Genomic DNA, 72,089 nt, shown 5'->3' with positions numbered 1-72,089 from the left:
TAGTTTTGTGTCATCATGGAATCCTTTTCCTAGTAGACTAATGGTGCAATAGAAGTATTATGTGTGGTAGCAAGGGAAGTAATTCTTTCAACTAACCTATTTTCTATGCTAACAAATAGTATGGCATTCTTCTTTCAACTTCAAGATATGAGAGTTTTTGGTCCTCTTTTTGCTATGAATTTCCTGTCTCTAGTTGTTTAATTCCAAAGCAAACAAAAACAAAGGCAAAAGGCCACCAGACCTGTCTAGAGCATCACATTTAATATTTATTGGTCACCTTCATCTCTTAGGAGCAAACAAGTCGTTACATCAGACATTTGGAGCCATAAATGATAAGTATGAACCATTTGTGTTTGTCTAAGCTTTATGTCATGACTCACCATAAATAATGTCCAATGTACATATAATCATATATACATTAATGCTCTTACCATGAGAAACCCATCCCGATGACTAAGACCAATCATGTCTCTATAACAAAATAAGGTTTAGAACTAATGATTATATTTCAGGTATGATTAGACAAGACGATTTCCAAGGTGGCAATCATAAAAATAAATCAAGCCAAAGAGAAATCATTAAGAAGAAGAAGACCTCAAAGAGAAGTGTTTTTCAAGACCCAACCTTCATAAGATCTCTTTGTAAAGTTGTTGGCGCACTAAGATTTTCATGCATTACATTCTTTACTTATGCACTAAAATCATTCAAGAGTTATTTTATTTTAAATATTTTAAAATTGGATGATTTCATGTTTTCAACTAAAACCTTGTGTCAAATGTTTTCCCAACTTGTTTAAAAGATTTTAAGTTGAAAAAATTGGTTGTTGAGCCAAAAATGGCTCAACCGATTGAACCAGATGAGGAATCGATCGACTCCCAACTCAACTGGTTGAGGGGTACAAAAAAACATTCTCTCTCTTCCAAAACGGTTGTGCAACCGGTTGAGGTCCGGTCAATGGGCGATCGAGGTCCAACGGTCACCTGCCAAACATTAAATGCTAACGACTAGTCAATCGATCTACCCCCAGCTCAACCAGTCGAACCCCTAATGGCTAGTTTGGTTTTTTTCCTCTATAAAAAGGCTCCAATCTTCATTGTTTTAAGAGCTTAACCTTTATTAATCTTTCTTGAATATATTTGAGCCTTAGGAGAGTGTTTTTGAGTGCACCATTGTTCTAAAACTTGCATATCATTAGTGCCTCATTCAATCCTAGTTTTCTTGTAACATTTAAACCTTAAAGTTTTGTACTAGGATTTTGTGAGATTCTTTATTATCTTCATTTGTAAATCTTTGAGAGAAAGAATCTAAGTATGAGGTATCACTTAGGAATTCTCAAGTGTGGGGTATCACTTGAGAGATTGTTCAAGAGTGGGGTATTTTTTTACGTTTGAAAATGGTGGATTGGAATCATAATCTAATTGTATTGCTTGAAGGCTTGGTTTAGAAGCCTTGAAATAGTAGAACCTCAAACTTGGGATTGAAGCTAGAGGAGAGTGAACGTAGGCCGGGTTGCGTTGAACCATTATAAAAATCTTATGTTTGCATTTTCTCTTCCCTACTCTCTTAATTTATATGCAATTTTTTTTATATTGTTTTATTATATATTTACATATAATTATATCTTGTATTCACATAATTTAAATTTACAAAAAGAGACCATCACCCTATTCATCCCCCTCTAGGCTGATTACTATAGGTTGGATTAACCTAATTTTTCTAACACATTATCCAAAGCAACCATGACGTTATTATCTTTTGAACTCTACTTCTATTAGCAGCAGCATTAAAAGTAATAGCCTAATGTGTGCAACAAAGTCTTCAGGTTAGTTCAGGCACTATCTACTCCAACATAGAAAGTGGGAAAAAATGTGTGCTACAACCTTCCCACTTAGTTGAGGCACTGTCTACTCCTTAATTCTGAACCATTCAGTCCAAACGGGCATCCACCTTACACTTAGGTAAGGCAAAGCTTCTCAATATTATCTATGTAATGTGTGGTGTGTGGTAAAGAGCATGCCAAACTTAATAGCTAAATCAACCCCATTTTCATGGGGCTAGATTTACTCCCGCGTGATTTTCAATGAACAAATATGCATCATAACAACTGGCCAAAGAGATGGGTTTTTTCATACTCAGAACTATCATATATAAGACTTCGAAGGAGCTTTCACATTTTATATCATCGACAACTGTCTATAGTTTCCATATTAGGATGGCACATGTATGGAACATGAATTCGACCTGTGAGTGTTCTAGTGTGTGTAGTTTTGAGCCCTTTTGGAGAAGTGATTCTTAGTTATAAGAAGCACTCACAGAAAGTGTGACCAGGGTATGTATAAATATCCATGTTCTGAACAGAGAAAACTGTGAAAACAGAATAGAAAACCATTTTTCTCTCTCCGACCCTCTTTCTTTTCACTCTGGTACTATCCAGTCATGGGATTCTCCCTTCGCCCTCAAGATATCATAGTTTTTGGGCTTCTTCTGTCTACAATCTGTCTGTTGTTGGCAACAGTACTTAATGCCAAAGGGAACAAGAAGAAAGGCGAAAGGCCACCAGAGCCGTCCGGGCGATGGCCTCTTATCAGTCACCTTCATCTTCTAGAAGCAGACAAGCTGCTACATCGAACACTTGGAGACATGGCTGATAAGTATGGACCCATCTTTTGCGTTCATCTTGGCCTCAAAAAAGCATTGGTGGTTAGTGGCTGGGAAGTAGCGAAGGAAGGTTACACTATAAATGACAAGGTATTCGCCACTCGACCAAGACCCTTAGCAATAAAGCTTATGGGCTATGATCATGGCTCGTTTGTCTTTGCTTCTTGTGGACCATACTGGCGTGATGTGCGGAAGCTAGCCATGGCTGAGCTGCTGTCAAACCGCCAGCTTGAGATGCACAAGCATGTCCAGGACTCAGAAGTCAAGATCTTAATAAAAGAGCTTTATGGGCAATGGGCAAGCAACAAGGACGGCCCCGCTTTAGTGGAGATGAAGGAAAGATTTGGGAACTTGGCACTGAACGTAGTGGTGAGAGCAATTGCTGGGAAACGGTATTTTGGGACCCATGCCTGTGGTGATGAGCCAAAACGGGGCAAAAAGGCCTTTGAGGATTTCATTATTCTAGTGGGGCTGTTCATGGTCTCGGATGCCATCCATTTTCTCGGCTGGTTGGACACGGTGAAAGGGTTTACCGCTGAAATGAAGAGAGTAGCTAAGGAGGTGGATTATGTGCTTGGAAGCTGGGTGGAGGACCATCGCCAGAATAGGCTTTCTGCGAACGACAATGGGGCTGAGCAAGACTTCATACATGCCATGCTTTCTGTCATAGATGATGGCCAATTCTCTCGTCGTGATCCTGACACCATCATTAAGGGCACTTGCTTGGTATGTCCCTGCTACTTCCATAACCTGAGCATGAAATGAAAAGAAAGAAAAAAAAAAAGCACCATCTACTATCATAATTTCTACAACTTTTTCCGCCCAATTTCCTAAACCCTCCTCACATTTCTATAAGGATTCATCAAATCCGGTATAGCTTTATCATCTGTATTTATCATGACAAACCAGGCGGGGTGATCAAATTTCACTTAGATTCCTTATTCACGGTTTGTTTTATCATTCTGCTAAACATGATATTTCACTACTGATAAGTAAACTTTGCCTGATCACATATTGAAGTCGACATCATATGTTGATTGCAGAACCTCATATTAGCTGGCTATGGATCAACATTTATCACTCTTACATGGGCCCTCTCTCTCCTATTGAACAACCATCATGCGCTAAAAAAAGCATAAGCAGAGCTGGAAATCCATGTGGGAAAGCATCGCCAAGTGGATGGATCAGATATAAAGAACCTAGTCTACTTGCAAGCCATCGTCAAGGAAACATTACGACTGTACCGTCCTAGGCCACTTTCCCTGCCACGTGAGGCCATGGAAGATTGCATTGTGGCTGGCTTTCACATCCAAGCTGGGACGCGCCTTTTGGTTAATCTCTGGAAGTTGCATCGTGACCCCAGAGTCTGGTTAAACCCTTTGGAGTTCCAACCAGAGAGGTTCCTGACAAAGCATGCAGGTTTGGATGTTAGGGGTAGAAATTATGAACTTCTACCCTTTGGTTCAGGTAGAAGGGTATGCCCAGGAATCTCATTTGCACTGGAGTTGACGCATCTGACGCTAGCCAGACTGCTTCATGGTTTTGAATTGGGAGCGGTTGTAGATTCACGGGTGGATATGACTGAAAGTCCTGGGTTGACTGCCCTCAAAGCAACCCCACTGGAGGTCACAATTGTTCCAAGGCTACCTTTCGAGCTCTATAGTTATGAAGTAGCATAGAAAGCAAATAATACTCTTATGTGAGCCGGAGAGTCCCCTAATTAGCCCAGTGCTTTAGTTTAGGGTATATTTATGTTGGTGTGACTGACTTTGAATTGTCGCGGTGTAATGGGTGTTCTCCTTTCTCATCTTCTCCTCAATTTTCATCCACTTGGATAGTAATAAATTTCCATCTATGAGTATTTCTTTTTGCATACTTAAAATATCTTAAGCCTGTTTTTGAGGGGGAAAAAACCATGTTTGAGACAAAAGAAATAGAAAATGCATGGTTTTATGTTCTACGTATTTTAACTATTTTTATTTATTTTTAAAAATAAATATAAAAATGACAAAATAAATAAATAAATAAAGTACTAACATAAAAGTTATTTAAAAAACATAAAAAAATATTTCAAGTTCTAAAATAAAATTTTAATCATAAAACATCAAAAACAATTTTGAAAAACAATTTTGAAAAACAATTTTGAAAAACAATTCTCAAATATCATTTTTCATAACTATTTTTTAAAACATTTCTCAAATACAACCTTAAATTTTGAACTCCTTCCAAAACGAAGTTTCCATGATGCTGCAACTTATGCTTCTTCATCATTTGGAGTGCCTACTGTTGAGGCCTCGCGTCCTTGGTGATCCACGTAGTTGCCAAATGGGTGAACGCACGATCTCAACCAATATAGATTCTTGATTCAATCGTACTACCTGCAAAAGGCGTCCGGACGAGGTGTCCGGACGCACCCTCCGATGGTTTTGTCAGCCATGATTAGAGAAATAGAGATAAATCAGTTGGTCTTTTACCAAGTATAGCAAGCTTACTTTCCTCTTTGTGTGAAGGTTCATATATATAGTATCAGAAGCTTTGTTTCTCTCTTTAATCGTAGGGAGATATTTTGTGTTGTCATGATGACACTAGGTGGTGGCAGGGTCATCATCACCCTACGGGCGGCTGACAGATATCGTGGTAGTTGCTGCAATTGTTTGAAATAGTGGGAAGTGATCGTAGGAAGTGACTTGCCGTCACTTCATTCTTGTCCTTTCACCCTGCAGATGGCGGAATGTGGGTCATGGCAGGCTGTTGTGATAACGTGTAAGACTTGCTTACTTCAGTCAATGATCCGGACAAACACACCCGGATAGTGTATGTCGGTCGTCCGGATGTGCTGTGGCAGTCGTCCGGATGTTATGTTTGTGAGTGTCGTGTGCCTTTCCTTGAGAGAGTCCGGATAGGAGAAGCGCGCCACGTGTACTCTTGGGGAAATCCGGATGAGGCTGATCCAGATGAGAATGTGTGCCACGTGTTATTATGAGATGTGTGCCACGTGTGGGGAGGGGTCCCTACACCTACTCTTGACTTATTAACACATGATAAAACAATTGATCCTGATTTTCATAGAAAAATCATATGGATTAATTGGGAAATAGTTAACTGTACAAAGTTGCAGCCTGCAGGCCCTCATGATCGACCTACACTTAGCATTTTCTTTCCCACAAGATGAATACAACATTTGGCAGCAAGCATAGGATCATCATGAATGACCTATTGAACTCAATATTATAATATCTTATATTAACTGAGCATCCAACCCACCACCACAACTTAGACAACTTTAAAAAAATTAGAATCCAATTACTATATTATTGGTAGAAGACTGGAATCAAATGCTCTAAATTAATTTCCCTTAAGCGGACAAGAGGTTTTACATGTTCACATATATGCCATACAATCTCATGGAACACTTTCTAATATAACTATCAGATTCCAAAAATACATTTGGCAATGTTTTTACTAAAAGTGGTTTTTGTAAAAGTATTTTTTCTAATAGTCTTTTTCAGTGAATCATTTATTAAGAATCATCTTGGCAACCGTCCTAGGAAATGCTTTTAGCATAAAAAAAAAGTTTTTAAAAAAACATCACATAACCATAATGGGCCAAAATGGGCTTCTTTAGAAACTTAATATTAAAAGTGGGCTTCTTCCCAAACTATTGTTCAAACTAGTCCCCATCAATTCACATAACCATAAAAACCATCTTTTTTTATACTATTTTTGTTTACTTTCTCAGCTTTCCATCCCATTCTCTATTCCCTGTGTAATTTTTTTCTTCAAAACCCTAGCCCCACCAATGGGCCACTGTGAAAGAGACATTGTTGGAGCTATAAAGTATCAAGGTTGAGGTTGGTCCCAATCTTCTTTTTGGTTTGTTTTATGTAAAGTTTTTGGCACTTTCCCATTTTTTTCCCCATCTCAAAATCTCGGTTTTCAGAAAATTTATTTATTGTTTCCCATTGCTTTTGTTTTTCTCTTTTGTTTACGTCCTTCACGACTATTTTAGCATACAGATTCGTGATTCTAATATAGAGGTTATGTAAGATAAAATGGACAGATCCTTCGTAGAAGGATGAGTCCATATCACCCGAGGTTTGCTTTACCACAAGCTAAAATAAATGCCTGGTGTGGACCCGCATCTTTCACGTGCGCCCCCACTCGATCGGCGAGACTCGCTTTTTATTTGTGAAAAATTAATTTTAGAAAAGTTGGAGTCGCCACTTATTTTATTTTTATTTTAAAGGGAAAATAAAACAAGAAAGAAAAACCCTAAAAATGTGACTCCATAATTTTTGGAAAAAGCATGTCTTTGAAAAACCCGAGTCTAAGTCCGGGGATCAGGTTACCTATTGGGAAGGTACCTCTAGGAGGTAGCACCCCTCTAAGCCCTAAAGAGGTCTCTACTGACTAAGTTAAGGGAAGCGTAGCAATTAAATGGTTGATCATGGATACTTAAGTAGGCTAGGTGATTCCAAAAACATAGCATATCAAACAAGATCAAATCACAATTAAGGAGAGTTAAAAATGCGTACCTGGACAGCTTCCTAAACGCTATCATAAAACATAAGAGATTAATTTGGAGATACATCATACAACATTTGTTTTATTCAAGCAAATCAGGCATATATCAAGACATCCAAGAATCACGTCAAATATGGATAGGGTCATCAATGACATACAAGTATATAGAGTTCTAAAAAAAAATAGATGAGAAGAGAGCATACCTGGATAGCAAGCTAGTACTCCTCTATGGGAATCAAAAGCATCTCAACAATAAATACGAAACGAATTCATGTATATCATCAAGAAGAATAAAAAATCAACATATCAAACAAACAATATTGAAGAAGGTATCATGAATGTCGGGCCCCCACCAAAGCCCTAATTAATTTCGCATGAGTTGATTCCATGAATTCCATGACTTGGAATTATGGAGTTTGTTCATGCTTAAGAAAATTGAGAAAAATCAAGAAAATCATTTGAAAATCAAATAAAATAGTGAAAATGCATGCTAGAAGGAAAATGGCAGCAAGAGTGTGTTAGAATATGGATTTTATACCTAGAAAGGACCTAAGATGAATTTTTCAAAGCCGGGAATGTTTAGTTGAACAATGGTTCAAAAATTCAATTTAAAACAGTAAATTCCCAAGCAAAGAAGCAAGAAAAGGGGAAAGTGTGTGTAGCAAGGTAGCCATAATGGACTGGAGCCTAGGAATGAGATTTGAGACTATCTTGCTGGTGTTGAATCCCCAAATACATTCTGCCATTTCTCTCTCTTGGCACTTTCTAGGGCTTCTTGGCGCAACCAACTTTCCCTATCCATGTTTTCCTTGGATCCATGAGCTCAAATTGAAGCAGTTATTGAATGGAGATTCTGGTGGGCATTTGATGTCAAAGATATTGCTGGAAGAGAGCTTGAGGGCTTCATTTAATCATGGGCAACAGTGGGAACTGACAGGAAATGACAATTCCAGCTCTTGCTTAATTTGGGGCGACTGCAAGTATTAGTACTCAAGTGCCTGCTACAATTTTCTCCTTGATCATCAAAAGCAATGCTGAGCTTAGTACGACTTTCAGGATCTAAGCTTGCAATTCCTTAAAGAACCTCGGTCCCCTTTCTCTTCTCCAAATAACATAGAGAGCACCATGTACTGTTTTGTGGGATTTCTGTAGAGCTTTCTTGTCTTCATCATCATTTGAAACTGCTGTTCGAATCATGATCTTACACCTAATTGCTGAATATGTAAAAAAAAGTAGCAATACTCTTTGAAACTGCAACCAACATGAAAACTGAGGGGGGAGAAAGGGTTTATGGGGATGAGCCTTTAAGTGAAACCTCTGAATTTGAAACTTGTATCTGCTCCTTTATTCTTTTCTCTGTTTCAGAATTTTGTTTATCATTCTCCTTAGTGAGGTGTTCTTTTTGTGCCATAACTCCTTCAACATCAGGTTCATTTTGAGTGATGTTCTTGTCAATCTGGTCAAATGTTGCAGGTCCCAATGCCTAGGCAGTTCCTTTCTCAAACTCAGAAAAATATCCATATTAATCTGCATTCTCATCGTCCACATTATCCAGAGACTCTGTGTTATCTTCCTGCAGATCAGAAGACAACTCCGGCTCCTTCTCTCCACTCTTCAATCGCATCCTCAACATTATGGTAAAGGTTGGCTTGGGTTTTCCGGATGGATGAAGAATCTTGCTAAGGCAATTGAGTTTTGGATTGATCATTGATGAGTTTCCCGTCCATAGATGAGTCACCCACCAATATCTCCATCTCAGAAGTATCATTGGGAGGTAAGCCATTTACAGGTGCAAGGTTATTGTGAATATTACTGCTATTAGAGTTCTGGTGCCGTTGTTTCTTAAATCTGCAGCCTGCATGTCATCCTTTAGTTGTGTCACAAATTCTGTATTGAGCACATGATCACTAGTGAAGTCAAAATTTCCAGATCTCAAGACATCTTCCCCTGGTGCCTCTAAATCCATGTCAGCTTTCTCTTCATTACTCTTCCCAGATCACCCCTCTCAGAATTTCCATCCACTTGTCCAGATTCTGCCTCTTCTAGATTTTCATTCCTGGGAGAAGTTTTACCACGGTTTGAATTGGTGCTCATACTCTGAAGTTGGAATTATAGGTTGAGCATCTCTGATTTCATCTTTTCTACCTACAGATTATGATGACATTTCTGCTCTCTAGATTCAAGGATAAACAGCGACTGTACAGTCTTCCAAGCAGCTCTTTTCTCCTTCATTAATGCCAAGCAACCAATGAGTGACCTCAAAAAGCTCTCCAATCTGCCAGTCCATCTCTTGCATGGATTAAATTATCTGTAGTGGGCAAATACATCCCCATCTCTCTGACAAGTGCCTCTAAAATCAAAGAAGAAGTTTGACCGGTCAATCATAAATAATTTTAGTGCACTTCTTCTCAGGAAATATCTTCTGCTAAATATTTGGTGAAGGGAAGACATCAGCCAGCTTCTATCATTTTCTTTGATCTCTAATTTCTGAACTGCAATCCAACCCATCCCCATTGCACTCAGTATTATCAACTATGAAATTGATTCGTCTTGTTGTTATTTGAGAGATTCTTCGTACAACCCTTAGTGGTCGGACCATTCATGAATGAAGCTTAAGAACAATTCTTTCATCAAGTTCACTTAGAACATATCTAGGGGCGACTGCTGATGGACCTTGGACCACATCTTGGTTATTAGCAATTGGAGTATCTATTTATTCTGTTGATGCTTGCGGGGGCTGATCAGTCATTCCAGATGACTTTGGTTGATTCTTCCTATTCTGCTCCATATCAATTGCCTCACTCTCTGCCAAATTATCAATATTTTCTCGTTCATTCTCTTCATTTATTCCTTCCATTAAGATTGCTTCTGCTGCAAGTCCAAGCTTCCTGCAGGGGGAAAACCACTGGCTTAAGTTATCCCTTCCTCTTCCACTGACAATAAAAACTATATTTTTCTTGTCCCAGCAAAGTGTGTTTAGAATTGAAATAACCTCCTGACTTGGAGCCTTGTTGATGGAATTTTGGGGCATCACAGTGCCATCATAGTCCAACAGTATGGCCCTACTCTTAGCCCTACAGTAGGCCGAAACAATAGCCTCTATTGAAAGCTTTCTAAAATTAGGATCAAGTGCTACAACTCTGAACCCAAAACTTAAACCAATTCCCCAGCATCTTCTCCTAAAGAGCTCTGAGCAGGTTCTCTCCATATCTTGCAAGAAGCTTCGTGACCAATAAGCCACATCATGGGTGCTAACATACCGAAAATGCTTCTCATGTCGCAGGAGTTGCTCTGATTGAGACATTGAAATAGCTTCATTCATTGCCTCAGCAGTTGCTTCGACATTCCATGGATTCACACAGATAGCCCCACTAAGTGAAGGAGAGCATCCAATAAATTCTGATAGCACTAGCATGCTCTTCTTGGGCCCACTCAAATCCGAACTTGATTCAGAATCATCTGTTCCTTGTCTACAAACAATGTATTCATACGGCGTAAGGTTCATCCCATCCCTGACAGCCGTGACAACAACACACTCAGCAATACTGTAATAGGCAATTCTCTCACTGATTGAAACTGGTCTGTCAACAAAAACTATTGGTTCATACCCGGGCTCCCCAAATTCTTCATTGATTCTTCTGCAGCTTTCCCTTATTTCAGCTTGTATTTCCTCTAAATCTGCTCCTTTACCTCTTGCAGGGTTTGCAATCTGAACCAACACGGTCTTTCCTTGCCACTTTGAGTGTTGCTGAAGCAACTGTTCCATTGCCAATAGCTTCAAATTAATACCTTTAAAAATGTCCATATCATTAACACCAAGCAACACCGTTTTCCCTTCAAACTGCTGCTTGAGCTCTCCTACCTTCTTCTCCTTATCTGCAAGCTTCATCACTGAAGCAATCCGGCCCATATGAATCCCAACAGGCATAATCTTGATCCCCACAGTCCTTCCATAATATTCCAACCCTATATAGCCCCTCTTTGACTGATACTCCAAACCCAACATCCGACTGCAACAAGAAAGGAAATGCCGAGCATAATCAAATGTGTGGAAACCAATAAGGTCTGAGTTAAGCAAAGCCTTAAGAATTTCTTCTCTGACAGGAAGAGTCCTGTAGATCTCTGAAGATGGAAATGGACTATGAAGAAAAAACCCCATTCTTAACTGGTTAAAGTGCCTCCTCAAGAAAGTTGGCAATACCATCAAATGGTAATCATGAATCCAAACATAATCATCATCTGGGTTTATCGCCTCAATAACCTTTTGTGAGAATAACTTATTTGCCCACACATATGCTTCCCACATAGACCGATCAAACCGACCTCCATGATCAGCTGAAAATGGCAACATGTAATGGAAAAGCGGCCATAACAACTTCTTGCAGAATCCATGATAGAATTTCTCTAAAACATCATGAGGCAGAAAAGTAGGGACACATTTGAATGTCTCCAACAGAATCTGGGATACTTCCTCTTGTTCCGTCAAGTCAACATCAACCCTCAATGACCCAACATACAGAACTTCCATGTCTTCTGGCAAACCCTCCTTAAGTTGCAGAAGCAATGAGTCTTCATTCCAACTAAAAACCCAGCCTCTATCATCTGCTCTTCGGTTAGCTTTCACAGGCAACTGGTTTGCCACTATAATCAACCGATCTTGAGCAACTGAAGAGGGGTTATCAGACGACACACTATTAGCCTGATCATCATCAAGTTCATACACATTGCCCGGAACCGTCATTACCCTCGGAAGCCGCTTCCGTTCTCGACCGATTGCCGGAAAATTCCCAGTAGCTAAATCTAAAAGATTGGTATACGATCTTGACATCATTTTTACACCAGCCTCAAAAGCCCAAGATTCTTTTTCTTTTTAAATGGACAATTTCACCCAATCTGCAGAACCACAAAACAATCAAAACCCTAACCCTCTGTTTCTGAATCAATGAACAATTGAATCTTCTCTTGTTAAAGCTTTGATCTTTAGAGTCAAATGCATGTCAATTCTTGGGCTTAGAACTTTTCTGAAGAAGCAAAGATTGCTTCTCTTTTCTGATTCCACTCTGTTCTCAGTGCATGCTGAAAGTCCCCTCTTCTCTATGCCTCTCCTCCAAACCCAATGGATTTTAAATTTTGGGCAGTCTTGGCTGCAATCGCTGGGCTTCCGGCTTTCCTCTCACCTCTAAAGACAACTCCCCAGATAAAAATCCTCTTTTGCCCGGTCACTCCTTCTTCCTCCTTCCTTCCGAAATCCTCCCATGCCTTTTTTTCTCCCCACTTTTTTTTATATGGCAGCCCACTCTTGTAGAATATTTTACTTCCTTTTTTTGTTATACGCGTGGATATGGGAAGTCTACATATGTGCAGCTTACTTGGAGATTTTCCAAGGATGCAGCCCCTCTCTCATTTGGTAAGTAATCAGATTCTCTTTAATCTTCTTTCCATATGCTCCCGGATGTGCCTCAGCCGTGATGTGCCCACTTTCTATATGCAGCCGTGTACGTCAAAGATCTTCTCCACTGTGTGCATTCAAATCTCATGCCAAAATAAAATAAGAATTAAAAGCAGTAGAGGTTATGAAATTGAGAATTAAAACTAATAAAAAAATATATGCAATCAAAAACAATATATCTATCATAGCTACACACAAACAAATTAAGACATCAGTTTACGCAATTAATGACATCAATCTCATGCAATATTCTATAAAATAAATAAATAAAACAAATAACTAACTAAATGTTAATAAAATAAGTAGATAAATAAATGAATAGGAAATCAAGTACATACAAGTGTTAAAAAAATGCAAATCATGCAAATTATGTAAGTCATGTAGGAATTACCGCAACGGTGACATGAGAGGGCTAAGATACCTAAGTGGATCTAGTGAACCTAAATGGGCCTAGATGTGCCTGAATGAGCCTAGGTGAATCTAAGTGGGCCTAGGGTGGTGCCTAATGGGTCAAGTGTATCTAAAAGCTATCCCAAAAAAAGCAAGAAAAGCCTAAGTCTAAGTTAGGGCTGCCAAGGGTCACAATAAGGGGTAAGATAATCCCCTAACCAAAGTCCCCGAGGTGACTCAGAAAAAGGTAAGTTGTACGAGTAGTAATGGACCACCAAGGAACTATTTTGAAGCACTGAAAACGAACTTAAAGTCATGTGCTAAAAGGACAAAATTGAGGGTCTACACCTGGGTGTTGGAGGAAATAGCCTAAAAAAAATAATGGGTAAATATTAGTGCGAGTAAATTTCATCAAAAAAATATTTTTTTCTTCCTCCCTATTTTTAAACAAACAACAACTTTCTAATGAGCAAGCAGACTAGAATCAAAGATGAATGATATTCTCATTGACTATTTAGATATATACCATGTACCATTCCTAGAACCCCCACATACATTTTTATTCTCACGATTAGTACAGTCACCCATCTCTTTAGACCTACCATTAGTGCAACACCCTACTTTTTCAGACCTACCATCAGTGCAACCCTCTACCTCTTTAAACCCACCATCAGTACAACCCTCTATTTCTTTAGACTTACCTTCAGTTCAGGCCCCTACTTCTTTAGACCCACCATCAACACAACCCTCTACTTCTTCAGACCCACCATCAGTACAACCCCCTACCTCTTTAGACCTACCTCCATTACAACCCCCTAGTTCTTCAAACCCACCATTAGTGGAGATTGACACATCTACTCAGTTAGATTTACTGTCAGCCATTCCAAGGGGTAGGCAAGGCCTACATCAACCTAGATTGCTACCTCCACCACCACCTCTATTTCCAGCTCCAGCCCCATCACAGACAGATGTTCTTCATGTGTCACATGTAGTACCTGCTATAGTTAGAGAAGAGTGTCCAAGAAAGAGAGTACCAGTTACACATAGGTTTTCTCCTTGTGGAGACATGTGAGATTATATATGTTTTTTTTTTCCCACTATAATAATGTTTACTGGGTATTTTTTATGACTTTGATTAAATTACTAAAAATTACATTTTGTAGTAGACTTCTTCTAATTAATTTCATTAGCTAATTTTGTCAAAAAATCTATATATGACAAATGTGGAATTTGTCATAATACAAATAAATTAATATCTTAAAAAACAACAAATTAAATATCTTAAATTAATAAATTATACAATTTTATATATTATTTATATGTTATATAAGTTTATTATTTTAATATTATTAATTTATTAATAAATAAAATATTCATTTATAATATCTTCTATTTATCAATTTATATTTGTTGAAGTAATACTATATTCTTAAGTTTAAATATAAATAATTTATTATTAAAGTATATATTTTTAATTTTAATAATAAATTGTAATTTAATAGTTTTTAATTAAATTTGAAAGTAAAAACAAATTATAATTGAAATCTTAGTTAGCAACTACTGCTTAAAAGTATGTTATTATTTCGATAAAGATAAATTTTTCATAATACAAATAAATTAATGTCTTAAAAAAAACAAATTAAATATCTTAAATTAATAAATGATACAATTTTATATATTATTTATATGTTATATAAATTTATTATTTTAATATTATTAATTTATTAATAAATAAAATATTTATTTATAATATCTTCTATTTATTAATTTATGTTTGTTGAAGTAATACTAGATTCTTAAGTTTAAATATAAATAATTTATTATTTAAGTATATTTTTTTTAATTTCAATAATAAATTGTAATTTAATAATTTTTAATTAAATTTTAAATTAAAAAAATTAATTGAAGTCTCAATTGACAATTGCAATTTTAGTTCAAAAATGAAGCCGTAGTTGTCAATTGAGACTTCAATTTAAAAATGAATCATCAATTGACAACTGCAGCTTTAGTTCAAAAATGAAATCTTAGTTGCCAATTGAGGCTTCAGTTTAAAAATGAAGTCTCAATTGGCAACTACGGATTTAGTTCAAAAATGAAGTCTCAATTGTCAATTGATGTTTCAGTTCAACAATGAAACCTCAATTGAAAACTGTGGTTTTAATTCAAAAACTAAAGCCTTAGTTGATAACTGCGGCTTTAGTTCAAAAATAAAGTCTTAGTTGTCAATTGAGGCTTTAACTAAAATGATGAAAAAAAATATTTTTTATAACATGGCATCTACGTGGGACCAAAGAGACCAATTTGAACATAAATTTCATAAAGTTGTTAGATCCTTTTTTAAAAAAAATAAAATTGGTCAATTTGACCCAAAACTCCTTTTTCAGGGTTGTTCAAAATTCAAAATCAGTTAGCTGAAGAACAGTAAGGAAAAGAACATAGCTGAATTTGCAGAAAAGTTTTTTTTTTTTCATTTTCCTTTTTCTTCTAAGGATCTTGGAATCCTTTTCCTAGTATAGACAGAACATTAGAGGTATATATATGGTAGTGGGAAGTGATTCTTCCCCATAAAACATTTTCTTTTCTATTAAGTCATGGGATTCTATCTTCAGCTTCAAGGGATCATAGTTTTCTAGCCTTCTGTTGCTATCATCTGTTTGTGGTTGATTAAGGGCAAAGGGAACAGAAACAGAGGCAAAAGGGCACCAGAACCATCACCGGCATGGCTTTAATCGGACACCTTCATCTTGTACGAGCAGGCAAGCCCCAACATCAAGCATTTGGAGCCATGGCAGATAAGTATGGACCAATCTTTTGCTTTCACATTGGCCTGCGCAAAACTTTGGTGGTTAGCAGCTATGAAGTAGCAACAGAATGTTTAACTACCATGGACAAAGCATTTTCCACTCGACCTGATCCTTGGCAGGAAAGCTCATGGGCTATGGCCATGCCATGTTTGGCTTCTCTCCCTGCGGGCCATACTGGCGTGATGTAAGGAAGCTGGCCTCGGTTGAGCTCCTCTCAAACCGCCAGCTTGAGTTACTCAACCATGTCCGGGACTCAGAAGTTAAGCTTTTCATCAAAGAGCTCTACGGGCAATGGATACAAAATGGGGACAGGCCTGTCTTGGTCGAGATGAAGGAGAAGTGTTGGCACCTGGCAGCAAATGTAATGGTGAGCGCAGTAGCTGGGAAATTTTGGCACCGTTACAAATGACTATGAGTCAAGACGGTGCCGGAAGGCCCTTGGCGATTTGTTATATCTTTCGGGGATATTTATGGTTTCTGATGCAATCCCCTTCCTTGGCTGGTTGGGCACTGTGAGAGGATATACGGCAAAAATGAAGAGAACAGTTAGGGAGGTGGATCAGGTGCTGGGAAGCTGGGTGGAGGAGCATTGCCGGAAGAGGTTCTCTGGAAGCATGAACGAGGCTGAGCAAGACTTCAACCATGTCATGCTGTCTGTTATTGAGGATGGTCAGTTCTCTGATCATGACCATGACACTGTCATTAAGGCTACTTGCTTGGTATGTTTCTTCTTCTTTCCTTGGTCAAATTCCATGAACCTCCACACACTTAACAGCAAACCTCCATCATGATTGGTTTTGTCCAGCTGTTACACTTGCTATTTCAGGACTGATGATTAACTCTCAACTTTCTTTGAAAAAATTTCTGGGAATAATGAAAACTATGATAAACTTTTAAATTGTTCTACTAACAGCCAGACATACGGTTTTTTAACACACGCTGATCAAAGAAGCCATATCACCAGCTCAAAAGACCAGCATGGATGTAATGTTGATGCAAACTCTTATAATAGGCGGCTCTAATTCTACGGTGATCACACTGACCTGGGGCCCTCTCTCTGCTAATGAACAATCCCAGCACTCTAAAAAGAGCACAAGATGAGTTAGACATCAAAGTGGGAAAGCATCGCCAAGGGGATGGATCAGATATAAAGAACCTAGTCTACTTTCAAGCCATCGTCAAGGAAACATTACGACTGTACCCTCCTGGGCCACTTTCCCTGCCACGTGAGGCCATGGAAGATTGCACTGTGGCTGGCTTTCACATCCAAGCTGGGACGCGCCTTTTGGGTAATCTCTGGAAGTTGCACAAGGACCCCAGAATTTGGTCGGATCCTTTGGAGTTCCAACCTGAGAGGTTCCTAACGAAGCATGTGTATTTGGATGTTAGGGGTCAAAATTTGGAATTTCTGCCATTTGGGTCAGGCAGAAGGGTATGCCCAGGAATCTCATTTGCGCTTGAGGTCGTGCATCCGACTTATTTAAGATCATACATCAGTTGATTATGATCATCTTCATCGATCAAATAGAGTTCATATGTTGATGCCTATGTCGTTATTTGATTTGATAATTTTTCTTGCTTCTGCTTCAAAGTTTCTTGTTTGTGTTGAGCCTAGCTCATATTTTTTAGTCAACTCAGGGTAAGGGAAAAACACAAATGGGATTTGTGTTTTTTTTTTTTTTTTTCCACCAGCAGAATGGTCTTATTTGGAAGCTTGTACAAACATAGCTTTTTTATATAACTATGGGGCTAGCCACACTCCACATGATTTTCAATGTACAAATAGGCATAATAACAACTAGCCAAAGAGATGGTTTTTTTCATACTCAGAACTATCTTATTTTAGACTTCAAAGGTGCTTCATATTTTCTACCATGCATTGAGAGCCGTCTATGGTTTTCATATTAGGATGGCACATGTGTGGAACATGAATTCCTACTTGTGAGTGTTCTAGTGTATGTAGTTTTGAGCCATTTTGGAGAAGTGATTCTTCCCCCTGATCCATTCTCTCTGGTACTAACTAGTCATGGGATTCTCCCTTCAGCCTCAAGAGATCTCAGTTTTTGGGCTTCTTGCTACAATCTGTCTGTTGTTGGAAACAGCACTTAATGCCAAAAGAAACAAGATCAAGGAAGGCAAAAGGCCACCAGAGCCGTCCGGACAATGACCAATGGCTGACAGATTTTTTTTCCTTTTTTTTTTTAAATTTAAGCAATAAGCTTTGATGATCTGAAAGTTTTTTGCTTCTTCAAATTGGAATTATATGTTTTTACATTGCATTCATATCTGATACTCGTAAAGTGCATCTTCTTCTTTTTCTTCTTGTTTGTTGTTTGATTATACTTTAATCTTCATAGAAATCGACATTTTCTCCCCCATCAACTCTAGAGCTAATCAGGAAGGTAGAACAGTTCTTGGTTTGCAGACCTCAGAAAATCAATTAGCTAAACAAAAACATAGAGAAGAAAAAGAGGAGCTAAATTTGTTGATGTTGTGACAAACTCTCCCACCTTCTATTTAGCGAGAAGTGATATGGGAAGTGATACTGAATCAAGTTTACATTGCTGGTTTGTCGTGTGGTTGTGCACGAGATTACTAGTCATCGTCCTCCATGCAGAGTGAGGTGTGCATGAGAGAATGCTCTAATATCTTCCTTCATCAGGCGATTGTGCCTACATATGGTTCCTTTTTATGCCTGGAACTGGTACTTTTAGTCCACTGAACCTGTGTTAGTACCAGAAATAACAACATGACGATACCTATCAAGAAAAATATAAGTGACCAAGTGAGTAGACCGGCTCCCTAAGGATTCCTCGTAGGTCTGGCATACTTATATTAGACTTTCAGAGATAAATAAGTAAAGAGAACTTGAAACACTACGTAACATCGATCAAATCATATTGGAGATGAGCTTGTAAGTCTATGTATTGTGTGGTAGGTAAAGAGGAGGCACAACTTGGGCTGAAAGCACCCGAACTGAACTTTCCACTAACTCATTTTCTCTTGAGCGGCTAAAAATTGGATCATCAAGAGACTGCCTCAAAACCTGACCTTAACCAGTATTAAAATATCATGATATTTTGACAATATATCGTTAAAAATCGTGTATAGGTGGATCTCGACACGAAATATAGGGAAGAAATATTGGCACCTCGATATTTCGATAATTTATTGATTTTTCACCAATATTTTGATTGGTCAAACTTCAAAAAAATTCAAATTTTCTACTGCTACTGAGGGGAATCCAACCCTAGCCAAAATGTTCACCAACCACTGAGACATCTTCCATTAATATATTAATTAAATATTAAAAATCATATATATATATATATATCATTATTTATTTTATATTATTTAATACAATTAAATAAAATGGATTATAAATTTAATTTTAATATTAAATATATTTTTTAATAATCAAATATCACAATAATATTCAATATAATTTAATAATAAATATACACTTATAAAATATATATTTATTTATTCTTATATATAATATAATTATCAAATATGATAAATTATATTATGTATAAAAAAATTTAATAAAATAATTTTAAAATATCTATTATACTTTTAATATTTTTATTTTTGAAAAAAATCACTTTAATCAATTTTATGTTTATCAAATATTTTATATTTTATATTAAAATATCTATCAAAATATATTCATAAAATAAAATTATCAATATATTTGTTATTATGATACTTTCATCCTTATCCTCAATCAGACTTCCAAAAAAGGTACCTCAGTGCGAATCTACCTTAAGATCGGGCAAAATGGGAAACGTGGGTAAAATGCGAATCTACCAACCCATGGGCCATGGCACTTGCGGAAAAGGCTGTCAGCCCGGGACCACGCTTGTCAGCAACGTCAACGACAAAATGAAAAGTTAAAAAGGCAATGAACTAAAAAAGGAAAGGAGGAGGATGGTAATCCTTCATTGACAAGAAAGGAAACGGAGAAGAACTAGATTTTTGTATCTCCATCTTCTAATGGGATTCTCTCTTCAGCTTCAAGATGTCACAGTTTTCGGCATTCTTTTTGCAATTATCTGTCTGTGGTTGGTTAATGCCAAAGGTAACAAGAACAAAGGCAGAAGCCCACCAGAGCCCTCCGGGGCATGGCCTGTAATGGGTCACCTTCATCTTCTAGGAGCAGATAAGCAAATACATAGGACATTCGGAGCCATGGCTGATGAGTATGGACCAATCTTCTCCATTCGTCTTGGCCTTCGAACTGCTCTGGTGGTTAGTAGCTCGGAAGTAGCAAAAGAATGTTACACTACCAAGGACAAGGCACTCGCCACTCGACCAAGATCCTTAGCAGTAAAGCTCATGGGCTATGACCATGCCATGTTTGCGTTTGAACGTCACGGTCCATACTGGCGTGATGTGCGGAGGCTAGCCATGGTTAATCTCCTCTCCAACCGCCAGCACGAGATGCTCAAGCATGTCCGGGACTCAGAAGTCAAGTTTTTCATCCAAGAGCTCTATGGGCAATGGGTAGAAAATGGAGGCAGCCCTGTTTTGGTGGACATGAAGAAAAAGTTTGAGCACCTGGTAGCAAATTTGACGATGAGAACAGTTGCTGGGAAACGGTGTGAAAATGGCGAGTCAAGATGGTGCCAAGCCCTAGGTGATTTCATGAATCTAATGGGGCAATTTATGGTTTCTGATGCAGTACCCTTCCTTGGATGGTTAGACACAGTGAGGGGATATACAGCAAAAATGAAGGGAACAGCTAGGCAGTTGGATCAGGTTCTTGGAAGATGGGTGGAGGAGCATCGTCAGAAGAGGCTTTCCGGAAGCATCAATGAGGCTGAGCAAGACTTCATTCATGCCATGCTGTCTGTTATAGATGATGCTCAGTTATCTGCTCATGACCATGACCATGATACTGTCATCAAAGCCACTTGCTTGGTATGTTTCTACTACTTCATAACACCACCATCCTCATGAGCATCTGCAACTTCATCAATACCTTGATAATACTCGTATTACTCCATCATGATCTATTTTTTCCTTCTGCTATACAGTATTTCAGGACTATTGAAGTAACTCTGTTTCTTTCTTTGACAAAAATTGCCGAGACCATTCCCTAAGGAAACAGCAGACAGAATTCATAAATTAGGCAGGGATAACAGGAACTGGGATAATTTTTTTTTACCCGGATTCCCCAGTCATGATTCTTCTGCCGACACGCTAGACATACTATTTCACAAATGATGTATGGACTTTTTTCTTTAATCACAAGTTCAACATGGGTGTAATATGTTGATGCAGACTGTCATGTTGGCGGGCAATGATACAATAGCGATCACACTCACCTGGGCCCTCTCTCTGCTAATGAACAACCCTCGTGCACTAAAAAAGGCACAAGAAGAGTTGGACTTCCATGTGGGAAGGAATCAGCAAGTGTACGAATCAGATATAAAGAAGCTAGTCTACTTGCAAGCCATTATCAAGGAGACCTTACGACTATACCCTGCTGGGCCGCTTGCACTGCCACATGAGGCCATGGAGGACTGCACTATTGCAGGCTTCCACATCCAAGCTGGGACTCGCCTTCTGGTTAACCTCTGGAAGTTACACCGCGATCCCACAATTTGGTCGGATCCTTTGGAGTTCCAACCTGAGAGGTTCCTGACAAAGCATGTGGGTTTGGACGTTAGGGGTCAACATTTTGAACTTCTACCATTTGGGTCAGGCAGAAGGATGTGCCCAGGAATCTCACTTGCTCTGGAGATCCTGCAGCTGACACTAGCCAGATTACTTCATGGTTTTGAATTGGGAGTGGTTGCAGATTCACCCCTGGATATGACTGAAGGTGTTGGGCTCGCTATGCCTAAAGCAACTCCGCTGGAGGTCACCCTAGTCCCAAGGCTACCCTCCGAGCTATACCACTAAAGTAGTATCCTAATGTGTGCAACAAAATCCCCTGGTTAGCCCAGGAAGGGTCTACTCCACTGGAGGTCACTCGGGATGCATATCTGCCTAAATAAACCTCGATGAAAAGCCTCACATCTTAGGATGTTACATCACTTGCCGTCCTTGCATATCTACTCAAGCTTTCTTAATCAGGATACTTTCTAGGTACCTTGTGTTTGTAATTTAACTGGAACATGTTAAAATTAGGAGTCTTGGGTCTATTTTGGGAAGGTTTTTAAAAATAATTCTTAAAAATATATATATATTTTTAAACTATTTTCAAAAATTGTTTTATCATATTTTCTAAAATAAAAATATGTTTGAAATTTTAGAAAGTTTTTAACATGTTTTTTTCTTTTTTTAATTTTCAAATATTTTTTTTTAAATGAAGTTTCATCTCCAATGCTTTATTTTCAACCATTTCTAAAAATTAATTAAATACGTTTTTATGTTTTTTTAATTCTCAAAAATAAAATAATTATTCTTAATAACAATTTGTAAACATAACTTAAGCTTTTTAAAAAAAAAAATAGAAATGTTGAATTTAAAGTGTTCAAGAATAATAGGTGAGTGAATGGAATGAGTGTGGCCTTTAAAACTCATCATTTGTGACATGATTTAAGAAATTGTTTGATAGAGGTTTCAAAAAGCGTTTATAATCTTTTTAGAACTTAAAAATATTTTTTTTGATAAAAAATTTTAAATATTAAAAATATTAAAAATACATTTTAAAATTACTATCAAACGAATTTTAAAAATGTGTTTGTCAATGTTTTTACTAAACATGATTTTTGTGAAAGTATTTTCTCTAATAGTCTTTTTCAGATAATCATTTATTAAGAGTTATTTTGACAGTAATCCTAGAAAGTGCTTTTACAGTAAAAAAGAGTTTAAAAAAAACATGGAATGTTTAATAGAATTTAGGAAATACTAATCAAAATTCTAAAAATGCGTCAACATGATTTTTGTGAAAGCATTTTCTCTAATAGTTTTTTTTTCAGAGAATCATTTATTAAGAGTTATCTTTGCAGTGATTCTAAGAAGTGTTTTTACCCTAAAAAGATGTTTTTTAAAAAAAACATTGAATGTTTAACAGAATTTAAGAAATACTATTCAGATTTTGAAAAATCATTTTTTAGAAAAACACTTGAGATGATTTTCTGAAAAATAATATTTTATAAGAAAACATTATTATTAAAGAAATTTTGAATATAAATACTTTCAAGCGCATTTTCACTATTGTTTTAAGAGTGTTTGAAAGTAATTATAGAAAGTATTTCTAATATCTTTAATACTTGAAAGATAAAAAATTTTAAATGTTAAAAATATTAAAAATACTTTCTAAAAACACTATAAACATGTCCAAAGAATTACAGGTGATTTTTTAACTTTTTAAAACCCTTGTCTAAATTTTATCTAGTTTTATTTTTTTTTTTTTGGTCAAAAATATTTTTTTAAGCTAGAACAAGAAGTACTCTAACTTTAAAGAATCCTTACCCAGCCGTTAACGTTTTAAACACAGTAGTTACTAGGCCCTACTCTCATGCTATTGTCTAAATAAACAGGAGCACTTTTGTTACTTAGTGCTGGAACGCATTAGAACTATAGACAAAACAGAAGATTCCATGGTTTTATTTAGGCACCAAACCCACTCATTCAAGCATATTTAAATTTAAATGCAGCCGTCCATGAATAAACAACAGACCCATTACCAAGAAGGTGATCATCCTTTTTCAGGGTTGGTTCTTCAAAATTCAAAATCAGTTAGCTGAAGAACAGAAAGGAAAAGAACAGAGCTGAATTTACAGAAAAGAAATTTTTTTTTTCTTTTTCTTTTCTAAGGATCTTGGAATCCTTTTCCTAGTATAGGCAGAACATTAGAGATATATATATGGTAGTGGGAAGTGATTCTTATGTTGAAACTCCATTTTGCTTGTATCCAATTATTAGACAGAAATTGCATGTTGAATCATATGAAGAAATTATGTCAAACATTTCTATAGAAAGGAACATACTGAACTAACCTGATTCCATTTTGAGTGTTGAATGAACAAGGTATGGATCTTCTAAGGCTGTGGAGGGCATCACCTCCTTCTGGATTCTCTCTGACGATGGGAGTGGGAGAGAAAACAAGTCTGTTCTTATTTCAAATTATGTGATTCGATTGAACAGACACTTAGCCTTTGGTTTTATACCCTCCTGCCTTAGGACCATACCCTTTGGCTATTAGGCCTCACGAGTCTTAGGCCCATCATCTAAGGCTCGTGATGGCAATGGACTCTACACATAAGGTGACCCATACTATGTAAAACTGATACAAAATAAATATCAAAAGGGGAATAGCTTAGTCATATAACATTGTTAAATATGTGTGAGTCCATATCTTAACATCTTCTCCCTAAAACATTTTCATTTCTATTGAGTCATGGCTTCAGTTTCGAGGGATCATCGTTTTTGGCCTTCTGTTTGTGGTTGATTAAAGCCGAAGGGAACAAGAACAAAGGCAAAAGGGCACCAGAACCATCCAAGGCATGGCCTTTAATCGGACACCTTCATCTTCTATGAGCAGGCAAGCCCTAACATCAATCATTTGGAGCCATGGCAGATAAGTATGGACCAATCTTTTGCTTTCATATTGGCCTGCGCAAAACTTTTTTGGTTAGCAGCTAGGACCCAGCAAAAGAATGTTTCACTACCATGGACAAAGCATTTGACACTCGACCCAGATCCTTCGCAGGAAAGCTCATGGGCTATGACCATGCCATGTTTGGCTTCTCTCATTACGGGCCATACTGGCATGAGGTAAGGAAGCTGGTCTCGGTTGAGCTCCTCTTAAACCGCCAGCTTGAGTTACTCAACCATGTCCGGGACTCAGAAGTCAAGCTTTTCATCAAAGAGCTCTACGGGCAATGGATACAAAATGGGGACAGGCCTGCCTTGGTCGTGATGAAGGAGAAATGTTGGCACCTGGCAATGAAAAGAAGAAGAATTGGCTGAATTAATATTATTGATGTTGAAGTGTGTATTTATACAAGGAGGTTTGAGATCTTTTTCTACAAGTCAGACATCAGCTTACCATATTCTAAACTATCCAGCTATAAGTCAAGAATTACAATAGGAAAACTAACATATACAGATCATCTATTCTTAATATGGAAGATTTAGGAAGATTGACTTTCCAACACTCCCCCTCAAGTTGGAGAGTGGATATCCTACACTCCCAACTTGCGAATCATAGGAGCAAAAATCTCCTTTCCCAATGGTTTAGTCAGAATGTCTGCAAGTTGGTGCGCTGAGCTCACATGTCTTGTAATAATGGAACCATCTTGGATCTTGTCCCTAATATAGTGACAATCCATCTCAATGTGTCTAGTACGCTCATGGAAAATAGGGTTGGCTACAATGTGCAACGCTGCCTTGTTGTCACAATACAGCAAGGCAAGTTCCTGATGTAAAACACCCAAATCTTTCAAAAGGTACCGAAGCCATGTCAACTCACAACAATCTCCTGTCATTGCACGATACTCTGCTTCGGCTGAAGAGAGTGACACTGTTTTCTGTCGCTTTGATCTCCAAGAAATCAATGAAAGTCCAAGGAATACATAGTAGCCTGTAGTGGACCTTCTAGTAAGTGGACAACCTGCCCAATCAGAATCACAGTAGGCTCTCAATCTGAAATCATTATTCGAAGAGAAGAACATACCCTGACCAGGTGCATTCTTGAGATAACGTACAACTCTGAACGCTGCTTCCATATGAGCCTTTCTCGGTTGATGCATAAACCGGCTTAACACATGAACTGCATAAGTGATATCTGGCCTCGACACAGTTAGATATATTAACCTTCCAACCAATCTCCTATAACGACCTTGATCCTTGAGCAAATCGCTCTTATCAGACAATTTCAATCCTCGTTCCATAGGTGTATCAATAGGGGCAGCGCCCAATAATCCTGCATCCTCAATAATCTCTAATGCATACTTACGTTGGAAAATAAAAATACCATTTTTAGAAGCAGAAACTTCAATGCCAAGAAAGTATTTTAAATCACCCAGATCTTTGAGATGAAAATGACTATGCAGAAATTTTTTTTGTTGTAGCAATGCTCACAGGATCATTTCCAGTAATCAGAATATCATCAACATATATCAAGAGGGCAGTAAAGGACTTGCCTTATTTTCTAGTGAACAAAGAATAATCGGCTCGAGATTGTGCATAACCGGCAGATTGAATAGCTTCTGAGAACTTGGCGAACCACTGGCGAGAAGCTTGTTTCAGACCGTAGAGTGATTTATGAAGGCGACATACCAAGTTTTCCTCCCCCTGTTGCCGAAGCCCTAGCGGCGGAGACATATATATTTCCTCATGTAAGTCGCCATGAAGAAAAGTGTTGTTAACATCCATTTGATGAAGAGACCAGCCATGGGCTGCGGCCAATGCAAGCAAGCAGCAGACAGATATGATCTTGGCGGTGGGGGAAAAGGTATCCTGATAATCGACACCTTCTAATTGAGTAAAGCCTTTCGCTACCAATCGTGCTTTGTAACGCTCAATAGACCCATCTGAACGGTGTTTAATTTTATACACCCATCGACAGCCAATTGGTGTCTTGCCAGCCGGAAGTGGAGTGAGAGACCAAGTGCCATTAGCTTGGAGAGCCTGCAATTCAGAACGCATTGCCTCCTGCCACTCAGGATGAGTGGCTGCTTCCGAATAAGACCTAGGTTCAGTGACAGCACTATGTTGAGCAACAAAAGATCTATATGCAGGCTTATATCTGTGATAAGAAACATAATTGGCCAGTGGATATCTTGTACCTTTAGTTGGACCTGGAATCAAGGAAGACGATTGATTGGAGGAAACGTGGGAGCAAACATAATCGTGGAGCTTGATTGGCAGGGCGATATGGCGGTTGGAGCGACGGAGCGGAGTGGCTGGTTTGGGTGAGTGTGTTTCTGGTGAAAAGATGGGTGTCTCAGCTGGAGGAGCGGACGAGATGGATGCAAACGGTGGCACCGGAGAAGGCGATACTAGAGTTGTAGAAGGCGGTGGTGAAGGGTTTGGATCAATCTGAGAAGAAGGTTCGATAATGAGTTCGGAAGGTCGAGAAGGAGAGGAAAAGTTGTCATTTTTTGTGGTGGGAAACGGTGTGCTTGTGTGGTTGGAAAGAAGAGGGGAAAGTGCATGAGAAGTAGAGTCAAGGGAGGAAGAGATGTCATGGGCCACCAAGGGGATTGGACCAGAATTATGGGTCAACGAAGGGAGAGTAGAGTTGGGCTTGAGAGAGACATAAGGAAAAATATCTTCATGAAATTTGACATCTCGGCTAGTAAAGACCTTTTTGGTTGATAAATCAGATAATTTGTATGCTTTCTGACCAACAGGATAACCGATGAAAATGGATGGCATGGCACGGTAATCAAATTTGTGAGAGGTGTGAACATTGGTGGCATAGGCTAAACATCCGAAAACACGGAGATGGGAGTAAGAAGGTGGTTTTGAGTAAAGCAATTCAAAATGAGTTTTGAAAGACAATACTGGTGAAGGTAACCGATTGATGATGTGTACGGCAATGAGAGCACACTCCCTCCAAAATTGAGTGGGAACTTGAGCATGGAATTTCAAAGCTCGGGCTACTTGTAAAATATGACGATGTTTGCGTTCCACAACCCCATTTTGTTGAGGCGTGTAAACACAAGAATGTTGAAAGATGACACCATTATCTTGAAAAAAGGAACGAAGTGAGGTAAATTCTCTACCATTGTCACTTCGAAAAGTTTTAATGCGAAATTCAAATTGTGTGAACACATAGCTGAAGAAACGTTTTAAAAGTGATTGTGCTTCATCTTTATGTCGCATTAAAAATATCCAAGTGAAACGTGTATAATCATCGACAATAGTGAGAAAGTAATAGGCACCAAACAGAGAAGGGTGTCGATAACGACCCCAAATGTCACAATGAATAATCTCAAAAGGTTTTGTAGAAGAAATAGCACTAGTACCAAAAGGTAAACGACTTTGCTTAGCCAAGTGACATATAGAGCAATCATTATTGGACTGAACAGAAAAATTCAAAAAATTCTTGGCAATGAAACTCAAACGAGAAGGTGATACATGGCCTAAGCGACTGTGCCAGAGATCGGTGGAAGAGATGGCGAGATTGCAAGCTGGTTGGTTTATGGATGAGGAATGGTTGGTTAAAGATTTCTCCGTCACTAGTGCCACCAAATAGTATAGTCCGTCACGTTGTTTACCCAAACCAATCGTCCTTCTCGTAGCCAGATCCTGCAAAATACACCAATAAGGGAAAAACGTCACTGAACAATTTAGACCTCTTGTCAAACGACTAACTGATATTAAATCAACTTTGAATGTAGGCACAGATAAAACATCATGCAGATAATAAACGGAATTCAAAGGCAAAGTCCATTTCGTAACAATATTCGTTTTTTCTCCACTAGGCAACAATACGGGCGGTAACGAGCAATTTTTATCTTTATGCAATAGCTTAGAGGATGAAGTAATATGATTCGTCGCCCCACTATCAATAATCCAATTGTGGGAAGCGACTTTGGACAAACCTGGCTTTGTTACCGCATTCACTTTGGAACTAGAGTTTTCATCTTGGTTATTAAGAAGTGACAAAAGTTGCTTGAGTTGGGCTTCTGACAATGCAACTGCAGGTTTCCCTTCATCTGCCTCAGAAACTTGGTTAGCCGCAGAAAAACTTTTATTCCGATTTGAGTTTGAGCCTAAGTTCATTCTTGTTTTAGGATGGTCTGGTGGGTATCCATGTAGTTGAAAACACTTTTGGACCCAATGACCCATATCTCCACAATACGAGCACTGGAGGCATCCTCTTCTAGAACCCATGCGGCGCCGATCTTGATCAAAAAATGGTCTACCATCTTGTCCTTGAGAAGATCGATTCAGCCGAAAATTTTGAGAACCAGAGGGGCGATCAGTCGGTTCCATCCTTCCTGTGTTCGATCGATCTATTCCGTCCTTCCAAGTTGCCGAAGACTTGCCGTTGCTGCGCACGGCCATAGCAGCACTTGCGGCAGATTCCGCTGCTGCGTTCGTCGAAGTGAGAAGGCGTTGCTTTTCTTCTTGAGAGACAGAGGAGTATGCTTGGCGAACAGAAGGGAGAGAATTCATCAGGAGGATTTGCCCGCGAATAACACTGTAAGATTCATTCAAACCCATCAGAAATTGCATCAATTTTTGTTGATCTTGTTGTGCCCCATGTGATGCAGCGTTGTAGGAAGCCAGTTCATCCCACAAGCCTTTCAATTTTGTGTAATAGGCAGAGACAGAGAGTTGCTCTTGTCGAAGACAAGCAATATCTCGCTGAATTTCAAAGATGCGAGGCGCATTGCTCTGAGAGAATCGCTCACAGAGATCTTCCCAAACTTCATGAGCAGTAGAATAATAGATTACACTGTCCGCAATTTCTGGATTGAGAGTATTGACGATCCAGGAGTGAACCATGTCATTACACCGTGACCAAGTCGCATAACCTTCAGGATCAATTTCTTCTGAAGGAGCCTTGATCGAGCCATTAACAAAACCCAATTTGTTCTTGGAATTTAAAGCTAAAATCATAGCCCTTTTCCAAGCCGAATAATTGTCTCCATTCAAAGATTTGGAAATCAAAACCAAACCTAGGTGATTTGAATGGTGAGTGAAATAGGGATTGGAGAGATCTGCCTTTGAGAAATCCGTAGGAATCTCTGATTTTGCTATGATGATTGAAGAAAAGAGATGCTACACGAGAGATTAGAGTGCAGCAATGAATCAGGATTTTAGTCCTGCTCTGATACCATGAAAAGAAGAAGAATTGGCTGAATTAATATTATTGATGTTGAAGTGTGTATTTATATAAGGAGGTTTGAGATCTTTTTCTACAAGTCAGGAATCAGCTTACCATATTCTAGACTATCCAGCTATAAGTCAGGAATTACAATAGGAAAACTAACACATACAGATCATCTATTCTTAATATGGAAGATTTAGGAAGATTGACTTTCCAACAGGCAACAAATGTAATGGTGAGCGAAGTAGGTGGGAAACGGTATTTTGGCACCGTTACAAATGACTATGAGTCAAGACGGTGCCGGAAGGCCCTTGAAGATTTGTTATATCTGTCGAGGATATTTATGGTTTCTGATGCAATTCCCTCCCTTGGCTGGTTGGAGACTGTGAGAGGATATACGGCAAAAATGAAGAGAATAGCTAGGGAGGTGGATCAGGTGCTGGGAAGCTGGGTGGAGGAGCATCGCCGGAAGAGGTTCTCTGGAAGCGTGAACGAGGCTGTGCAAGACTTCATCCATGTCATGCTGTCTGTTATTGAGGATGGTCAGTTCTCTGATCATGACCATGACACCGTCATTAAGGCTACTTGCTTGGTATGTTTCTTCTACTTTCCTTGGTCAAATTCCATAAACCTCCACACACTTCTGTATGGAAACAGCAAACCTCCATCATGATTTGTTTTGTCCTGTTATACTTGCTATTTCAGGACTGATTATTAACTCTCAACTTTCTTTGACAAATTTTCTGGGAATAATGAAAACTATGATAAACTTTTAAATTGTTCTACCGACAGCTAGACTCACTATTTTTTAACACATACTGATCAAAGGAGCCATATCACCGGCTCAAAAGACCAACATGGATGTAATGTTGATGTAGACTCTTATATAGGCGGCTTTGATTCAACAGTGATCACACTGACCTGTGCCCTCTGTCCGCTAATGAACAATCCCAGCACTCTAAAAAGAGCACAAGATGAGTTAGACATCAAAGTGGGAAAGCATCGCCAAGTGGATGAGTCAGACATAAAGAACCTAGTCTACTTGCAAGCCATCATCAAGGAAACCTTAATTACGACTGTACCCTGCTGCACCGCTTTCAGTGCCACGTGAGGCCATGGAGGATTGCACCGTGGCAGGCTTCCACATCCAAGCTGGGACGCGCCTTTTGGTTAACCTCTGGAAGTTGCACAGGGACCCCAGAATTTGGTCGGATCCTTTGGAGTTCCAACCTGAGAGGTTTCTAACGAAGCATGTGGATTTGGATGTTAGGGGTCGAAATTTTGAATTTCTGCCATTTGGGTCAGGCAGAAGGGTATGCCCAGGAATCTCATTTGCGCTTGAGGTCGTGCATCTGACACTAGCCAGACTGCTTCATGGTTTTGAATTGGGAGTGGTTGCGGATTTACCAGTGGATAGGACTGAGGGGGGTGTTTGGTACACAGGAATAGGGAGTGGGAATAGACATCTCATTCCTTTTCTCCCTTATTCCTATGTTTGGATAAATGTTAAGAAGGCAGAAATGAAATAAAAAATTATTCCGGCAGAAATCAAATCCAACTTATGAGTCGGATTTGCATTCATTAAAAGTAGGTGGTATTCTGATTTATTAAACCTATTTGATAATATAAAATAACCTAAATTACTATTTTACCCTCTTATCTTGTTTTTCAAACCCGATGTTTATCTTCTTTGTAAAGGTAGAAATCCATTCATCATCCACTTCTTATCTTCTTTGCAAAGCTAGAGACCCACTCATCATCCAATTCTCTGCAAGAAGTGATTCTTCCAAATTGAATCAATTAAACCTTCCACGATATTTAAAAAAAAAAAAATCAATTTCTAATTTATAGGGTTTTGGATGTTCATTTTGATTGTTGGATCTAAGATTCTTCATTGTTTGCTACAACTAGGTTCTAAAAACTCCCTTCTACATCTTCGATCAGGTTTACTTTATTTTCTCTTTCTTCTTCTACTTCTTTATATGTGTTTATTCTTTCTCTATAAATCGATTAATTTTTTATTTATTAATTTATGTTTGGAATCTTTGATGTTTCTTTATCTTGTATTAATGGAAACTGGAGAGAAAAATTGAAATGGTTGGAAAAAGATTTTTCGATTTCACGTGTTTATAATATTGAAAAATTTTAATGGTTAGGAAAAAAATAAAAAGAAAAAAACAAAACTTTTGGTTTTTTAATAATAAATTTGAATTCTTTTATTTCCTCTTTTGAAAATAGGAAAAACATTTGCTAGCTTTGAGAATTTAAATATTATAATAAATAATTTTTTTTTTGAAAAATATAATTTTAGAACTACTTAAGCATGACAAATTATTCAAATTTTTAATAAAAATAATAATTGAATATTTGTGCATTAGGGTTATACAATTTTTTATGGTTAATTTTTTATTTATTGTATTAATGGAAACTGGAGAGAAAAATTGAAATGGTTGGAAAAAGATTTTTCGATTTCACGTGTTTATAATATTGAAAATTTTTAATGGTTAGGAAAAAAATAAAAAGAAAAAAACAAAACTTTTGGTTTTTTAATAATAAATTTGAATTCTTTTATTTCCTCTTTTGAAAATAGGAAAAACATTTGCTAGCTTTGAGAATTTAAATATTATAATAAATAATTTTTTTTTGAAAAATATAATTTTAGAACTACTTAAGCATGACAAATTATTCAAATTTTTAATAAAAATAATAATTGAATATTTGTGCATTAGGGTTATACGATTTTTTATGGTTAATTTTTTATTTATTGTACTAATGGAAACTGGAGAGAAAAATTGAAATGGTTGGAAAAAGATTTTTCGATTTCACGTGTTTATAATATTGAAAATTTTTAATGGTTAGGAAAAAAATAAAAAGAAAAAAACAAAACTTTTGGTTTTTTAATAATAAATTTGAATTCTTTTATTTCCTCTTTTGAAAATAGGAAAAACATTTGCTAGCTTTGAGAAATTAAATATTATAATAAATAATTTTTTTTTTGAAAAATATAATTTTAGAACTACTTAAGCATGACAAATTATTCAAATTTTTAATAAAAATAATAATTGAATATTTGTGCATTAGGGTTATACAATTTTTTATGGTTAATTTTTTATTTATTGTATTAATGGAAACTGGAGAGAAAAATTGAAATGGTTGGAAAAAGATTTTTCGATTTCACGTGTTTATAATATTGAAAATTTTTAATGGTTAGGAAAAAAATAAAAAGAAAAAAACAAAACTTTTGGTTTTTTAATAATAAATTTGAATTCTTTTATTTCCTCTTTTGAAAATAGGAAAAACATTTGCTAGCTTTGAGAATTTAAATATTATAATAAATAATTTTTTTTTTAAAAATATAATTTTAGAACTACTTAAGCATGACAAATTATTCAAATTTTTAATAAAAATAATAATTGAATATTTGTGCATTAGGGTTATACAATTTTTTATGGTTAATTTTTTATTTATTGTATTAATGGAAACTGGAGAGAAAAATTGAAATGGTTGGAAAAAGATTTTTCGATTTCACGTGTTTATAATATTGAAAATTTTTAATGGTTAGGAAAAAAATAAAAAGAAAAAAACAAAACTTTTGGTTTTTTAATAATAAATTTGAATTCTTTTATTTCCTCTTTTGAAAATAGGAAAAACATTTGCTAGCTTTGAGAATTTAAATATTATAATAAATAATTTTTTTTTGAAAAATATAATTTTAGAACTACTTAAGCAAGACAAATTATTCAAATTTTTAATAAAAATAATAATTGAATATTTGTGCATTAGGGTTATACGATTTTTTATGGTTAATTTTTTATTTGTTGTACTAATGGAAATTGGAGAGAAAAATTGAAATGGTTGGAAAAAGATTTTTCGATTTCACGTGTTTATAATATTGAAAATTTTTAATGGTTAGGAAAAAAATAAAAAGAAAAAAACAAAACTTTTGGTTTTTTAATAATAAATTTGAATTCTTTTATTTCCTCTTTTGAAAATAGGAAAAACATTTGCTAGCTTTGAGAAATTAAATATTATAATAAATAATTTTTTTTTTGAAAAATATAATTTTAGAACTACTTAAGCATGACAAATTATTCAAATTTTTAATAAAAATAATAATTGAATATTTGTGCATTAGGGTTATACAATTTTTTATGGTTAATTTTTTATTTATTGTATTAATGGAAATTGGAGAGAAAAATTGAAATGGTTGGAAAAAGATTTTTCGATTTCACGTGTTTATAATATTGAAAATTTTTAATGGTTAGGAAAAAAATAAAAAGAAAAAAACAAAACTTTTGGTTTTTTAATAATAAATTTGAATTCTTTTATTTCCTCTTTTGAAAATAGGAAAAACATTTGCTAGCTTTGAGAATTTAAATATTATAATAAATAATTTTTTTTTTGAAAAATATAATTTTAGAACTACTTAAGCATGACAAATTATTCAAATTTTTAATAAAAATAATAATTGAATATTTGTGCATTAGGGTTATACAATTTTTTATGGTTAATTTTTTATTTATTGTATTAATGGAAACTGGAGAGAAAAATTGAAATGGTTGGAAAAAGATTTTTCGATTTCACGTGTTTATAATATTGAAAATTTTTAATGGTTAGGAAAAAAATAAAAAGAAAAAAACAAAACTTTTGGTTTTTTAATAATAAATTTGAATTCTTTTATTTCCTCTTTTGAAAATAGGAAAAACATTTGCTAGCTTTGAGAATTTAAATATTATAATAAATAATTTTTTTTTGAAAAATATAATTTTAGAACTACTTAAGCATGACAAATTATTCAAATTTTTAATAAAAATAATAATTGAATATTTGTGCATTAGGGTTATACGATTTTTTATGGTTAATTTTTTATTTATTGTACTAATGGAAACTGGAGAGAAAAATTGAAATGGTTGGAAAAAGATTTTTCGATTTCACGTGTTTATAATATTGAAAATTTTTAATGATTAGGAAAAAAATAAAAAGAAAAAAACAAAACTTTTGGTTTTTTAATAATAAATTTGAATTCTTTTATTTCCTCTTTTGAAAATAGGAAAAACATTTGCTAGCTTTTAGAATTTAAATATTATAATAAATAATTTTTTTTTTGAAAAATATAATTTTAGAACTACTTAAGCATGACAAATTATTCAAATTTTTAATAAAAATAATAATTGAATATTTGTGCATTAGGGTTATACAATTTTTTATGGTTAATTTTTTATTTATTGTATTAATGGAAACTGGAGAGAAAAATTGAAATGGTTGGAAAAAGATTTTTCGATTTCACGTGTTTATAATATTGAAAATTTTTAATGGTTAGGAAAAAAATAAAAAGAAAAAAACAAAACTTTTGGTTTTTTAATAATAAATTTGAATTCTTTTATTTCCTCTTTTGAAAATAGGAAAAACATTTGCTAGCTTTGAGAATTTAAATATTATAATAAATAATTTTTTTTGAAAAATATAATTTTAGAACTACTTAAGCATGACAAATTATTCAAATTTTTAATAAAAATAATAATTGAATATTTGTGCATTAGGGTTATACGATTTTTTATGGTTAATTTTTTATTTATTGTACTAATGGAAACTGGAGAGAAAAATTGAAATGGTTGGAAAAAGATTTTTCGATTTCACGTGTTTATAATATTGAAAATTTTTAATGGTTAGGAAAAAAATAAAAAGAAAAAAACAAAACTTTTGGTTTTTTAATAATAAATTTGAATTCTTTTATTTCCTCTTTTGAAAATAGGAAAAACATTTGCTAGCTTTTAGAATTTAAATATTATAATAAATAATTTTTTTTTTGAAAAATATAATTTTAGAACTACTTAAGCATGACAAATTATTCAAATTTTTAATAAAAATAATAATTGAATATTTGTGCATTAGGGTTATACAATTTTTTATGGTTAATTTTTTATTTATTGTATTAATGGAAACTGGAGAGAAAAATTGAAATGGTTGGAAAAAGATTTTTCGATTTCACGTGTTTATAATATTGAAAATTTTTAATGGTTAGGAAAAAAATAAAAAGAAAAAAACAAAACTTTTGGTTTTTTAATAATAAATTTGAATTCTTTTATTTCCTCTTTTGAAAATAGGAAAAACATTTGCTAGCTTTGAGAATTTAAATATTATAATAAATAATTTTTTTTGAAAAATATAATTTTAGAACTACTTAAGCATGACAAATTATTCAAATTTTTAATAAAAATAATAATTGAATATTTGTGCATTAGGGTTATACGATTTTTTATGGTTAATTTTTTATTTATTGTACTAATGGAAACTGGAGAGAAAAATTGAAATGGTTGGAAAAAGATTTTTCGATTTCACGTGTTTATAATATTGAAAATTTTTAATGGTTAGGAAAAAAATAAAAAGAAAAAAACAAAACTTTTGGTTTTTTAATAATAAATTTGAATTCTTTTATTTCCTTTTTTGAAAATAGGAAAAACATTTGCTAGCTTTTAGAATTTAAATATTATAATAAATAATTTTTTTTTTGAAAAATATAATTTTAGAACTACTTAAGCATGACAAATTATTCAAATTTTTAATAAAAATAATAATTGAATATTTGTGCATTAGGGTTATACAATTTTTTATGGTTAATTTTTTATTTATTGTATTAATGGAAACTGGAGAGAAAAATTGAAATGGTTGGAAAAAGATTTTTCGATTTCACGTGTTTATAATATTGAAAATTTTTAATGGTTAGGAAAAAAATAAAAAGAAAAAAACAAAACTTTTGGTTTTTTAATAATAAATTTGAATTCTTTTATTTCCTCTTTTGAAAATAGGAAAAACATTTGCTAGCTTTGAGAATTTAAATATTATAATAAATAATTTTTTTTGAAAAATATAATTTTAGAACTACTTAAGCATGACAAATTATTCAAATTTTTAATAAAAATAATAATTGAATATTTGTGCATTAGGGTTATACGATTTTTTATGGTTAATTTTTTATTTATTGTACTAACGGAAACTGGAGAGAAAAATTGAAATGGTTGGAAAAAGATTTTTCGATTTCACGTGTTTATAATATTGAAAATTTTTAATGGTTAGGAAAAAAATAAAAAGAAAAAAACAAAACTTTTGGTTTTTTAATAATAAATTTGAATTCTTTTATTTCCTCTTTTGAAAATAGGAAAAACATTTGCTAGCTTTTAGAATTTAAATATTATAATAAATAATTTTTTTTTTGAAAAATATAATTTTAGAACTACTTAAGCATGACAAATTATTCAAATTTTTAATAAAAATAATAATTGAATATTTGTGCATTAGGGTTATACAATTTTTTATGGTTAATTTTTTATTTATTGTATTAATGGAAACTGGAGAGAAAAATTGAAATGGTTGGAAAAAGATTTTTCGATTTCACGTGTTTATAATATTGAAAATTTTTAATGGTTAGGAAAAAAATAAAAAGAAAAAAACAAAACTTTTGGTTTTTTAATAATAAATTTGAATTCTTTTATTTCCTCTTTTGAAAATAGGAAAAACATTTGCTAGCTTTGAGAATTTAAATATTATAATAAATAATTTTTTTTTGAAAAATATAATTTTAGAACTACTTAAGCATGACAAATTATTCAAATTTTTAATAAAAATAATAATTGAATATTTGTGCATTAGGGTTATACGATTTTTTATGGTTAATTTTTTATTTATTGTACTAATGGAAACTGGAGAGAAAAATTGAAATGGTTGGAAAAAGATTTTTCGATTTCACGTGTTTATAATATTGAAAATTTTTAATGGTTAGGAAAAAAATAAAAAGAAAAAAACAAAACTTTTGGTTTTTTAATAATAAATTTGAATTCTTTTATTTCCTCTTTTGAAAATAGGAAAAACATTTGCTAGCTTTGAGAATTTAAATATTATAATAAATAATTTTTTTTTTGAAAAATATAATTTTAGAACTACTTAAGCATGACAAATTATTCAAATTTTTAATAAAAATAATAATTGAATATTTGTGCATTAGGGTTATACGATTTTTTATGGTTAATTTTTTATTTATTGTACTAATGGAAACTGGAGAGAAAAATTGAAATGGTTGGAAAAAGATTTTTCGATTTCACGTGTTTATAATATTGAAAATTTTTAATGGTTAGGAAAAAAATAAAAAGAAAAAAACAAAACTTTTGGTTTTTTAATAATAAATTTGAATTCTTTTATTTCCTCTTTTGAAAATAGGAAAAACATTTGCTAGCTTTGAGAATTTAAATATTATAATAAATAATTTTTTTTTTGAAAAATATAATTTTAGAACTACTTAAGCATGACAAATTATTCAAATTTTTAATAAAAATAATAATTGAATATTTGTGCATTAGGGTTATACAATTTTTTATGGTTAATTTTTTATTTATTGTATTAATGGAAACTGGAGAGAAAAATTGAAATGGTTGGAAAAAGATTTTTCGATTTCACGTGTTTATAATATTGAAAATTTTTAATGGTTAGGAAAAAAATAAAAAGAAAAAAACAAAACTTTTGGTTTTTTAATAATAAATTTGAATTCTTTTATTTCCTCTTTTGAAAATAGGAAAAACATTTGCTAGCTTTGAGAATTTAAATATTATAATAAATAATTTTTTTTTTGAAAAATATAATTTTAGAACTACTTAAGCATGACAAATTATTCAAATTTTTAATAAAAATAATAATTGAATATTTGTGCATTAGGGTTATACAATTTTTTATGGTTAATTTTTTATTTATTGTACTAATGGAAACTGGAGAGAAAAATTGAAATGGTTGGAAAAAGATTTTTCGATTTCACGTGTTTATAATATTGAAAATTTTTAATGGTTAGGAAAAAAATAAAAAGAAAAAAACAAAACTTTTGGTTTTTTAATAATAAATTTGAATTCTTTTATTTCCTCTTTTGAAAATAGGAAAAACATTTGCTAGCTTTGAGAATTTAAATATTATAATAAATAATTTTTTTTTGAAAAATATAATTTTAGAACTATTTAAGCATGACAAATTATTCAAATTTTTAATAAAAATAATAATTGAATATTTGTGCATTAGGGTTATACGATTTTTTATGGTTAATTTTTTATTTATTGAGTATATATATATATATTTTAGTCTTATTATTTAATAACAAAAAACCTCTCAAATTTTATTTTTTTTAAATAAAAGTAAAAATAAAAAAAATATTTTAAATTATATGTAAGGATATTATTGTAAATTTATTTCTTTTTCATTTCCATTCCTATCATTATCAAATATTTGAATGGAAACAAATAATCATTCCAATCTTGCATTCCTAAGTTTATCCAAATGCTAGAAATGGAATCATCAAATTCATTCCATTCCACTAAGAAATAGGAAAGGAAACAAAATATTATTCTCATTCTCTATTCCGACGTGCCAAACACTCCCTGAAGGTTCAGGGGTGACTCTTCCCAGAGCAACCCCGTTAGATGTCACCGTTTTCCCAAGGCTACCTTCCGAGCTCTACGGTTATTAAGCAAGCATGCATGAAGACGGAAAAGTCTACTCCAAATGTTATCTTCTAAGCTGTATTGTGATTAATTAGGCATAAGAAGTTACAGCCCAATTCACAAACTCCCCTCACAAGCCCAGGCGGTGTCGTCTACAAATGTTTGGACTCAGGAGAATATGATTAAATCTGCTCTTGTTATGCATGTGTAGCTCATTCTGAATGATTTGTCAACTCAAAACCTTCAATATCTTTCTACTGCTGCTTCATGCAGAGTCTACTTGGTTGCCTATACCCCGACTTATTTAAGATTATACATCAGTTGATTATGATCATCTTCATCGATCAAATAGAGTTCATATGTTGATGCTTGTGTTGTTATTTGATTTGATAATTTTTCTTGCTTCTGCTTCAAAGTTTCTTGTTTGGGTTGGGCCTAGCTCATGTTTTAAGTCAACTCAGTGTAGGGGGAAACACAATTGGGATTTGTATATATATATATATATATATTTTTTCCACCAGCAGAATGGTCTTATTTGGAAGCTTGTACAAACTTAGCTTTTTTATATAAATATTTGTGTTTGCAGTTTCCTGATATGGATAAGTATGACACGAAAGAGAGAGGATTTTCCCACCCAATCTCATGCACATTTCTGATAAGACTTTGAATGGCCACGACGTTCGCAACTTGCCATCAAAATAAATCCAAAATTTCATGCATGAACACATGGATGCATTCAAGCCGTTGTGGGATCATTTCATAGTTAAGTTGCTATTCTCTTCTAGCCAAAGAATTAGGAGGAATTAATAACCACGTGTTTGGAATGAGTCATAAGTAGTGGTAGAAGAATAAAAGTTGATGTATTGATTTTTGCTTTCGCTAGTGTTAAGGACCTTTAGTTTCAACGACATATGCTGAAAGTTTGTTAGATTGATTTGTATTTATTGCTCATGAACATGGATAAAGGATATGACATTTTTTTAACCCAAATACTTTTAATCAATTGTTGTAAAACACGAATCTTTGACTGGACCTATCAATTTCTGTGGGGCTAGATACACTCCCACGTGATTTTCAATGAACAAATATGCATCATAACAACTGGCCAAAGAGATGGGTTTTTTCATACTCAGAACTATCATATATAAGACTTCGAAGGAGCTTTCACATTTTATATCATCGACAGCTGTCTACAGTTTCCGTATTAGGATGGCACATGTGTGGAACATGAATTCGACCTGTCAATTTTCTCAATGTAATCACCTTTTATTTATATTTTTTCTCTATGTAATCCCGTTTTATATATTTTTTTTACATCTAAGAAGCACTCACAGAAAGTGTGACCTGGTATGTATAAATATCTCTGTTCTGAACAGAGAAAACTGTGAAAACAGAATATATAGAAAACCATTTTTCTCTCTCCGACCCTCTTTCTCTTCACTCTGGTACAATCTAGTCATGGGATTCTCCCTTCGCCCTCAAGATATCACAGTTTTTGGGCTTCTTCTTGCTACAATCTGTCTGTTGTTGGCAACAGTACTTAATGCCAAAGGGAACAAGAAGAGAGGCAAAAGGCCACCAGAGCCGTCCGGGCGATGGCCTCTTATCGGTCACCTTCATCTTCTAGGAGCAGACAAGCTGCTACATCGGACACTTGGAGACATGGCTGATAAGTATGGACCCATCTTTTGCGTTCGTCTTGGCCTCAAAAAAACATTGGTGGTTAGTAGCTGGGAAGTAGCAAAGGAATGTTACACTACAAGTGACAAGGTATTCGCAACTCGACCAAGATCCTTAGCAATAAAGCTCATAGGCTATGATCATGGCTCGTTTGTCTTTGCTCCTTATGGACCATACTGGCGTGATGTGCGGAAGTTAGCCATGGTTGAGCTGCTGTCAAACCGCCAGCTTGAGATGCACAAGCATGTCCAGGACTCAGAAGTCAAGATCTTAATAAAAGAGCTTTATGGGCAATGGGCAAGCAACAAGGACGGCCCCGCTTTGGTGGAGATGAAGGAAAGATTTGGGAACTTGGCACTGAACGTAGTGGTGAGAGCAATTGCTGGGAAACGGTATTTTGGGACCCATGCCTGTGGTGATGAGCCAAAACGGGCCAAGAAGGCCTTTGAGGATTTCATTATTCTACTGGGGCTGTTCATGGTCTCGGATGTCATCCCTTTTCTCGGCTGGTTGGACACGATGAAAGGGTTTACCGCTGAAATGAAGAGAGTAGCTAAGGAGGTGGATTATGTGCTTGGAAGCTGGGTGGAGGAGCATCGCCAGAATAGGCTTTCTGCGAACGACAATGGGGCTGAGCAAGACTTCATACATGCCATGCTTTCTGTCATAGATGATGGCCAATTCTCTGGTCGTGATCCTGACACCATCATTAAGGGCACTTGCTCGGTATGTCCCTGCTACTTCCATAACCTGAGCATGAAACGAAAAGAAAAAAAACCACCATCTACTATCATAATTTCTGCAACTTTTTCTGCCCAATTTCCTAAACCCTCCTCGCATTTCTACAAGCATTCATCAAATCCAGTATAGCTTTATCATCTGTATTTATCATGACAAACCAGGTGGGGTGATCAAATTTCACTTAGATTCCTTATTCACGGTTTGTTTTATCATTCTGCTAAACATGGTATTTCACTACTGATAAGTAAACTTTTCCTGATCACATATTGAAGTCGACATCATTTGTTGATTGCAGAACCTCATATTAGCTGGCAATGACACAACATCTATCACTCTTACATGGGCCCTCTCTCTTCTACTGAACAACCGCCATGCGCTAAAAAAAGCACAAGCAGAGCTGGAAATCCATGTGGGAAAGCATCGCCAAGTGGATGGATCAGATATAAAAAACCTCGTCTACTTGCAAGCCATCGTCAAGGAAACATTACGATTGTACCCTCCTGGGCCACTTTCCCTGCCACATGAGGCCATGGAAGATTGCACTGTGGCTGGCTTTCACATCCAAGCTGGGACGCGCCTTTTGGTTAATCTCTGGAAGTTGCATCGTGACCCCAGAGTCTGGTTGGACCCTTTGGAGTTCCAACCAGAGAGGTTCCTGACAAAGCATGCAGGTTTGGATGTTAGGGGTAAAAATTATGAACTTCTACCCTTTGGTTCAGGTAGAAGGGTATGCCCAGGAATCTCATTTGCACTGGAGTTGACGCATCTGACGCTAGCCAGACTGCTTCATGGTTTTGAATTGGGAGCGGTTGCAGATTCACCGGTGGATATGACTGAAAGTCCTGGGTTGACTGCCCCCAAAGCAACCCCACTGGAGGTCACCATTGTTCCAAGGCTACCTTTCGAGCTCTATAGTTATGAAGCAGCATAGAAAGTAAATAATACTCTATGTGAGCCAGAGAGTCCCCTAATTAGCCCAATGCTTTAGGGTATATTTATGTTGTGTAACTCACTTTGAATGGCCTGTGTAGTGGGTGTTCTCCTTTCTCAGCTTCTCATCTCAAATTTCATCCTCTTGGGTAGTAATAAATTTCTATCTATGAGTAATTCTTTTTGCATTACTTAAAATATAGACGACAACTGCACTGCACCAACAACAGAAGGCTGTTGAACCAAGATCACTCAAGAATTGTGCAACTAGTTAGGAAGTGTAGTTTGAACTGTGCAAATAGTTAGGAATCTGATAGTGGACGCTATTTGCCTTTTAACTTCTTGTTGAGGGTATTTGTTGACTTTTATTTTTGAGAAAAAAAAAATAATTTGGCAATCAAAAAATGGGAAATGGTATTTGTGTTTTGAAAAATAGAAATTAGGAAATTGTTTATGAGAATATCTTTTAGTCGATTTTATTTATTTTAAAAAATTATTTTAAAAAATAATTATACAAGTATGAAAAATTATTAAAAATGAAGCACTAATTAAAAAATTAAAAATGGTTTTAAAACATTTCAATGTCTAAAACATACTTTTATTCTCAAAATATCAATACTGATTTTTAAAAAATTAAGAACTATTTTCAAAAACACTTTTCAAACAAAATTGTAATTTATCAACCCTTCCAAAGTCAACATATGTTGCTGCTGCAGTATATGCTTCTTCATCAAGTAAAGTTTATTTTGAATATCTGCTATTGACTTGTTAACATATTATAAAACAATTCATCCTAATTTTCATAGTGAAATCACAAAGATTAATTAGAAACTAATCATCTGTATAAGGTTGCAAGCCCTTATGATCGATCCAAACTTCGCATTTTTCTTTCCCACAAGGTGAATATAGCTTGTGGCAATAAACATATGATCGTGAATGAACCATCGAATTTCATATTAAAATATCTTATATTAATAGAGCATCCAAACTGATGAGGGCATAACTAACCAACGAAATGCAGATCCTATTCAAGTTCCAATTGGTCTGGTTACAAGGGCTCGAGCTAAAAAGTCCGAGGAAAATTTCAATAGACTGATTCAAAACATTTGGGCTGAGGTAAATTTGTGGAGGCCTAAGGAAGCTACTCCAAGTGTTCCACAAGGTTGGATTTCCATGATTCAAGCTTTTGAATAAGCTAGAAGAATCCCTCAAAGAGAACAGCTCACAAATTGCGTGGATTTAGTGGAGTTTTCTAAATTGGTGATTACCCAATTTTGATTCATCAAGGAGAATGGCTAGCTAAATTTAAAGCAATCATTTTAAGATAGCTAAATTATCTTTTTTATTTATTATTATATTTTATTGCTGAGTTGTATGGTTTGCATGCCAATTTAGATACTTTCCTTATTGGCCTTCAATTTTCAGAATTAAACTTAGGATGTTTTAGTTTCCTTTTTCTAGCTATCTACGAATCCTAGGCAGGATATTTGGAGATTTTCTAGTTGCCTAATTCGTGGACCTCTTTGTACATAAATATCCATTAGCTTATTGAAAAACAATACAAATTCCATTCATAATTTTGTGACAGAAAATTCGTTTGGTTGTTTTAGAACTCTATGAATTTATCAAAACAATTTTCGTGGCGTTCTTCTTCGACTTATTAATCAATCCTTCCATAATTGATTATGACATCTTCATTATATCAAGGTTATTGCTTCCATATGAGCAACGGGTCGCAGTTTCATATAAATCGATTTCTAGACGATCTTGGAGTCATTCTTGATCCACAAGTTTCACAATTTCTTGGTGTGGATTGTATCACAAACCATCACAACTTAGAAAGCTTAAAAGCAGTTAGAAGCCTATCTACATGTTATTGGTGAAAGATTGGAATCAAATGCTCTAAATGCCCTTTAAGTGGCCATGAGGTTTTACATATTCACATACTATAGAATATTTCATGGATGAGCTTGCTTGAAGTCATCAATGGATTCCTTCTATGAGATGAGATAAGAAGAGCTCAATTTGATGGTATCCAACATAGGACAGGTGGACATCATTGTGATTTGTCCTATCTTTTAAGTAAATATCTGCATATGCAAACCATAGAACATATATGGATACTTATTCACAATGTACAGTATGTAAAGAGAGTTTATCCCTCTTTACCTTTTAGCAATGTAACACTATGTGGACCTGATCAAAGAGATTATTGTTCCACCCATATTGCACAAAAAAAATCAATATTTTTCTAAAATAGTTATGGCTTATTAATCTCCTATACCCTTCAAAATTATCTTATGTAGCACTTTAATGCTAATGTGCTTTCCCTAGTAAACAAAAGCTTGAAGGATCTGATCACACATCTCAATGGTGGTTGGAGTCAAAGGCTTGTCAAGAAAGGGATTGAAATAGACCTAGTAAAAGTTAAGTCATATTGGTCAATAAAAAAAAAAATCAAAGAATTGAGAGATTTCATTGAACAGTTGCAATTTATATGATGGTTCAGATTTAAATATTTCAATCGGTATGAACTTTTCTATGAGCTCTTGAAAGGAGGTTGGTTTTAGATGAGGGTGGGGAGAGGTGATGTCAATATACATTTTTATATTTAAAGGTAGAAGAAGAAATTTTCCACTTTCCTAAATTCTCTCCTTTGGCTCTATTATGACTCCCTCTAAACCCTTCATCCTCTAACATCTCATTTGGCTGCACCAACTTCCACTTGCTTTTATTCTCCCTTTAAACTCTCGACACCCCAATATCTCACATAATTGTCTCTTAAAATCGATATCACCTCAATTGCTTTTATTACATCCAGGCACGAGTTCTATCAAGTGGTGAAACAGATGGAACATACAGCAAAGTGAGGATTCAGAGGTTTAAGAGTAGTTGTTTAGCCCTAGTCAAGAAATGTTTTTAAAAACAATGTTTGAGAATAGTTCTTAAAAAATCTGTTTAATTATTTTCAAAAATAAAATTTTATTTGAAAAACAAAAATTCTCAAAAACATTTTTATATTTTCAATTATTTCTCATAATACTTCACAAAAAAATATAGAAAAGTAGCTCAATTTTTTACTTTTTTTTTTTAAATAACATGTTTTTAGAAAAAATTTAAAAAAAAACTGTTTGGTAAAACAGTTATCAACCATATTTTTTTAAAATTAAAACACAATTTTATTTTTTCTTTTTTTAAATGAACAATTCTGAAACAGGCCTAACATTTTTATTTTTATTTTTATTTTTTTGTCTATTTTTTAATTTGACACTAGAAACATCGATTGTGTGAGGGTTTCTTTCTTCAAATTGGATTCGTATTTTTCTTCATAGCTTGACAATGATGAATGGTGTCTTTGACACACTTCCTTCTTAACAATGACAAATTCCTTCTCCCCACTTCTAGCTAATCAGAGAGACTAGAGGAAAAACAGTTTGCTTCAGGGAAACCTTACTCATCCTAATGCTACTAAAGTCATCCAAAAGAAAGTGTAGCGTATGATCAGCTGGCAGATTTGTTCCTTACTCGAAGTCTAATATGATCATCCTTAGCCCTCAACGGATTCGGATTTGAATGGATTACGTTTTTCTACTTCTGAGAGTGTTCTAATTTAGATAGTTTTGTGTCATCATGGAAGCCTTTTTCTTGTAGATTAATGGTGCAATAGAAGTATTATGTGTGGTAGTGAGGGAAGTAATTCTTTTAACTAACCCGTTTTCTATGCTAACAAATAGTATGGCATTCTCCTTTCAACTTCAAGAGATGAGAGTTTTTGGTCCTCTTTTTGCTATGCATTTTCTGTCTCTGGTTGTTTAATTCCAAAGCAAACAAGAACAAAGGCAAAAGGCCACCAGACCTGTCTGGAGCATCACCTTTAATATTTAATTGGTCACCTTCATCTCTTAGGAGCAGATAAGTCGTTACATCAGACATTTGGAGCCATAAATGATAAATATGAATCGTTTGTGTTTGTCTAAGCTTTAAGTCATGACTCACCATAAGCTATGTCCAATGTGCATATAATCATATACATTAATGCACTTATCATGAGAAACCCACCCCGATGACTAAGAACAATTGTCTTTAACTAGAAAATAGTGTACTATAGCCTTCAATAGATTGCCTAAGTTCATAATTAAACCAATTATAAATAAGTCATCTACTTGTAAGAAACTCATAACTTAGATCTTCTATATAAATACATTCAATTCATATACAATGTTAGATATTCTAGACAATAATGCTTATAAAATATAATATATGGAGTAAGGATAGATAAAAGTGAAATTAGAATATCATTAAATAAATTATGAATTTCAAATTTGTTATATCATATCATACTTTTAAGGGTTTTATCCTAACATCACTTGTCTTATTGATAAGTTCATTATGATAGTAAGGTTCTTGGATTAATACTTCGTTTATCACATGTTGATTGTTGAAATAATAACGTCTATTGACAAAGCACAATCTTCCTGCTCATGAAGGCAACATGCCATGCATGTGACGTTGATTGTACAGTCTTATATTTGGCAGGATTGAGACAACAGTGATCACGCCTACATGGGCCCTTTCTCTTCTGTTGAACAAAAGCTGGCAGGATTGAGACAACAGTGATCACGCCTACATGGGCCCTTTCTCTTATGTTGAACAAAAGCTGCGTGCTGAAAAAATAAACACAAGATGAGTTGGACGTCCAATTGGGAAAGCATCGCCTAGTGGAGGAATCAGCTATGAAGACAACTTAATCTACCTACAAGCCATTGTCAAGTGGAAACATTACGAGTATAGCCTGCAAGCTATTGTCTACTCCAAATGTTTGGTAGTGTTTATAGAACCTAAGGAGGTATGATCTTCTTAGCTTTTCTGTCATTAAGCAGAATGGAAAGTAAGAAAAAATGTGTGGCACAAACTTCCCCAATTAGCTCAGGCAGGTTCCCAATTTTTGGACTTGGAGAACGTGGGAAGCAAATCTGCTCACCCTCATTGATTTGTTTTGTAGGTGGTCTCCTTGCTTAAATTGAATTTTGAATTTCTTAAATCATATCTTATCTGATCTGGAAAGTATTTTAAATTATTGAGGTTGTAGTTTATTTTATTATCTACAGATTAAAAAGAAAGAAAATTCTCCTCTAACTCCAACCTCCTCTCTATCTTTTCTACAAGCTAGTTTCTCTACAATATAGTGAGTTACACAGGTTCTTTGCCTAACAACTCAAGATCCCTTAAGCCGAGACAAACTAAAACATCAAAAGCCCAAGAAACCGGATAATATTATAACCATATATAATTTTTCAAAATAATTTTCATTACATTCTAATTAAAAAAACTATCAAGATAATCAATTGGTGAATGAGACGGCAAAGTGGGAATTGGATTGTTTTGATGCATGCACTTGATGGTTAAACAGAAGTTGTTTAGTTAGAATTTTATTTTTTTCCTTAAAATTTGACACAATAAATTTTGTATCTTTGGCTGCCAGTTCCTTCTCCAAATTGGAGACATAGTTTGCACATTGCATTCATAGCTAGATGCTACACTCATACTCCCTGCAATTGCCTTACCAATAGCTTGACTTTGGCTTATGATTAGGAAGAAGATGTGGATTTTTCGGAAGTGGACAATCTCTTGACTTTTTCGGCTGATAACTATAGGTTTTTGTTTTTAGTCTCCTAATTTTGAATGATTGAATCCACAGGGGGCTCCACCTCCACCTTTAAAGCACACTTCTCTAAAATATGTGTACTATGTGGTTCTCTAAAATATCTATGTACCATGTGCTGTGTGGTGTGTAATTAAAGAGAAGTAAAACTTGATACCAAAATCAACACACCACTTGATTTTCAATGAACAAATCGTGTTATATAGGACTTGGAAGGAGCTTCATATTATTTATTATCATCTAGAGCTGTCTACACTAAATTAGGATGGCACATGTGTAGAGCATGAATTCCTACTTGTGAGTGTTCTAGCGCATGTAGTTTTGAACCATTTTCGAAGCCTTTTCCCATTTATGGTACCTGAGAAAGGTGATTCTTTCCACGAACCCATTTGCTCTGGTACTAACTAGTCATTATTGACGTGAGTTGTTGAAGGAGCAATTATAGAAATAAAAATATTCTAGTTACCAAGTTAGTTTTATTTGATTGCAAATCATCCAAGATTGTAGCCTAGATTAGTATGATTAGTTTCTTCCAAATTAACTTCATGTACAGGTTATATATAGCCCTCATCTGTTGTATCTTTTGCATATAGAAGAATACCATTTTTCTTCTCCTCAACATGGTATCAAAGTAGAGATTCTAAGGCCGGCCTTAGAATTTCTGAAGAAAAAAAAAACAGAAAGAGGAAAATGGAAACACCTCCCACTGGGGTGGAAAAACACGAAGGGGAGAATTCAATTCTCGCAGATCTTACGACAAGAATGACTCAAGTACTAAACCACAATCAAACTCAGAACCAAGTCACAAGTCATGAACCTGCTACACACATTGGAATCAAGTTAGATGGTACCAATTATGCATTATGGTCCCAAATTGTCGAGATGTATATCTCAGGTAAAGACAAGTTGGGATACATAAATGGAGATCTTCCATAGCCTCTGCAAACAGATCCTTCATTCAAAAAATGGATAACCGAAAACGCAGTGGTGAAGGGATGGCTAATCAATTCTATGGATCCAATGTTAGTCAATAACTTTATTAGATTCTCAATGGCTAAGGCTGTTTGGGATAATATTGCTATTACGTACTTTGATGGCACTGATACATCATAAGTATATGATCTCAAAAAAAGAGTAACCAGACTCAAACAAGGAGGAGGATCTATCGAGACATACTACAACAATTTGCAAGGCTTGTAGAGAGAAATTGACTTTCGTCGACCAAATCCTACGAAATGTGATATTGATATATAAAAATATAACTCTGTTTTGTAGGAGGATAGAGTCTACACCTTTTTAGACGGAATTGATGATCAGCTTGACAAGATCCGAGCAGATGTGCTGCAGATACAACCATTTCCAATAGTGGAACAAGCTTATGCACAAGTTCGAAGAGAGGATTTGAGGCAATCCGTAATGATGATGAATGAAGATACCATATCTGGTGGTGTTATGCTTTCAAGAGGAGGACAGAAACCTCAACACCATTTATCTTTTCAAACGCCATCAAATGGAAAGCCTAACACAGCCACAAAACCAAAGTCACAAGGAGAAGGAGGAGGCTGCACAGATTATGGGAATACAAAACACACCAAAGAAACATGTTTCAAACTACATGGTTATCCAAATTGGTGGCATGAACTCAAGGCAAAGAAAAAACGTGAAGCAAGTGGAGGCGACAATCCTGGTCATGTAGCTCTTATGAGCCTAGAGCCTCAACTATCTCTTGTACCACAACAAGAATCTTCTATCTCCACTAGTGAACAGATTGCTCAGAATGACTCAGGTAACCAAGGTTATGTTTTTTCTTGCTCGAAAACGGGGAACCATGATGGCTGGATCATTGACTCTGGGGCAACAGACCACATGACCTTTGACCCTTGTGACTTCTCTAAAGCCACCCAACCGAAACGAATATGCATTGCCAATGCTAATGGAATAACATATCCCATAACAAGGGCTAGAACAGTGGCTCTTTCTCCTTCTTTTTCATTACCAAATACCTTATTAGTTCCATCACTTTCCAATAAATTGTTATCTATTGGACAAGTGACTGAGGAATTGAATTATTGTGCTCTAATGTATCCTAACTTCTATTTGTTTTAGGATATTCTCACCAAGGAGATTATTGGTCGTGGCACTAAAAGGGAAGGGTTGTATTACATGGATGATTTCAGTTATGGTCGAGCAAATAATATGCATTCTGCTGGAATTAAGGAAAGACAGATTTGATTATGGCACAATCGGTTGGGGCATCCCTCATTTCAGTATTTGAGATGTTTATTTCCAGATTTATTTATGAAGTTTAATGAGTCAGATTTTAAGTGTGAAGCTTGTATTCAAGCTAAGAGTCATCGGGTACCTTATTCAATCAGTTTGAATAAATGTGACACTCCTTTTTTTATTGTTCATTCTGACGTTTGGGGCCCTGCTCCTATTACTATTTATTATGGTGTTTGTTGGTTTGTAACCTTTGTCGATGATTATACACAAATGACTTAGCTTTATGTGTTGAAGAATAAACATGAAGTGTTTGAAATATTTCGATCATTTCATAATATGATTCAAACACAATTTTCTGCTAAACTTCAAATTCTTCGATCTGATAATGACGGGGAATATGATAATGCACAATTTCACAGATATTTTCAGGAACATGGTTTGCATCATAAGGCATCTTATTCTCAAACACTGCAATAGAACGGTGTTGCAAAGCGTAAGAATAGACACATTTTCGAAATCACTCGAGCTCTCTTGACTGTTGCTTATGTCCCTAAATGATTTTGGCCAGATGCAGTAATGACTGCTGTATACTTAATGAACCGACTGTCATCACGAGTTTTGCACTACAAAACCCCTCTTCAAGTTCTCGCACAACATGTGACATTACCATCAGTTTTAATGCTTCCTCCAAGAAAGTTTGGTTGTGTTACATATGTTCATATACACAAGAATCAACGGACAAAACTTGATCCATGTGATGTCCGTTGTGTTTTTCTTGGCTATGCAGCTCACAAGAAAGGATATCGATGTTACGATCCAGTTACAAGGCGACTCTATACCACCATGGATGTCACCTTTATTGAATCAGAGAATTTCTTCACTTCTCAATCTTCCCGCTCCTCTCTTCAGGGGGAAATGATGAGTGAAGAGCAAAATTGGGAAAATTGGCCAGGCTTTGAAGAAACTTCAAATGATGTAGGGGAGGTTCAGCCAAGAGAACCAATGGTAACACTGATAGATCAAAGAGAAGAAGATGAAAATGTTGAGCATGTCGAAGCAAAAAAACCAGCAAGAGTAGATCAAAATGGAGAAGTTACGGAAATTGAAAGTGAGCAACTCTTTCATGACCTGACAGTACCACAATCAGACCAATCTCCTGAGAATATTCATGAGGTACAAGTTCTAAACTCTCCTCACAATATTTCTGTTGGCTATTAACTACCTTTCAGGTATAACCGCGGGCAACCACCAAACCGCTATTCACACGATCATGGAACGAGCAAGTCAAAGTACCCAATTGCCAACCATATCTCAACTCAAAAATTGTTTGAACCTCTCAAGGCATTGGTTCATAAATTATTTGTAGATGGTGATCTTGATACAGTGAGTGAAGCCATGAATAATCCCAAATGGATCCAAGCGATAGAGGAAGAGATGAAAGAAATACAGAAAATGATACTTGGGTGCTTGTGCCATTGCCTGAGGGGAAGAAAACTGTGGGATGTCGATGGGTGTTCTCTGTCAAACACAAAGCAGATGGATCGGTTGAAAGATATAAAGCAAGGCTTGTTGCGAAGGGATATACTCAGACATATGGGGTAGATTATCAAGAAACTTTCTCACTTATAGAAAAATTAAATACTGTGAGAGTACTAATCTCTCTTGCTACAAACTTGGACTGGCTGTTGCACCAATTCGACGTCAAAAATTCCTTTCTCCATGGGGATCTTGAAGAGGAGGTGTACTTGGACATTCCACCTAGTTTTGTTTCTTCGACACAAGAGAAGATAGTTTGTAAGTTACAAAAGGCATTATACGGATTGAAACAGTCTCCTAGAGCATGGTTTGGACGATTTCGCCTTGTCATGAGAAAACACGGTTTCAAGCAAAGTAATTCAGATCATACTCTCTTCTTAAAGCACCAACGGGGGAAGGTAACAGCTCTAATAATCTATGTTGATGATATGATAACTACAGGAAATGACAAGGAAGAAATCTCTAAATTACAAGAGCATTTAGCAACTGAATTTGAGATGAAAAATCTTTGAGGGTTGAAGTATTTTTTGGGGATTGAAGTAGCTCGATCAAAATGAGGCATATTTCTATCCCAAATGAAGTACGTGCTTGACTTGTTGTCTGAAATAGAAATGCTTGATTGTAGACCTGCTGATACACCAATTGTTCAAAACCATGGCTTGGGAGAATTTCCTAACCAGACCCCTACCAATAAAGAAAGGTATCAACGCCTTGTGGGAAAGCTGGTATACTTATCTCACACACGACCTGATATTGCTTATGCGATGAGCTTGGTGAGTCAATTCATGCATTGTCCTAGCGAAGATCATATGAGTGAAGTGGTTCGTATTTTACAGTACTTGAAGTCTTCTCCAGGAAGAAGACTGATGTTCACGAGAAACCAACATCTGCACATTGACGGCTATATAGACGTAGACTGGGCAGGGAACATTACTGACAGAAAATCTACATTAGGCTACTTCACATTTGTGGGAGGCAATCTGGTCACTTGGAGGAGTAAAAAACAGAAGGTAGTTGCTTTATCTAGTGCAGAGGCTAAATTTAGAGGCATGGCTAAAGGATTGTGTGAGCTACTTTGGTTAAAAAAATTATTAGAGGAAATTGATTGTTCATCTCATGAAACAATGAACCTGTTTTGTGATAATAAGGCATCCATAGCAATCGCGCACAACCCAGTTCAACATAACCGCACCAAACATGTTGAAGTGGATCAGCATTTCATCAAGCAGAAGCTCAAAGACAAGGTCATTCAGTTTCCTTTTGTGAAGTCAGAAGATCAACTAGCAGATATTCTTACAAAGGCTGCCTCTAGCAAAATATTTCACAACTCACTTGACAAATTGGGCATTGATGATATCTATGCACCAACTTGAGGGGGAGTATTCAAGTGAGTTGTTGAAGGAGCAATTATAGAAATAAAAATATTCTAGTTACCAAGTTAGTTTTATTTGATTGTAAATCATCCAAGATTGTAGCCTAGATTAGTGTGATTAGTTTCTTCCAAATTAACTTCATGTACAGGTTATATATAGCCCTCATCTATTGTATCTTTTACATATAGAAGAATACCATTTTTCTTCTCCTCAACAATCATAGGATTCTCCCTTCAGCCACAAGATATCATAGTTTTTGGGCTTCTTCTTGCTACAATATGTTTGTTGTTGGCAACGGTATTTAATGCCAAATGGAACAAGAAGAAAGGCAAAAGGCCACAGGAGCCGTCCGAGCGATGGCCTATTATCGGTCACCTTCATCTTCTAAGAGCAGACAAGCTGCTATATCGGACACTTGGAGACATGGCCGATAAGTATGGACCAATCTTTTGCATTCATCTTGGCCTTCGTAAAGCTTTGGTGGTTAGTAACTGGGAAGTAGCAAAGGAATGCTACACTACCAATGACAAGGTATTCGCCACTCGACCAAGATCCTTAGCAGTAAAGCTCATGGGCTATGATCATGCCATGTTTGGATTTGCTCCCTATGGACCATACTGGCGTGATGTGCAGAAGCTAGCCATGGTTGAGCTCCTCTCAAACTGCCAGCTTGAGATGCTCAAACATGTCCAGGACTCAAAGGTTGAGTTCTTAATAAAAGAGATCTATGGGATGGGCACGAAACAAGGAAAGCCCCACTTTGGTGGAGATGAAGGAAAGATTTGGGAACTTGGTAATGAATGTAATGGTGAGCGCAACTGCAGGGAAACGGTATTTTGGGACCCATGCCTGTGGTGATGAGCCAAAACGGGGCAAAAAGGCCTTGGACGATTTTATGCTTCTAGTGGGGCTGTTCATGGTCTTGGATGCCATCCCTTTTCTCGGCTGGTTGGACACGGTGAAAGGGTATACCACTGATATGAAGAAAATAGCTAAGAAGGTGGATTATTTGCTTAGAAGGTGGGTGGAGGAGCATCGCCAACAAAGGCTTTCCGCAAAGAATAACAGAGTTGAGGTAGACTTCCTCCATGTCATGCTTTCTGTCATAGATGATGGCCAATTCTCTGGTCGTGATCCTGATACCGTCATTAAGGCCACTTGCTTGGTATGTCCCTGCTACTTCCATAACTTGACCATGAAATGAAAAGAGAAAAAAAATTAAAAAACACCATCTACTATCATAATTTCTGCAACTTTTTCTGCCCAATTTCCTAAACCCTCGTATTTCTACAAGGATTCATCAAATCCAGTATAGCTTTATCATCTGTATTTATAATGACAAACCAGGCGGGGTGATCAAATTTCACTTGGATTCTTATTCACGGTTTGTTTTATCATTCTGATAAACATGGTATTTCACTACTGATAAGTAAACTTTTTCTGATCACATATTGAAGATAACACCATATGTTGATTGTAGAACCTTATATTAGCTAGCTATGACACAACCGCTATCACTCTTACATGGGCCCTCTCTCTTCTACTGAACAACCGCCACGCGCTAAAAAAATCACAAGCAGGGATGGAAATCCATGTGGGTAAGCATCGCCAAGTGGATGGATCAGATATAAAGAACCTAGTCTACCTACAAGCCATCGTCAAGGAAACATTACGATTGTACCCTCCTGGGCCACTTTCCGTGCCGCATGAGGCCATAGAAGATTGCACTGTGGCAGGCTTTCACATCCAAGCTGGGACGCGCCTTTTGGTTAATCTTTGGAAGTTGCATCGTGACCCCAGAGTCTAGTTGGACCCTTTGGAGTTCCAACCAGAGAGGTTCCTGACAAAGCATGCAGGTTTGGATGTTAGGGGTAAAAATTATGAATTGACCCTTTGGTTCAGGTAGAAGGGTATGCCTAAGAATCTCATTTGCACTGGAGATGACGCATCTGACACTAGCCAGACTGCTTCATGGTTTTGAATTGGGAGTAGTTGCAGATTCACCAGTGGATATGACTGAAGGTCCTGGGTTGACTGCCCCCAAAGCAACCCCGCTGGAGGTCACCATTGTTTCAAGGCTACCTTTCGAGCTCTATAGTTATGAAGCATCATAGAAACTAAATAATACTCTATGAGCCAGAGAGTCCCCTAATTAGCCCAATGCTTTAGGGTATATTTATGTTGTGTAACTCACTTTGAATGGCCTGTGTAGTGGGTGTTCTTCTTTCTTGTCTTCTCGTCTCAAATTTCATCCACTTGGATAGTAATAAATTTCCATCTATGAGTAATTCTTTTTGTGTTACTTAAAATATAGACCACAACTGCACCAGCAACAAAAGGTTGTTGCAACAACAGAACTCAACAAAACCAAGATCACTCAAGAATTGTGCAAGTAGTTAGCAATATGGTAGTGTAGTTTGAACTGTGCAAATAGTTAGGAATCTGATTGTGTAGTTTGTTATAGCTGAAACTATAAGTAGCATAGTAGAGAACCTCTCCTGAACATGTAATTCTTCATCTCAATATACAGAAACTAAATTTGCATTCTCCTGATACAAACTTACATGGTATCAGAGCCACCCCTCTTCATATTTCCCTTAGTCTTCTCGGATACAAGCTAAAGCTGCAAATTCGTCCTCAACCATAGCTCAATCAATGCAGATGTTGAATCAGGCACTGCCCATTAAACTTGATAAAGATAAACTACCTGCATTGGAAAACACAATTGGAGAATGTGATCTTGGCAAACGGCTTTGAAAACCACATTGAAGGTTTGACAGTCTATCTTTCAAAAACAACAAGCAATGGTGAAACGAATCCAAAGTTTATTCTTTGGCGAAGATTTGACCAAATGATCCTCAGTTGGATCTACTCCTCACTTACTCCAGAAATTATGGGTCAAATAAAAGTGTATCAAACCTCCCATGATGCATGGTCCGCTTTGGAAAAGATCTTCTCGACTTCATCCAAAGCTTGGGTGATGCAATTACAACTAGAATTGCAAACCACGAAGAAATGATCTCTCTCAATGATGGATTACATTCTCAAGTTGAAGAATCTGACTGACCACTTAGCTGCCATTGGAGAACTGGTACACAACAGAGATCATATTCTGAAACTGCTTGGAGGGCTTGGTGTAGAATACAATTCCATTGTGGCGTCTCTTATAGCAAGAGAAGATGAAGTTTCACTGCATACGGTGCACAATATTCTGTTAACCTATGAACAGTGCCTGAATCTTTAGAAGTCAACAGAAAACAATGTAATCTCTACAAATCTCACTACCACATCGTCAAATCACCACAACAACAGAAGGAATTCCAATTGAAATTCCTCAAGAAACAATAGCAGAATAGTCAACTCTGAACGCAACTCTCATGGCAATAGAAACTTGGTCTCTCATAATCGCCCACAATGTAAACTTTGTAAAAAGTCTGGACATACTATGGTCCAATGTTATTATCGTTTCGAATAAACTTCCAAGGGGTAAATACCCACTCTGAATCTAAGCCCCATTCAACTAACAGAAATCGAGATTAAGCCCATGTCATGATTGCATCTTCTATTAACATAAAGAGTAAGGAATGGTTCTTTGACACTCGCGCCACCCATCATCTTTCTCAAACTACCACCTCTCTGGACAATATACAATCATATAATGGCAATGACAAGGTGACAATCGGGAATGGTACACAATTTCCCATTCTTCATACGGGTACTAAAATTTTTCAGTTTCCTTTTAAAGTGTTTCAATTAAAAAGAGTTCTTCATGCTCCTCATCTTGCAACCAATCTTGTTAGTGTCGCTCATTTCTGTGCTGACAACAATACATTTGTTGAGTTTCATCCTCGGTTCTTTCTTGTCAAAGAACAGGTTACCAAGAAAGTTCTTCTCAAAGGTCATCTCGAACGAGGATTGTATAAATTTCCTACCAATTTTAGCTCCACTGCAGGCTTGTTCTCTAGCCTCAGCAACTTTTCATCTTTAAATTCCACGATTGAGCTTTAGCATTCTCAACTTGGTCATCCTGCTGAAGATATAATGAAACATGTTCTGAACAACTGTAATATTTCTTATCAATGTAATAAACACCAAATCTATTATGTCTATCAATATGCCAAAAGTCACAAGTTGCCATTTTCGTTGTCCATGTCAAGAGCATCTCATCCTTTAGCACTTGTTCATGCTAATTTTTGGTTGTAGTTTCACCCTTAAAACAGAGATTGGCTATAAAAAAGAAAAAATGGAAGAGTAACACCTAGGAATAGAGGAGTTAAAAACAGTCCACCAAAAACAGAGGACCTTTTTTCTTTTCTTCACTTTGTATTCTCAGTTATGTTGTTTTTGTTGTACAGTATGTAGTTTTGAAACCAAATGCAAAGAGATTTAACTTGAGTAAACCTCTCCACATGGAAGCATGACAACCACTCAAAACATAAAAACAAAAAACTTATTTTTTACATATATAACCTAAACACAGCATAGGCACATTATGTTACATTCTCCCCCCTAATGTGATGTTCCTCCATACCAAAAAGCTTTCGGAAGTGAACCCAAAAGTTTCTCAACAATTCTTTTATCACTAATTTCTTCGCCATATGACTTCATCTGATTTACTAATCTAAAAGAAAACTCATTTAGAATTTCATTCTCCTTCATTTTCATATTTTCCAACTCTCTTCTTAAAGCTTGAAGCTTAATTTTTACATAAAAAACAAAAAACTTAATTTTTACATATATATATATAACCTAAACACAGCATAGGCACATTATGTTACACTAATATCTAGGCTCCTGCACCCACTTTGTCTACTTCCGATGCATGATTTTTTCTGCTACTCATAGATGAGTTCTCAAGATTTTCTTGGCTTTATCCACTGCACACCAAAGATTAAGTACTTACAATGTTTATAAAATTTCTCACTTTAGTGGAAAAACAACTTAACTTCAAAATTAAGAGCCTACAATCAAATAACGATGGTGAATTCAAAGAATTTTCTTCCTATCTTGCTGCTCATAGCATTGAACACAAGTTCTCCTACCCATACACACCTGAACAGAATGGGAGAGTCAAGCAGAAATTGAGACATGTTATAGAAACTAGTCTTGCTTTTCTAGCCAAAGCCTCCTTACCTCTCTCTTTCTGGTTGTATGTTTTTCATACTGCCATATTCCTCATCAACTATCTACCTACCAAGGTACTTAAATATCAATCTCCATTTCAAACTCTTTTTGGGAAAATTCCTAATTATCATTATCTCAAGACATTCGGTTGTCTTTGCTACCCATACATTAGACCATACAACAAGCAAAAACTGCAATATTGTTCTACTCCATGCATCTTTCTTGGCTATAGAAACAATCACAAAGGATACTTATATTTTGATCCAAAAACTACCAGACTTTAAATAACTAGACATGTTATTTCTCATGAATCAATCTTTCCAGCTCTATCACCTTCAACTTCTTCTAATCCTAGTTCTTCCATTTACACTCATGCATTTCTTCCCATAAACATGTCCTATTCTCTTGCTTTATCTTCTCCTGACGTTCCACAGCATAATCCCACACCTTTGTCTTCACCACTTCACTCATCTTCTGACCACACCCTTCAAACTATACTTAACAATGCTCCTCAGCATCCTCCTATTATGAATAATTATCATATGATAACGCGTGCCAAGGATGGCATTGTAAAAAAGAAAGCTTTTTTGTCTCACATGCCCACTAAACCAGCAACATTTTCTCAAGCTATCAAAAGTTTCTACTAGTCCAAGGCTATGTAACAAGAGTATGATATTCTACTCAAAAACAAAACATGGAATCTAGTTCCTGGTCCTTCAAATGCCAATATTATCGACTGCAAATGTTTGGTCAAAATTTATCCAAACATGATGGAGATCTTTCCATGATGTCACACTATATTGGCACAGTTGGTGCTCTTCAATACCTCACATTCACGAGACCTAATATTTCATTTGTTGTCAACATATCATGCCAGTTTATGAGTAGTCCCTCCAACACACATTGGCTTGTTGTAAAGCGCATCTTACGTTATCTTAAAGGCACTACATCTTATGGTCTTTCCATGCAACTGTCTCTCTTTGGACATTTAAGCATACACTGATGCAGATTGGGCTTTTTGTACAAATGACAAAAGAAGCACCAGTGGCTATTGTATTTTCACTAGGCCAAAATTGGCAGCAAGTAGAAAGTTGTTTCAAGAAGTAGTGTGGAATCTGAGTATCATGGCATAACTGTTGTCACTTCCAAAATTGCTTGGATTCAATCTCTACTCACCGAGTTATGTCTTTCTCCTTCAGCACCACCACTTCTGTGGTGTGACAACCAAAGTGTTGCACATCTTGCTGCCAATCCCATATTTCATGCTCAAGCAAAGCAAATTGAACTCGACCTTCATTTTATTCGTAATAAAGTCCTTCAAAACCAACTTAGTATTCGGTATCTTCTCTCTTTCAACCAAATCATTGATATCTTCACTAAACATATCTCAAGCTCTCGGTTTTTTTAGCTTTCAAACCAAACTCTTTATTGTTCTCAAACCTTTGTTCCCAAACCTGCGAGCTTGTGGGGGGATGATAGGCCACAACTGCACCAGCAACAAAAGGCTGTTGCAACAACAGAACCAAGATCACTCAAGAACTATGCAAGTAGTTAGGAATTTGGTAGTGTAGTTTGAATTGTGAAAATAGTTAGGAATTTGGCAGTGTAGTTTGTTACAACTGAAACTATAAATAGTAGAGAAGAGAACCTCTCCTGAACATGTAATTCTTCCAATCAATATACATAAACTAAATTTGCATTCTCCTTATACAAACTTATACTCCTTTCTCATCTTCTCATCTCAAATTTCATCCACTTGGATGGTATATCTATGAGTAATTCTTTTTGTGTTACTTAAAATATCTTAAGTTTGTTTTTTATAAAAACAAAAACAGGTTTGACACTAAAAAAAAAAATAGAAAATGGTTTTAAAATATCTACCTCTTTCAACTATTCTCACTTATTTTAAAAAATAAATATAAAAATATGTAAAATGATAATAAATAAATAAATAAAGTACTGACATAAAATTTATTTTTAAAAATATATATATATTTAAAAACATAAAAAATAAATTAATAATATTTCAAATTCTAAAATAGAATTTTATTCACAAAACATCAAAGAACAATTATTAGAAACAATTCTCAAATATCATTTTCATAATTGTTTTTTAAAACACTTCCCATTTCTCTATAGTTTTTTTTTTAGAGAATTATTTATTAAGAGTCATCTTGCCAGTGATCCTAACAAGTGTTTTTAGTTCAAAAAAAGTTTTTGATGACAGAATTTAGGAAATACTTTTCAAATTTTGAAAAATCATTTTTTAGATAAATGCTTAATAGATGATTTTACGAAAAAACAATTTATAAGAAAACACTGTCAATAAAAAAAATTGAGTAGAAACACTTTCAAATACACTTAAAATGTTTTTTTAATAAGTATTACAAGTGATTTTTTAACTTTTTAAAACCATTGTTTAAATTTTATCTAATTTTTTTTTCTCAAAAATATTTTTGTACGTAAGCTAGAACTAGAAGTACTTCTAACTTCAAAGAATCTTTACCCAGCCGTTAACGTTTTAGACACCGTGGTTACCAGGCCCTTCTCTCATGCAATTGCTTATATAAAAACAAACACTTTTGTTACTTGGTACTAAAGCGCATTAGAACTTTAGACAAAACAGAAGATTCCTTACTTTTATTTAGGCATCAAACCCACTCATTCAAGCATATTTAAATTTAAATGCAGTCGTCCATGTATACACAAAAGACCCATTACCAAGAAGGTGATCATCCTTTTTCAGGGTTGGTTGTTCAAAATTCAAAATCAGTTAGCTGAAGAACAGAAAGGAAAAGAACAGAGCTGAATTTGCAGAAAAGTATTTTTTTTCTTTTTCCTTTTCTAAGGATCTTGGAATCCTTCTCCTAGTATAGACAGAACATTAGACGTATATATATGGTAGTGGGAAGTGATTCTTCCCCATAAAACATTTTCTTTTCTATTGAGTCATGGGATTCTATCTTCAGCTTCAAGGGATCATAGTTTTTAGCCTTCTGTTTGCTATCATCTGTTTGTGATTGATTAAGGGCAAAGGGAACAGAAACAGAGGAAAAAGGGCACCAGAACCATCACGGGCATGACCTTTAATCGGACACCTTCATCTTCTACGAGCAGGCAAGCCCCAACATCAAGCATTTGGAGCCATGGCAGATAAGTATGGACCAATCTTTTGCTTTCATATTGGCCTGCGCAAAACTTCGGTGGTTAGCAGCTGGGAAGTAGCAAAAGAATATCTCACTTGATGTTAAAAATTGGATACAATAGAGAAAAGAAACACTCTCAAACACTCTCTTGATACAATAAAACTCTCAAAGTTACAAAATAAGAACAAGAAGAAGAAGAACACAAGAAAGGCTCAAACAAGTTCTTGGAATTTTGTCCAAAGACTCTATTTCCTCCCACCACTAGAAATCTTTAGGGAACTAATGGAAATAGTCTTGGGATTGATCAAGCCTTTTCACTTTTCTGCATAAGATTTCAAAAAGAAGAAAAGTCATATATAGCACTCTTAGGGTTGAAAAATGGTTACAAGGATGAGAAAAAACTCATTGTCTTCCTCAATCTCTTCATCTTTGTAACATTCAAAAATTAAATCATATGTTTAATTCACACATTAAACATGATTTAATCTCAAATGTGTAACTCTCTTACACTTAACCTCTTAAGTTTTATAAAGTTACAAAGATGAGAAGACTCATTGTCTTCCTTAACCTTTCAAGTTTTGTAACATTTCAAAACTTAATCATGTGTTTAATTCACACATTAAAAGTGTAACCCTTCTTACACTTTATTTTCAAAAGTTATTTTTCAAAAGTGTAACTCTTCTTACACTTTATTTTTAACCAACAATATATATATATATATATATATAACAATCCCCCACTTGGTTAAAAATAAACATCAACCCTTATAACCTCAACAATGAAAATGCATAAAATAAAATATCTTTCGATTTGAATTTTACCTTAGTGTAATTGTCACAAAGCTCCGTTGAAATCCCAGGTTGCTTGTAGCATTAAACCAGTTATTCCTTGTAACGAAACCGGTAACAACACACACACTTCCACTAACCACATGAGTGCCCATTATTTTCTTGCTTAGCACTTTTATGGCCATGTGCTCAATCCATTCATGAACTTTCTTGAAAGAAACTCCAACTCTCATGAGAGGCGGCACCACCCCTAAGTTCACATAGGTGAAATTCTTCCAGCATCCTTGTTACCTTTAAGATGCTTGTCACACATAGACTGAATTTCATTAAAAGCTTTAAGCTTAACCCTCCAACGGTAACAACCAGCATTAATCATCACAGATGGAACTCACATGTTCTAATGCTGCCACAACCCACTTATCAATGACTTGTTTTTACCTATTGAACTTAAGACTAGTCATTTCGTAGTATTAAGTTAGGTTACCATCATTGGTGAATTTTATTTAAGGAGTTTTAGTCACATCCCTCTAGATGTTATCCTTACTAAATCTCTTGTAAGAGGCTTAGTAAAAGGATCCGCCAAGTTTCCACTTGACCTCACAAATGAGATTGAGATGATTCCATATTGAATCAATTGTCTCACATACTCATGTCTAATGCTTATATGTCTAGACTTCCCATTGTACACTCCACTGTACGCACGAGCTAGAGTGGCTTGACTGTCACAATGTATCGACACTGTTGACACATTATTTGCAGTAAAAGGGATGTCCATCATGAGATCCCTAAGCCACTCAGCTTCTTTTCCAATTGCAGCTAGAGCTATAAACTCTGCCTCCATGGTTGAGTGTGATATACAAGTCTGTTTCTTGGATCCCCAAGAGACAACCCCACCACCAAGTGTAAACACCCAACCTGTGGTAGATAAATTATCTCCCACACTCGATATCCAGCTTGCATCTGAATACCCTTCAAGTATAGCAGGAAACTTTGAATATTGGAGGCTTAGTTCTTTGGTATTCTTTAGGTAACCAAGAACTCTACCAATAGCTTTCCAATGTTCCACGCTTGGATTGCTAATAAACCTACTTAGTTTACTAACTGCAAATGAAATGTCAGCCCTAGTACACTGAGCAGCATACATAAGACTTCCAATTGCACTTGCATACTCAAGTTGAGCCACAGATCTACCATCATTCTTTTCAAGTTTTATACTTGAATCAAATGGAGTATTAGCATCTTTAATCTTGAGATGATTAAATTTGCTAACTACTTTCTCAATATAGTGGGTTTGGTTCAAAGCATAACCCCCACTATTTCTTTTCACTTTGATACCCAATATAGTATCAACTTCTCCAAGATCTTTCATCTTGAAGGTTGAGGATAGAAACCTTTTCGTTTCTATTATTCCTTTCATGTCATCACTCAAGATTAACATGTCATCCACATATAGACACACTATGACCATATAGTCATCACAAGTCTTAGAATATAAGCACTTGTCCACATTGTTGTGTCTAAATCCATCCGAAAGAATAGCATGATCAAATTTTTCGTGCCATTGTTTGAGAGTTTGTTTTAAACCATATAATGATTTGACAAGTTTACACACTTTGTTTTCATTCCCCAGTGGAACAAAACCTTCCGGTTGTTCCATGTAGACTTCCTCATTGAGATCCCCATTCAAGAATGCCGTTTTGACATCCATTTGATGAACAAATAGATTATGAATTGATGCCAAAACAAACAATATCCTAATTGATGTTGTTCTAGCCACCGGCATAGGTATCAAAATAATCAATACCTTCTCTTTGTTTAAACCCCTTAGCTACTAATCTAGCCTTAAAGGTTTGAATCATGCCATCGTTGTGATATTTCCTTCGAAATACCCACTTGCACCCTATTGGTTTAGATCCTGGTGGAAGGTCTACCAATTCCCATGTTTGGTTGGACATAATTGAATCCATTTCATCATTGATAACCTCTTTCCAAAAAGCAACATCTCTAGAAGCCATAGTTTCTTTGTATGTTTTGGGATCCTCCTCTATTTGAAGTACTATAGGAATTTTTCTTATAATATCTTCTCTATTTCCTTCTACTAAGTAAAAGGAAATTCTTTGAGAGTCAATCTCATCTGATCCCAACACTTTCTCTTTTCTAGCTCTTTGGCTTTTCCAAGGCACAATGGGTTGCTCAACAACCTTTGAAGGTGTCTCCTCTAGAGACTCTCCAACACTAGTAGGTACTTGAGAATTGCTATCACTCAACAAATTCTCAAAGAACTCTACCTCTCTTGATTCAATTATCACATTAGACTCCAAGTCTAATAGCCTATAAGCTTTGCTATTTGAGGCATAGCCTACAAATGCACACTTAATGGCTCTTGGACCCAATTTTGTTTCATGTGGATCCGTTTTCTTGCAATAAGCAAGACACCCCCACACTTTGAAGTAACCTATATTAGGCTTCCTTCCTTTCCATAACTCATATGGAGATATCTCATTTTTCTTCATAGGAATTCTATTAAAATATGACCCCTACATATGAGCTCATCCTCCTCTCTCTTCTTCCTTGCCGCCACCACTTGAGGTGTGTCATTTTCCTTTGGTTCCGGTAACGGTGCCAAGGTAGGATCAAGGATGTAGAAAATCTTGAGTGCTGTGAGAAGGAATCTCACCTTGTCTTGCCACCTAGTGAAGTTGGAACCATCAAAACGATCCAACCTCACAAGGTCTTGGTTCATAATCTTGATAATCTCTCCTTCCATTGAAAAATAGAGTCTTTGATTGATGTTAAAAATTGGATACAATGGAGAAAAGAAACACTCTCAAACACTCTCTTGATACAATAAAACTCTCAAAGTTACAAAATAAGAACAAGAAGAAGAAGAACACAAGAAAGGCTCAAACAAGTTCTTGGAACTTTGTCCAAAGACTCTATTTCCTCCCACCACTAGAAATCTTTAGGGAACTAATGGAAATAGTCTTGGGATTGATCAAGCCTTTTCACTTTTCTACATAAGATTTCAAAAAGAAGAAAAGTCATATATAGCACTCTTAGGGTTGAAAAATGGTTACAAGGATGAGAAAAAACTCATTGTCTTTCTCAATCTCTTCATCTTTGTAACATTCAAAAATTAAATCATATGTTTAATTCACACATTAAACATGATTTAATCTCAAATGTGTAACTCTCTTACACTTAACCTCTTAAGTTTTATAAAGTTACAAAGATGAGAAGACTCATTGTCTTCCTTAACCTTTCAAGTTTTGTAACATTTCAAAACTTAATCATGTGTTTAATTCACACATTAAAAGTGTAACCCTTCTTACACTTTATTTTCAAAAGTTATTTTTCAAAAGTGTAACTCTTCTTACACTTTATTTTTAACCAACAATATATATATATATATATATATATATATATATATATATATATATATATATATATATATATATATATATATATATATATAAATATAACATCACTACCATGGACAAAGCATTTGCCACTCAACCCAGATCCTTGGCAGGAAAGCTCATGGGCTATAACCATGCCATGTTTGGCTTCTCTCCTTGCAGGGCATACTAGCATGATGTAAGGAAGTTGGCCTCGATTGTGTTGGATTGTGAAGCTTGAACCAGTTTTATTGCTCTTCGCTCGGGATGTCGGGAGTCGAACTGCCCGATCAACTCATGAGGGTCAAATGGTTGCAAAGTTTGTTGACAAAGGTGAGATTCAAACATGTGATGAATGTTTTGTATAGTGATAGCCAAAGTGCAATACATTTTGCTAAGAATTCAGCATTTCATTCTAGGACTAGACATATAACAATTCTTTATCACTTTATCAGGCCTTTGCTTGAAGATGGAATGTTAACACTTGTGAAAATACACAATAACAAGAATCCAACTTACATGTTGACCAAAGCACTGATAGTAGAGAATCTAGAGCATATAACGCTTTCTGTAGCTTACAAACATGTTGGGGATGAGATGTGCTAACAAATCCAGCTGGTTGGGAAAGATAAACAGTTTCTACAATTTCTCCATTGAGGAAGGCATTGTTGAAATCAATTTGTCGAATCTCCCAATTATATGTTACAGCCAATGTAAATACAACTCGCATAGTAGAGGATTTGATCACTGGACTGAAAGTATTAGTAAATTCCACACCTACATATTGTTGAAATCCTTTGGCTACTAGTCTGGCCTTGAAGCGTTGGATGGTACCATCAAAATTATATTTGACACAAAAAATCCATTTTCTATCTATGACATTCATGGATGGATGAAAGAGAACCAAGGTCCAAGTATTTTTTACTAAGGCTTGATATTCTTCAACCATAGCTGTGTGGCAGTTGGGATTTTTCAATGCTTGACTAACAGTGGTAGGAAGTTGGTCTGGGGGTGAAATGGAAGTAGACAGGTATGTAATATGGTCTGGGAGTAGTTTGGGTTTAAATTTACCCACTTTTGAACGAGTAGTCATGGGATGAAGAGAAGAAGCTGAAATAGGAGGTGAGGGAATAGAAGGGGACACTGGTCTTGATGCAGCGGGACACATGGAAGGATGAGAAAAGGTATGTGACATGGTTTGTAAAAGGGGTATAGAGAAAGATGTGGAGGAAGTGTGTAGGGTAGGACTAGAATCATTCATTGGTAGAGATGAATAGGGAAATGTTTTTTCATAAAAAAATAATGCTTCTTGAAATGTAAACTTTCCTGGAATGATGTAAATATAGGTATCCTTTATGGGAGAGACTATATCCAATAAATATGCATTGAGTTGACTGATATTCTAGTTTATGGTTTTTGTAAGGTCGGAGATACGGATAGCAAGCACAGCCAAAAGTCTTCAAGAATAAAAAATTAGGTGAGGACTTAAACAAGAGTTCATAGGGAGTCTTACAATGGAAAACCGGAGTTGGTAGTCTATTGAGAAGGTAAGTTGTTGTAGAGAAGGCATGCCACCAGAAAGTAAATGGCAATTGAGACTTAGCCAATAAAGTCAATCCAATTTCTACAATGCTTCTATGCTTTCGTTCCACCTTCCCATTTTGTTGATGAACATGAGGACAAGGATGACGGAAGAGGATGTCTTTCTTCTACAGAAGATATTGAAGGGGACGAAACTCTCCACCCCAGTCTGTTTGTAGACACTTAAGTTTGGTGGGAAATTGTCGATCTACCAATGCTATGAACTGCAAGACAATTGATGTTGCTTGGGACTTTTGTTGCATGGGATAAATCCAAGTACAGTTTGTAAAAGCATCTACAAATGCAATGTAATATTTGTACCCATCACATGAAGTTGTATGTACAGGACCCTACACGTCCGAAAAAACTAGTTCGAATGGAACTTGTGTTTTATTAATAGTGGTAGAGAATGAAAGCTGTTTTGCCTTGCCTAAAGGACAAGTAGTACAAAAACCGAGTTCGTTTTGGAGCTTGGAATTAATGCCTAATCTGTCAAGTACTAGAGACACAGTTTTGTTGCATGGATGACCCAATCTTTGATGCCACAAGTGTCCAACACCCATGTTGCTGTCTTCTACACATCTTGTAGACTCAATTTTATTTATTTGCAGGCTATATCCAACAGATGGAGCAGCTGGTTGTTTGTTGATAGTAGATGGAGTAGTAGCTAGATGAGGTAGGAACACATTTGTATCTTCAGAGAAACCTGCAAACTGCCGGTTAGATGAGACCTTGGAAATATCCAACTGATATAGGCCTTCCTTAAGGTTGCCTTGGAGTAATATCTCTCTGGACTTCTTGTCCTTAACAAAACAGCAATGAGAGTCAAACTCAAGGATAACATCATTATCTTGAGTGAATTTAGCTACATTGATCAGATTTTTAGTGATCTGAGGTACATGAAGTACATTGGTAAGATGCAATGACTTGGAAGATTTACATGAAGGAAAAGAAGTATGACCAACACTAGATATATCTAGTGTTTGTCCATTGCCCACCACAACATTACCTGTGCCAGAGTAGTGATCAAAGACATCATGAGTATTGGAATCAGTGGTCATGTGGTGAGTAGCACCATTGTCAACAAACCATGAAGTGTTTGAATCAAGATCCGGAGTAAGAATATAGGCACGAGGAGAAGTGTTTGTTGAATCCTGTTGTTGGTGTGAATTTTAAATTGGAAGTGATGGTATCAGTGGCCTTGTGGAATAATATTGAGGCTGACTTTGAGGCTGTATTTGTGGTTGTAGTGGAGGTGGCCGAAGTTGAGGTTGTTGCGGTTGATGAAGAGATGGAAACTGTTGATTTTATGCACATGGTGGAGATTGGAAGTACACATCAAAACGGTGGAAGCACTTCATAGCAGTGTGTCCCATTTTTCCACACAATTGACAAACAATTCTTAAAGTTTGTGGATTATGTACATTTCTATGACGAAAATTCCTGTTGCTTGAGCCTCTAAACTGTCCATCATTAGTGTTAGAATTTTGAACACCTCCAACTGTAATATGTGCTGCTGGTGAACGTCAATAACAAAGGCTGTTGAAAGTTGCTCAAGACAAATTTCATGACTTTGTAGCAGATAATGGACTTCTTGTAGAGAGATTGCCTCAGATCTAGATGTAATATTCACAACAATTGTTTCAAATTCTAGTCCTAATCCACCTAAAATGTAAAGAATTAAATCTTCATCTGGTATAGGTTTTCCAGAGGCAGAGAGCATATCTGCTATGTTTCTCATTTTTAGCACATAATCCTTTATGCTTAGAGCACATTTCTTTAATGATTGTAGCATGAAACGTAGTTGAAGAGTTCTTGCCTTTGAATTAGAGACAAAAAGTTTTTAAAAGAACACTCCATACTTTGGCTTATGTTTGACAATTAACCACATGACCATACATGGCTTCATATGGAAGCAAGAATCCAACTCAAAAAGAATTGATCTAAAATCACCCATTGATCATATTCTGGATTGGATGCAGGTTGAGATGAATTAACTGATGTTGATTGAGAGAATCTTGGAGGTTTTGGTAGCTTACCAATGAGAATTTGATCCAATTGATGTGCTCTAGCTGCTGGTAATACCTAAGATCGCCATATTGTGTAATTGTTCATCTCTAGCTTCACCGAGATCGGATGAAGCATAGAAGAACTTTGTCCCTTAAGAATTGAGGAAACTTCCAACGAGTTTCTTGCCGGAGATTGGAGTCCTTGTGAGGACATCTCTGGTGCAGAGAAATCGATGTGATCAATCACCATTTTGGATGTGTGTCAATGGAGCTCTGATACCATGTCTGGTTGAAGAAAAATAAAGAAAACAGGATTGTAGCAGAAAACAGAGTATGAAGAAGAGAAAAAACAGAGTATTAGAAATTCTGGAACTAAAAAACGTGTTCTTGCATTCCACTCTTCATCTGATTGATTTACATATGTTTTTATATCAAAACTTATAGACTTTAACTCTGGTTACCAATTAACCGTAGTTACTAACTGACCATAGTTATAGTTACAGGGGTTAGCTAACTTCCTAACTGAATTTGGTTAGCTTAACAGGCTATGATGATGGCTCGTTTGTCTTTGCTCCTTGTGGACCATATTGGCGTGATGTGCAGAAGCTAGCCATGGCTGAGCTGCTTTCAAACCGCCAACTTGAGATGCACAAGCATGTCCAGGACTCAGAAGTCAAGATCTTAATAAAAGAGCTTTATGGGCAATGGGCAATGGGCAATGGGCAAGCAACAAGGACTCCCCGCTTTGGTGGAGATGAAGGAAAGATTTGGGAACTTGGCACTGAACGTAGTGGTGAGAGCAATTGCTGGGAAACGGTATTTTGGGACCCATGCCTGTGGTGATGAGCCAAAACGGTGCAAAAAGGCCTTTGAGGATTTCATTATTCTAGTGGGGCTGTTCATGGTCTCGGATGCCATCCCTTTTCTCGGCTGGTTGGACACGGTGAGAGGGTTTACCCCTGAAATGAAGAGAGTAGCTAAGGAGGTGGATTATGTGCTTGGAAGCTGGGTGGAGGAGCATCGCCAGAATAGGCTTTCTGCGAACGACAATAGGGCTGAGCAAGACTTCATACATGCCATGCTTTCTGTCATAGATGATGGCCAATTCTCTGGCCGTGATCCTGACACCATCATTAAGGGCACTTGCTCGGTATGTCCCTGCTACTTCCATAACCTGAGCATGAAACGAAAAGAAAAAAAAGCACCATCTACTATCATAATTTCTACAACTTTTTTCGCCCATTTCCTAAACCCTCCTCACATTTCTACAAGGATTCATCAAATCCAGTATAGCTTTATCATCTGTACTTATCATGACAAACCAGGCGGGGTGATCAAATTTCACTTCGATTCCTTATTCACGGTTTGTTTTACCATTCTGCTAAACATGGTATTTCACTACTGATAAGTAAACTTTGCCTGATCGCATATTGAAGTCGACATCATATGTTGATTGCAGAACCTCATATTAGCTGGCTATGAATCAACATTTATCACTCTTACATGGGCCCTCTCTCTTCTACTGAACAACCGCCATGCGCTAAAAAATGCACAAGAAGAGCTGGAAATCCATGTGGGAAAGCATCGCCAAGTGGATGGATCAGATATAAAGAACCTAGTCTACTTGCAAGCCATCGTCAAGGAAACATTACGACTGTACCCTCCTGGGCCACTTTCCCTGCCACATGAGGCCATTGAAAATTGCACTGTGGCTGGCTTTCACATCCAAGCTGGGACGCGCCTTTTGGTTAATCTCTGGAAGTTGCATCGTGACCCCAGAGTCTGGTTGGACCCTTTGGAGTTCCAACCAGAGAGGTTCCTGACAAAGCATGCAGGTTTGGATGTTAGGGGTAAAAATTATGAACTTCTACCCTTTGGTTCAGGTAGAAAGGTATGCCCAGGAATCTCATTTGCACTGGAGTTGACGCATCTGACGCTAGCAAGACTGCTTCATGGTTTTGAATTGGGAGCGGTTGCAGATTCACGGGTGGATATGACTGAAAGTCCTGGGTTGACTGCCCTCAAAGCAACTCCACTGGAGGTCACAATTGTTCCAAGGCTACCTTTCGAGCTCTATAGTTATGAAGCAGCATAGAAAGTAAATAAGACTCTTACGTGAGCCGGAGAGTCCCCTAATTAGCCCAGTGCTTTAGTTTAGGGTATATTTATGTTGGTGTGACTGACTTTGAATTGCCGGTGGAGTGGGTGTTCTCCTCAAATTTCATCCACTTGGATGGTAATAAATTTCCATCTATGAGTAATTCTTTTTGCATTACTTAAAATATCTTAAACCTGTTTTTGAGAAAAAGTAAAAAATAAAAAGCCATGCCTGAAACAAAAAAAAAAAAAAAAAGAAAAAAAGAAAAAGAAAAAGCATGGCTTTATTTTAACTATTTTCATTTATTTTAAAAAAATAAATATAAAAATATACATGATAATAAAATAAATAAATAAATAAAGAACTAACATGAAAGTTATTTAAAAAAAATTAAAAATATTTCAAGTTCTAAAATAAAATTTTATTCATAAAACATCAAAAAACAATTTTAAAAAACAATTCTCAACTATCATTTTTCATAACTATTTTTAAAACACTTCTCAAATACAACCTTAAATTTTGAACTCCTTCCAAAACCAAGTTTCGATGATGCTGCACCTTATGCTTCTTCATCATTTGGAGTGCCTACTCTTGACTTATTAACACATCATAAAAAATTGATCCTGATTTTCATAGTAAAATCATATGGATTAATTGGGAAATAGTTAACTGTACAAAGTTGCAGCCTGCAGGCCCTCATGATCGACCTGCACTTAGCATTTTCTTTCCCACAAGATGAATACAACATTTGGCAG

At 35.7% G+C, this 72,089-nt stretch overlaps 5 protein-coding genes and 4 pseudogenes across 5 annotated transcripts; 8 read left to right on the top strand and 1 right to left on the bottom strand.

Annotated features, from left to right (window-relative positions):
• The first annotated feature begins 2,413 nt into the window (after positions 1-2,413).
• Positions 2,414-4,413, top strand: LOC100243585 (cytochrome P450 CYP82D47-like; annotated as a pseudogene).
• Positions 4,414-9,895: 5,482 nt separating this feature from the next.
• Positions 9,896-12,212, bottom strand: LOC100253824 (probable alpha,alpha-trehalose-phosphate synthase [UDP-forming] 7). The gene has a single exon (XM_059735932.1). It carries the CDS (start codon positions 12,011-12,013, stop codon positions 9,896-9,898), a length of 2,118 nt encoding a protein of 705 aa, XP_059591915.1. The 5' UTR covers positions 12,014-12,212.
• A 3,528-nt stretch (positions 12,213-15,740) lies between these two features.
• LOC132253560 (cytochrome P450 CYP82H23-like) lies at positions 15,741-16,234 on the top strand. The gene is made up of 2 exons (XM_059735931.1): positions 15,741-15,852; positions 15,945-16,234. The coding sequence occupies exons 1-2, from the start codon at positions 15,741-15,743 to the stop codon at positions 16,232-16,234; spliced, it is 402 nt and encodes a 133-aa protein (XP_059591914.1).
• On the top strand, positions 15,743-17,326 carry LOC104878814 (protopine 6-monooxygenase-like). The gene is given in 3 exon segments (XM_059735930.1): positions 15,743-16,546; positions 16,827-16,872; positions 16,874-17,326. Coding segments are annotated over 3 exon segments (750 nt in total). The 5' UTR covers positions 15,743-16,295.
• A 2,436-nt stretch (positions 17,327-19,762) lies between these two features.
• On the top strand, positions 19,763-21,977 carry LOC100264141 (xanthotoxin 5-hydroxylase CYP82C4). Its single transcript, XM_002281325.5, has 2 exons — positions 19,763-20,748; positions 21,112-21,977. Exons 1-2 carry the CDS (start codon positions 19,822-19,824, stop codon positions 21,733-21,735), a joined length of 1,551 nt encoding a protein of 516 aa, XP_002281361.1. The 5' UTR covers positions 19,763-19,821; the 3' UTR covers positions 21,736-21,977.
• Positions 21,978-24,174: 2,197 nt separating this feature from the next.
• Positions 24,175-39,071, top strand: LOC100241857 (cytochrome P450 CYP82D47-like; annotated as a pseudogene).
• Positions 39,072-40,239: 1,168 nt separating this feature from the next.
• LOC100260664 (cytochrome P450 CYP82D47) lies at positions 40,240-42,573 on the top strand. Its single transcript, XM_002284774.5, has 2 exons — positions 40,240-41,451; positions 41,762-42,573. Exons 1-2 carry the CDS (start codon positions 40,255-40,257, stop codon positions 42,395-42,397), a joined length of 1,833 nt encoding a protein of 610 aa, XP_002284810.3. The 5' UTR covers positions 40,240-40,254; the 3' UTR covers positions 42,398-42,573.
• Positions 42,574-52,428: 9,855 nt separating this feature from the next.
• On the top strand, positions 52,429-55,478 carry LOC109122365 (cytochrome P450 CYP82D47-like; annotated as a pseudogene).
• Positions 55,479-56,221: 743 nt separating this feature from the next.
• On the top strand, positions 56,222-71,413 carry LOC100257241 (cytochrome P450 CYP82D47-like; annotated as a pseudogene).
• The last annotated feature ends 676 nt before the right edge of the window (positions 71,414-72,089 follow it).

Source organism: Vitis vinifera, chromosome 3 (genome assembly GCF_030704535.1).
Source record: "Vitis vinifera cultivar Pinot Noir 40024 chromosome 3, ASM3070453v1".
Classification (NCBI taxonomy): domain Eukaryota; kingdom Viridiplantae; phylum Streptophyta; class Magnoliopsida; order Vitales; family Vitaceae; genus Vitis; species Vitis vinifera.
Note: the sequence above shows the minus strand (reverse complement) of the source record. Positions and strands in the feature narration are given on the sequence as shown.

Coding starts and splice junctions, on each gene's coding strand:
- LOC100260664 (XM_002284774.5), top strand. CDS start 40,255: ATGGCACATGTGTGGAACATGAATTCGACCTGTCAATTTTCTCAATGT. Junction 41,452..41,761: donor TCATTAAGGGCACTTGCTCG/GTATGTCCCTGC, acceptor TGTTGATTGCAG/AACCTCATATTAGCTGGCAA.
- LOC132253560 (XM_059735931.1), top strand. CDS start 15,741: ATGGCTTTAATCGGACACCTTCATCTTGTACGAGCAGGCAAGCCCCAA. Junction 15,853..15,944: donor TTGCTTTCACATTGGCCTGC/GCAAAACTTTGG, acceptor GATCCTTGGCAG/GAAAGCTCATGGGCTATGGC.
- LOC100264141 (XM_002281325.5), top strand. CDS start 19,822: ATGGGATTCTCTCTTCAGCTTCAAGATGTCACAGTTTTCGGCATTCTT. Junction 20,749..21,111: donor TCATCAAAGCCACTTGCTTG/GTATGTTTCTAC, acceptor ATGTTGATGCAG/ACTGTCATGTTGGCGGGCAA.
- LOC100253824 (XM_059735932.1), bottom strand. CDS start 12,013: ATGATGTCAAGATCGTATACCAATCTTTTAGATTTAGCTACTGGGAAT.